The sequence below is a fragment of the Phocoena phocoena genome, chromosome 1, assembly GCF_963924675.1.
Source record: "Phocoena phocoena chromosome 1, mPhoPho1.1, whole genome shotgun sequence".
Taxonomy (NCBI): domain Eukaryota; kingdom Metazoa; phylum Chordata; class Mammalia; order Artiodactyla; family Phocoenidae; genus Phocoena; species Phocoena phocoena.
The window spans coordinates 114,674,698-114,728,161 of NC_089219.1; the positions used below are offsets into that span (position 1 = coordinate 114,674,698).

Here is a 53,464-nt window from a genome sequence, read left to right on the forward strand (position 1 = left end):
GGCCCATGAGCCATGGCCGCTGAGCCTGCACGTCCAGAGCCTGTGCTCCACAGTGGGAGAAGCCACAACAGTGAGGCCCACATACCACACACACAAAAAAATCTTCCAACAAACAAAAGCCCAGGACGAGATGGCTTCACAGGTGAATTCTATCAAACATTTAGAGAAGAGCTAACACCTATCCTTCTCAAATTCCTACAAAAAATAGCAGGGGGAGGAACACCCCCAAACTCATTCTATGAGGCCACCATCACTCTGATACCAAAACCAGACAAGGATGTCACAAAGAAAGAAAACTACAGGCCTATATCACTGATAAACATAGATGCAAAAATCCTCAACAAAATACTAGCAAACAGAATCCAACAGCACATTAAAAGGATCATACACCATGATCAAGTGGGGTTTATTCCAGGAATGCAAGGATTCTTCAATACACACAAATCAATCAACGTGATACACCATATTAACAAATTGAAGGAGAAAAACCATATGATCATCTCAATAGATGCTAGAAAGCTTTTGACAAAATTCAACACCCATTTATGATAAAAACCCTGCAGAAAGTAGGCATAGAGGGAACTTTCCTCAACACAATAAAGGCCATATATGACATACACACAGCCAATATCATCCTCAATGGTGAAAAACTGAAAGCATTTCCACTAAGATCAGGAACAAGACAAGGTTGCCCACTCTCACCACTCTTATTCAACATAGTTTTGGAAGTTTTAGCCACAGCAATCAGAGAAGAAAACGAAATAAATGGAATCCAAATCAGAAACGAAGAAGTAAAGCTGTCACTGTTTGCAGATGACATGATACTATACATAGAGAATCCTAAGCATTCTACCAGAAAACTACTAGAGCTAATCAATGAATTTGGTAAAGTAGCAGGATACAAAATTAATGCACAGAAATCTCTTGCATTCCTATACACTAATGATGAAAAATCTGAAAGTGAAATCAAGAAAACACTCCCATTTACCATTGCAACAAAAAGAATAAAATATCTAGGAATAAAACTACCTAAGGAGACAAAAGACCTGTGTGCAGAAAATTATAAGACACTGATGAAAGAAATTCAAGATGATACAAATAGATGGAGAGATGTACCATGTTCTTCGATTGGAAGAATCAACATTGTGAAAATGACTCTACTACCCAAAGCAATCTCCAGATTCAATGCAATCCCTATCAAACTACCACTGGCATTTTTCACAGAACTAGAACAAAAAATTTCACAATTTGTATGGAAACACAAAAGACCCTGAATAGCCAAAGCAATCTTGAGAACGAAAAAAGGAGCTGGAGGAATCAGGCTCCCTAACTTCAGACTGTAATACAAAGCCACAGTAATCAAGACAGTATGGTACTGGCAAAAAACCAGAAAGATAGATCAATGGAACAGGATAGAAAGCCCAGAGATAAACCCACGCACATATGGTCACTTTATCTTTGATAAAGGAGACAGGAATGTACAGTGGAGAAAGGACAGCCTCTTCAATAAGTGGTGCTGGGAAAACTGGACAGGTACATGTAAAAGTATGAGATTAGATCACTCCCTAACAGCATACACAAAAATAAGCTCAAAATGGATTAAAGACCTAAATGTAAGGCCAGAAACTATCAAACTGTTAGAGGAAAACATAGGCAGAACACTCTATGACATAAACCACAGCAAGATGCTTTTTGACCCACCTCCTAAAGAAATGGAAATAAAAGCAAAAATAAACAAATGGGACCTAATGAAACTTCAAAGCTTTTGCACAGCAAAGGAAACCACAAACAAGACCAAAAGACACCCCTCAAAATGGGAGAAAATATTTGCAAATGAAGCAACTGACAAAGGATTAATCTCCAAAATTTACAAGCAGCTCATGTAGCTCAATAACAAAAAAACAAACAACCCCATCCAAAAATGGGCAGAAGACCTAAATAGACATTCTTCAAAAAAGATATACAGATTGCCAACAAACACATGAAAGAATGCTCAACATCATTAATCATTAGAGAAATGCAAATCAAAACTGCAATGAGATATCATCTCACACCAGTCAGAATGGCAATCATCAAAAAATCTAGAAACAATAAATGCTGGAGAGGGTGTGGGGAAAAGGGAACACTCTTGCACTGCTGGTGGGAATGTGAATTGGTACAGCCACTATGGAGTACAGTATGGAGGTTCCTTAAAAAACTACAAATAGAACTACCATATGACCCAGCAATCCCACTACTGGGCATATACCCTGAGAAAACCAAAATTCAAGGAGAGTCATGTACCAAAATGTTCATTGCAGCTCTATTTACAATAGCCCGGAGATGGAAACAACCTAAGCGCCCATCATCGGACGAATGGATAAAGAAGATGTGGCACATATACACAATGGAATATTACTCAGCCTTAAAAAGAAATGAAATTGAGTAATTTGTAATGAGATGGATAGACCTAGAGTCTGTCATACAGAGTGAAGTAAGTCAGAAAGAAAAAGACTAATACCGTATGCTAACACATATATATGGAATTTAAAGGAAAAAAATGTCATGAAGAACCTAGGGATAAGACAGGAATAGAGGCGCAGACCTACTGGAGAACGGACTTGAGGATATGGGGTGGGGGAAGGGTGAGTTTTGACAGGGCGAGAGAGAGTCATGGACATATACACACTAACAAACGTAGTAAGGTAGATAGCTAGGGGGAAGCAGCCGCAAGGCACAGGGATATTAGCTCGGGGCTTTGGGACAGCCTGGAGGGGTGGGAGGGGGAGAGTGGGAGGGAGGGAGACGCAAGAGGGAAGACACATGGGAGCATATGTATATGCATAGCTGATTCACTTTGTTATAAAGCAGAAACTAACACACCATTGTAAAGCAATTATACCCCAATAAAGATGTTAAAATAAATAAATAAATAAAAATAAACAAACAAATAAACAAACAAAAAGAAGATGTGGCACATATATACAATGGAATATTACTCAGCCATAAAAAGAAACGAAATTGAGCTATTTGTAATGAGGTGGATGGACCTAGAGTCTGTCATACAGAGTGAAGTAAGTCAGAGAGAGAAAGACAAATACCGTATGCTAACACATATATATGGGATTTAAGGCAAAAAATGTCATGAAGAACCTAGGGGTAAGACAGGAATAAAGACACAGACCTACTAGAGATTGGACTTGAGGATATGGGGAGGGGGAAGGGTAAGCTGTGACAAAATGAGAGAGTGGCATGGACATATATACACTACCAAACGTAAAATAGATAGCTAGTGGGAAGCAGCCACATAGCAGAAGGAGATCATATTGATGCTTTGTGACCACCTAGAGGGGTGGGATAGGGAGGGTGGGAGGGAGGGAGACGCAAGAGGGAAGAGATATGGGAACATATGTATATGTATAACTGATTCACTTTGTTATAAAGCAGAAACTAACACACCATTGTAAAGCAATTATACCCCAATAAAGATGTAAAAAAAAACAAAACTAAACAAAACAAAAGCAAACAAACTCAAAATGCTTGAAAGGCTCCCTCACCCAAAATCGAATTAACGGCCTCCTTAAGGATTTATCAAGGACAGATACAAATCTCAAAGTCTTTCCTGCAAATAGTAAAAAGCCTTAATTATCTGAGCAAATAAATTTAACTTACACCAAGTGTCATTTATAAATTAGTAAGTTTATATTGTAATACCTGATTCATGACTCAGATTTAAAATAAAGTTATGAGATCTCTAGTTATGTCTGTTTATACATCTGTGTGTACATTATACATATGATACATATTTACCTTCAGATAGTATTATCAAAATTAAATTTATAGAAGAGCTGTATCTAATTGACTTAAAAGTAGCATTTACAAATTAAATATTTTTAAATGTAGTAGAAACTAACCCAAATGAATTTCAAGTTCACATATCTGGGAAATATTCAATATTAAATTAATATTCAGTATTAAAGTTCAAGTTTGTTGGTTTATTTAATACAGATATGTCTTACTTTTATTACACTTAGCTTTACTAAAAGTCAAATAAGGTCATATTATCTCTATTATAAAATTTATCAGTGAGAAAAATAGCTTGGGATGGTGGCTGACTTGGTGTCATGTCTCAAAGTTTTCATGGATAATCTAAACATAATTGTTGAGAACAAATGAATTAAATAGATATAAATGGGGTAAGAGCTTTTAGGTGAACCCTTGAAGAATAATTATGTTTTATGGTATATCTACTTAAAAATAGTTTCTCTAGATTTTTGGTAACTTGAAACTTTAGAATTTTGGTAAGTGAATTTAAATGATGGAAATTTATTAAATACCTAGACCATTTCCAAATAAGATACTGAAATATTAATTACTGAATATAGGCTTCATTTTGCAGAGAAACTAAAGATATTTCGGACTATTAATAAAAATGTTTGGTGCCACACTAAAAAATAGTCTATAAAAAAGCACATATTTTTAGAAATCATAACTAATATTTGTAAGTTTGCCAATCTACAGAATGCTAATGTAAAAGACAGTGCATCATTGCTTACTTCTTAGCTTTTACTAGAAATTACAGTACTTAAACATTAAGAATTCTAATTAATATGCATAATTAAAACTAATAAGGGTAACAACTTTGCATGAAAGGAAAAGGACATAAAGAATGAACATTTTGTTATGGGAAAAGAGAGTCATTTTGTTCTAGAGAGAAAAAAAGGAAGAAAAAGCACTGGACTAAATCTGAAAGTAAAAAAGACAGTTACAGAAAGTTTGTGGGAAAGGAACCCTGGGAAAAGAGTTTTGTGCATGGTCAGGACTGGCTAAAATTAAAATAAAATTTAATTGAATAAATAAGTTTAAATATTAAAAGTAAGCTGGCACAAAACTAGAATTTGGTTTTCTCTCCAAGGTCAGAGAACAAAGTTTTCTTGGAATATTGATCTGCTTTTGATAACAGATTGTAAAGTTTCTTTACCTTTTAAGTAATTTGTTGTAGCTTTCTGTATTTGCCTTTAAAATCTTTAATGTCACATTGGTTGAGTGAATAAGTATTGTTTCACACTGACCTATGATCCTATTTGACCAAGTGTCTTAAAAACCTTGTGATATCTTTGACAAACTTCCCAAGTCAAATTCCAAATGAATTCTCTTGACTTCTAGCTAACTTTGTGATGCTTCAAAGGGCCACTGAAACATCCCAAAGAGAGATATTAAACTAATTAGGGTTGTTGAGTATGTTAAATTACATGGGAAATATTGTCAAATTAGTTGTGATAAACTTTCTTAGGCTATATTATATGGGTATATGTCATTAATATAGAGCTTCTAAAAATTATATGAAATTCCTAAAAATCCGATATGTCCTGGTATAGTGTTATTAGTCATAATTCTAATTATTATCTTAAAATGTTGTATGTCACAGAATGTTGTATATTCTTTGTCAGTTATGTTGTAATCAGATATTTAACCATGCCATTTAAAATCTTTCGTCTTTTATAGACAGTCATTGTTTTATGCTTTTACAAAATCAAGATCTTCAAGATTCACAGAAAGGACTTTTTGACAAATAAGGTTTCTGATGACTTGTAGATCATACCACTGAACTGGGTAAGAAATTACAAAACTCTAATGGAAAACCTGATGACTTCATCCAGATCAGCAGGAATCAGTTACATGGGACTGAATGAACTAATAAACACAATTTGTATTTTATAACTTTTTTCTGAAATATTACTGACTTTTAATATTTATTTTCCAGAAAACCTTTCCTCTTACACTATGACCTACAAAAAAATGATAAAGTATACCTTTGTAAACAAAGATGAAATATTTAGCTTTTTCTCTCTACCTGATCCCTCCAGAATTTGGCTTTTCCAGCTGGCTCCCCTCTGGACTTTATAGCTTATTGCAATCCAGATTACAACTAGTTATACTCATCATTATTTTAATCTGTTCTCTCTTTGTTGTTTTCAAACTATGCTTTTTGTCTCCCTCTGCTCCACTCTGAGCTATATTACTTATATTCTGTCTATTTTGTAATATTGTTGTTTCTTAAATTACCTGATGTGTAACCAGGCCTCCAACAAAATTAATGATGGCTAAAAGTCTTGAGGCAATGATCACATATATAACTCTATACAGAATAATTGTAATAGTGCAACTCTAGATATGGGAAGAAGTAACAAGGGAAAAATATTTCCTGGATCATAATAGACTAGTAAGACAGATGATCCAGAGAATTTTAGGTTATTAACAGGGCCTAATCCAGATATAGCACATGAATGGCCTATCACTGAGATCTTCACCTTACTTAGGAATAAGTGTTCTTAGCGCCACGGGACAAATAGGTCATGAAATGCCTCCCAAACCTTGGTCGAATTTATGACCAACAAAGGGCACTGTAAAGAAAAAAATGTTGCCTGCCATTCCAGTTCTATAAGGATCAAGCCATTAGCCACTGCAGTTGCCCACAAACAGTGAGCTCCAAGGGGAATTCAGGGTAGAGAAAAACAAGAAACATTCTGTGTTTTGGATATACTGGTCCTTAAATAGTTAAGATGTATATCTAAGGGAAATTTTTATTTTTTGTGGTATGCAGGCCTCTCACTGTTGTGGCCTCTCCCGTTGCGGAGCACAGGCTCCGGACGCGCAGGCTCAGCCACCATGGCTCACGGGCCCAGCCGCTCTGCGGCATGTGGGATCTTCCGGGACCGGGGCATGAACCCGTGTCCCCTGCATCGGCAGGCAGACTCTCAACCACTGCGCCACCAGGGAAGCCCCTAAGGGAAATTTTTAAATGACCCCAGATTCTTACATCTTCCCATACAGAGAAAAGCACTAAAATCATTAAGTTGAGATTTCTCTTCTTTGTGATTAGCACTAATCTTTTGATGCTTGACTGCATGTTTTTCCAGCAAAAAGTTTGTATATATACTGGCTCCTCCCTTACCTCTTCGGAGCAGTTCCTCAGAGCTATCTGAGAGGCTGTCTTCTGGGCGACAGTCCTCAGTAAATTTCTTAATAAAACTTAATTCTCAGCTTTTATGTTGTGCATTTTTCTTTCATTTCACACTTGCTATCTGTCTCTGAACCCCAAGTGGAAGCAGAGACAGAAGCTCCTTGGTCTTCTCTGGATGACATTGGATGACCAGTCCAACCCATCTACTCACCCAGGATCAGCAGCAGCAGCCACAGAAACATGGGGATGTGGCCTGGCTGAGGGCCGGGAAAGTCTCTCTCACAAGCCAGGCTTCTTTCTCATCCACGAAAGAGGACAGAAGGGAGGTACTCAGATGAGATCTGCAAGAGTTAGAAAAGGGGAAGTAAAAGAATCATATCTTGCCTTGGGTTCTGAAAAATTAACACAACTGCCTTCCTAAATGTTGCTTGTATTTCAACCCCGGCAGTTGTGCAGTTTTAGACGTTGACAGTTACCTTCTAGCAGGTCAACTCTCTCTGGAGAAATGTCTCCAAGGCTGTGCTGGGTTCTCTGAAATGCCACACTATAGATTTGCTAGTATTCAAATAACTTTTTTTCATTTTTCAAATGGAAAAACCCTTCCATTACCTTGAATTCATACAACATCTGGTTCTGCATAAGGCTCCTAATATAGACATACCTGGTGACTGTGGTGTCCTGCTATGTTTTATGGTGTAAGTCACAAAAATTCAAAGGGTCAAAGCAGACACGAAAGCCTTTTGACTTTACATAAAGTGGCACAAAGTTGTTGAGGAGGAAAAATTTTTTTAAATTCACCAACTACAAAAGAAGCTGCCCCTAAATTCCTCCCAGATCTGTGCAAATTAGGAGATAAAAGAACAAGCATTAGGTAGGAAACTGTTTTGTGCCCCATCTCAGCCTATAACCAGTGCTGTGCCTGGGCAGGCCCTTGTGATTCTTATTATGATTGCAAGACACCCTCAGCAATAAACAGGAAGAAACTTTGGAAAAAAAAAGTTTATTGCTCATAGGTCCTGGAAAGCTTTTATTGGGGTGGAGGGTGGGGCTTAGTGTTTTGAGGGCTCACTCTTTATTGGTGAATTTAAAATATAAAAGCCAGAAGTTAAAGCACAGGAAGAGAAAAAAACAAGAGGCCCAAATGGTCAGTTATCAAAATCAACCAATACCTCTAAAACAAAGGAGCCTGGGGGGCAAAGGAGGGCGGTGGGGTGGGCTTTGGTGCTGCCTTTTATCTAGTGGCTGGCAATGTGTTTATTCAAAGTAGCTCTTTGAAGTGGATGTCTCAGCAATCAAAGTTTAAGTCGGGCACTTGCATTATGAAAGAAAGAACAACTGTTAGGGCCCATACTACAGAACCTCTGTTTTTAAAGCCAGAGCCTTTATCAGAGAGGCCTTCCCTGGCCTTGCAATCAAAGGGGTCTCACCTGATTATTTTCTGTTTCAAGCCCCTGTATGCTTTTTTTCATAGCATTTTATCATTATTTGTAATTATTTCCTCTATTTTCTTGTTTGTTTTTATGTCTTCTCCTCAGCTATCATTCAAGGGCCCATGTTTAGCTTACCCATTGTTGTATCCCTTGTACCTCTACCAATTTTCTCTTGCAGGGAGGCATTAAATAAGTATTTTTTGAGAAACTATGAAAAACTCTAGACCAGGGTTTCTTGACATTTATTTCATTAGCACTTCCCTAAGGGGCCTTTTCAGATTTTTTTTTTTCTATCCACCCCCCTCCTCTATGAAACATTAATAGCACAGATATGCTGTATGTATATATATACATAAAAAGTAAGATTTTTTTTTCACCTCCACAAGGACCAATTTTTGCTGCTTTGAGGGTGATATCACCTCTGTTGGGAATGCATGCTTGAGACGTAGAGACAGACCATTCTCAGCAATCTAACTACCGGATAGAAAGTTATGACCATTCAAAGACATCTTTGTATTAGAAACAGAAACCTCTGATCAAGTTTCCCTTCTTTGTGGAGGCTAGCCTGAGGCTATAATGGAACGAAGTCCTCTCCTTTAACCAGATGGCATTCTTTTCTTCCCCCCCATGACAGTTACCAAATTTTGTTTTTCTGTATGCATTTACGTGGTTATGATGTTCCTTTCTCTCCTTAGACTGTAGTATCACAGGGCTGAAAAGAGTCTGGTGTGTTCTCTATCACGTTTTCTTTCTTTTCTTCCTTCCTCCCATCCCTTATTTCCTCCTACACTCCTTCCTCCCTTCCTCTCTTTTTTGGTTGTAGAAAGAACAGTTAACATGATATCTATCTTCTTAACAAATTTTTTATTATGCAATACATTATCGTTGACTATAGATACAATGTTATACAGCAGCGCTCTAAAGCTTAACTTAATCTTGCTTAACTGAAACTTTATGCCAGTTGACTAGTAACCCCTCAGTTCCTCCTCCTGGCAACCACAGTTCCACTCTGATTCTATGAATTTGATTATTTTAGATAGCTCATGTAAGTGGAATAATGCAATGTTTGTTTTTCTGTGACTGGCCTATGTCACAACATAACTGTCCTCATGTTTCACCCATGTTGTCACAAGTTGAAGAATTTCCTTGCTTTTTTAAGGCTGAGTAGTTTTTCATTGTATGTACATATAGCAGGGAAGAGCCAATCCTGACTCCATGTTGGATCTGTTTCTTTACTTTAACCTTTGCTTCCTGTTGCTTTTGTTCACTAAAAGGACACTGTGTATACATAATGGCCTGCCTTCGGGAACCCTGCCCCTCTGCCTGAATGTTAAACCAAAGTGCCTTTGTTTAGGGAAGCAACCTGACCCTGTCTGCCTGGGAACAGCTGCAAGAAAAAAGAAATTAGCATGTCCCCTCTCCGTGGCTGGCCATTCCAGGAGATATTTGCAAGACTTATGGCCTTTTTATTTTACTTCCTCACCTCCTCCCACCCTCTGTTCTATAAAAGAAACTGACATCCAGACCCCTATAAGATTTTTTTTTTAGACACTAGTCTGCCATTTTCTCTGTCTGCCAAGTTTCCAAATAAAGTCATTATTCTTTGCCTCAACACCTTGTCTCCTGATTTATTGGCCTGTCATGCAGCGAGCAGAGGGAACTTGGACTCAGTAACATATACACCATGTTTTCTTTATCCATATATCTATTGATGGACAGTGAGGTTTCTTCCACATCATGGTTATTGTGCATAGTGCTTTAATGAACATAGCAGTGCTAATATCTCTTCAAGATCCTGATTTCAATTATTTTGGATGAATACACAGAACTGGGATTGGTGGATCATACAATAGTTCTATCTTTTTTTGTTAGAAACTTTATACTGTTTAATATAGATGCTGTATCTTACAGATTAATAAATGATGCCTTACTAAAATTGGTGAAACTTATAAGAGGAAAATAAAGTGAGGAGGTGCAACAAAGTCAGGTTTAAGCCTCTGCAGTCAGGGAAATATGGATTCTGGTCTTAGCTCTACCCTCTACTGACTGTATGAACATGGCAAACTACTTCCCCAAGATTGTTAACCATGGACAATATCACACACTTAAAACATACTTTTTTTTTAATAATTCCAGATAATACGTGTAAGTTTTCCATACATAATAGACCCAATAATTAGTCATTGGTAACATTTTTTGGCTAGTAGAATATTAGTAGGGATCAGTATGATATATCATTTGGAGGTATTCTCTAAGTTTTGGGTCTTAAAAATTATATATTACAAAGAGATAAAATTATGCTGAAAAGGCTAAAAATATAACACCTTTATGAAAGTGTTGGTTATAAAAGGTGGATGCATTTACACTTCCAGTAATGATGGAAGAAGAAACTGAACTAACCTTTCTTTTGAGGATCACTAGAAATGCTGGGCGAAATTCTTTTAAAAGTCTCTTTCAAGGTACTGAAGAGATAATAAGACAGCAAAGAATTCTGAGACACGATTAGAGAAGAAAGGAGCTCAGGGAGAAAAACCTGGCTTCTGAAACCACTTGTTTAAAAGGGCACTTGCCAAGTTCAGAAAGGGGAGCAGGGAGGCTTGTGCTTTAGCACAGTCCTGTGGGGTTGGGAGACATGGACTGGTATTCATGCTGGTGTGTGTGGAAATGTTTAAAATATGATTGTAAAATTAAAAAGAATAAAATACTGCCATTTGCAGCAACATGAATGGATCTAGAGAATACTTAGCTTAGTGAAACAAGTCAGGCAGAGAAAGACAAATACTATTTGATATCAGTTACATGTAAGTAATCTAAAAAATAATACAAATGAATAAATATACAAAACAGAAACAGACTCACAGACATAGAAATCAAACTTATGGTTACCAAAGAGGATACAGAGAGAGGTAGGGAGGGATAAATTAGAACTATGGGATTAACATATAAAAACTATGATACATAAAATAAATAAGCAACAAGAGTTTACTGTATAGCACAGGGAATTATATTCAATATCTTGTAATAACTTATAATGGAATATGATCTGCAAAAAAAAACCAGAAGCAGAACCAAATCACTGTGCTGTATACCTGAAACTAATGCAATATCATAAATCAGCTATACTTCAATAAAAAATATATATATGGCTGTAAAATTTTTGACAGTTCCTCAATTTAGAGGTGGAGTCTATACTCCCTCCCCTTGTATCTGGACAAGTTTGTTAGGCGCTAAGACCCAATAAAACTGTGGTGGAAGTGATACTGTAATTTTTGAATTAGTTGATGAGATGTTGTAGATTTACTATCACAATTTTTTTTGAAGCTTAAGCCAACATATAAAAAGTCTGACTACCCTAAGGCCACCATGTTATGAGGAAGTCTGGACCACATTGAAGGGTCACACATACACACTCTAATTGACTGTCCAGGTTGAGGTCCCAACCTATAGCCAGCATCAACCACCAGACACGCAGGTGAAGATGGCCCCTTATGATCCATATAATAGATCCAAGAATTCAAAAAGGAGTCACTGTTCTTGTCATAAGTTGAGAAGAAATGGATAAATAAAAGATAAAATATTATACTAAGTTGTTTTCACTTATTTAAATAAAACTCTTAATTACATTTTACTCCATTACATATAAACTAATTTTGTCTATTGAAAATTATTAAATTACATTTAATAATTGGACTTTTTATTTAAAAGTCAAGCATGGAGGAATGTGCTAATGGTTTTAGTCTCAAGTGACTACACACAGGGAAAAACGACAAATTGTAAAATTAGTAATATGGCAACATTGCCCAGTACGTGGAGCCTTAGAAAATTGTGAAGCATGAAAATAAATGATCAGATTTTTGAAGGTTTTCATTTTTCTCTCTTTTTTTTCTCAAATCCAATCTATAGCAGCAATGGGTCCTGGAATCCTTGCCAATACTATGCAGAAACAGTAAATATAAATTCATGTAAATTTAAGCATAGTGTGTACTTTTCAGGTTAGTGTGGAGAGAAGAAAAGCAGTCAGGCATTGAGGGAGTTCACCTTCTCCAACTCCCCCCATAGAGCAGACATCACCTAGACCTCCACCTATTTTCTGAAACCCAAGTATGGTACCAATAAAAAGCCATTGACTATAATACTACTCCTGTATCCAGGGACCATCAACCCACTTGAGATGGAGAGTGGCACCAGTTCACAGAACTGGGCCCCCAGGCCATTGTCAGCCTCACAGGAGTAGCTTCCAGAATGCCCTGCAGTTAGAGAGAGATTGAAGGATGCTCCTTTTCCAGAGGGCACTGAGCTGCTACCCAGGTTGATGTCCTCATGATAAAACCGGTACAGGATTGGGGTGGGGGATGTAGGGGCAGCTCCAAGCCTCACAGCAAAGCTCTACCATATCCACCATGACAGCCTGGGTCCTGGGACCCCTGAGGGTGAGGACAGGACAAGATGTTGGAACTAACAGACTCAAAGGGGGCTATCAGAGAGGAGTTGTGATGCTGCATTAGACTCATGAATTCCCATACCAGGATCTCAGCATCGGGCCTGGCTCTTGGTCATTGTGTATTCCTTCCATTCCTGTATCCCCATTAGAGCAGTCAGAGGTTGTTTTTTCAAAGTGTCTTTAGAAATTTGGGGGAATATCAATTCTGGGTCATTGTCTAGAGACATGGTCATTTGTCGTTCTCATCTTATTTACTTCTAATGCCAACCCAACCCCCTTTGTGTTTTCTGTTATGAAAAAAAAAGATGTCAGCAGTTTAACTTGTGAAGGTAACCCATCCTCAAGGTTTTGGTGGTTCTCCACAGCACTGATCACTGGGATCTCCTGGAATTTCCTCATGACTCCTGGCTCTTGGTTTGGGGATTTCTGTCTGAGATGAATGGGAGTGAAATTTACTTCTCACAGAAATATTCACCACCTTGTTCTGGATGGGATTGTGGCCATTGTCAGCTCTATAGTAATATTGGCCAGCACTGTACTCCTTCACAGCTGGGATCTCCAGGTCTGCTGACAGGGAATGCTGGGCTTCTGTCCCAGACTGGTTCCTGTGGTCTCTCTGTGCTAGGAAAATGTGATGTCTCTTGTGCCCTCAGCCACTGAGCAGAGTAGGGTGAGATCCCCTCCTTCAGTCTCTTGTCCCCCAGGGACCTGGGTATCTAAGCTTACATTAGAGCCCAGGACTTCTAGCTGAATAGAAGATGACATATGAGAACCCTGACTATGAAATACTCTGGGAACAGAAGGTAGACTTATTTCAGCCTCTAATACAAGGAGTGGGAATATGGGTATTGCTTATGTAACATATTACAAGTATACAATGGTAAGGAATCCATGGTAATTATCCTTGAAGAATGTGGATACAGATACTTTCAGGTCCTAACCCAGATCTGGGCTAATTTCATGGGTAGCAATCATTAAAGAATCATGATGAATCATCCACTACATGAGAGAAGAAATATTTTTTTTGGATGAGTCACTGTGCAGACACATACCTTTTGCATAGAATTAAGAAGTTCACTGGTAGCATCAGTCTACCTTGAAAAAGGCACTGTTCCTAATAATGTCAATAAAAATTCCTCCATTATTCCCAATTTCAAGGATCAACACAAATTGTCACCCCCTCCTCTGACCACTCCAGTTCACTTTGATTTCTGCTCTTCTGACTCTTCATTTTAGCCCCATATGTGTTGCAATCCAGCATGTGGAGACATTTGGAGAGCAGGAGCCTTGTCTTTTAAAGTTCCCAACCCTCTACTAAATGCCAATGCACACAGTTGGTGATCAATGAAGATTTGATTGATGTTATTACTTCAATAAGAAGAGAAAGATTATAAGAAGCTTAGCCCATTTGTTATTCTTATGAAGTGCCAAGAGCAATTTGGAGAGTTTCTCTAGTCCAGCTCCTACTTTCCACAAGGACAGAAGTTGAACAAAGAAACAAAAGACTAGCCATCCATGGTGAAGCTACAGTGTTCATGTTTTTCCCCATGCTCAGCCCCACTGATACTTATTCTGCCCGTGAATTTAAGATTGGAGGCTCCAGTTTCTGACACTGTGAGTCACTGTCTCTGCATGGCACCAGTAAGACCCTGAGTCTTCACTCCACGTGGTGGGGAACTAGAGCTCTGGGGAGCTGCTCTAGCCTAACCCCAGGGTCCTGCTATCTCTGAAGAAGCAAACTGGAGCTGGGCATCTGAGCTCTGTGGAGAGGGATGGGTCTTTCAAGAGAGATCAACGTCACTGGGCCCTCCTCAATGGGCCCAGAAGAGCTGACTGTCAGCCCAGGACATGGAAACAGCTCTGGAGAGAAGGATCACAACAGCTTTCAGAGCAGTAAGATTTACAGTTCCTGCTGCAAAGTACCTGGTGAGAAACAACCCCAGCAAACAGGACATTCAGAACCAGACATGCCACGTACCATGTCTCCCTTACATGGTCAAACCACAAGCATTCCAGTTCATGTTTGGTGTATGGGTAGCTTTCCCCTATGAAGTACCCACCTGCTCTGCTACCACTGTCTCCTATCCACCCCAGCTCCCACAGGAGTGACAATTTTACTTAAGACTTCAATCCTTACTACTCTTTACTATTTCTGTTTTTAGAGTTTTCTTCCAGTAACAGTACAGTAATATTTGCCACTGTCACTCAAAATGCATTTTGGATAGGAAAGCTTGAGACTTCATCTGTAAAAACAATAACGCTTTTCTATCTTTGTAATAAGTCACTGTCTTTATTTTCCAAGCCTTTTCTCTCTGGCATATCAGAACTACACTGTTTCATTCAAAGACAGAAGAGGGAGCCAGGACAGTGAACCAGTCTGAAAGAGAGGGGAGGGGGGAACTGGATTTTTCATTTCTGCAGAGAATCCAATGTCTGACCATCTCCCTTATTCTTAGGCAATGAGATGTGTCAGGTGTAACCTCTTCATCTTTAGACAAGATAGAAGTTTCAACCCATTCCTTAGTCACTCAGAGATGCATCTTATTTTTCCTGAGGAGATATCTTATTCAACTTGGGCTGCTCTAACAAAATGCCATAAACTAGGGGGCTTATCAACAGCACAAATCTATTTCTCACAGTTCTGGAGGCTGAAAGTCCAAGATCAGGGTGCCAGCATTGTCCAATTCTGGTGAGGACCCCTTTCCAGGTTGCAGGCTGCTGACTTGTATTCTCATACAGCAGGAAGAGACCCAACTAGCTCTCCAGCCTCTTCTTATAAGGGCACTAATCTCATTCATGAAGAGCCCACCCTCATGATCTAATTACCTCACAAAGCTTCCACCTCCAAATACTATCACATTGAGAATATGGTTTTAACATATGAATGGGTAACAGGCTAAAACATTCAGTCCATTAGAGGGAATGTCAAGGTAAACATAACATTTTACATGGATACAGGGTGTTATGCTAAAACTCCTACTCCTTAGCTCACTCCATTGGTGACTTCACATAGGGGACCCTTGTCCTCGGTGGACCTTTTGCTTTCCCACCCCTTATGCTTTCATCCAGTCTTTAAAGGCACCACATTGTATTGTAAAGTCATGTTCTGTTCCTTCTTCTGAGCTTGCTAGATGGAACAACCAAGTGGCCTGGATAACGGGAATAAGCTGGTTACTGGAATAAGATCTAGTATCTTTGTTTTTTATCTTCTTTTAACATCTTTATTGGAGTATAATTGCTTTACAATGGTGTGCTATTTTCTGCTGTATAACAAAGTGAATCAGCTATACATATGCATATATCCCCATATCTCTCCCCTCTTGCATCTTCCTCCCACCCTCACTATTCCACACCTCTAAGTGGACTCAAAGCACTGAGCTAATCTCCCTGTGCTATGCACTGCTTCTCACTAGCTATTTTGCATTTAGTAGTATATATATGTCCATGCCACTCTCTCACTTCCTCCCAGCTTATCCTTCCCCCTCTCTGTGCCCTCAAGTCCATTCTCTACATCTGCATCTTTATTCCTGTCCTGCCCCTAGGCTCTTCAGAACTTGTTTTTTTTTTGTTTGTTTTTAGATTCCATACATATGTGTTAGCATACGATATTTGTTTTTCTCTTTCTGACTTACTTCACTCTGTATGACACTCTCTAGGCCTATCCACCTCACTACAGATAACTCAATCTCATTTCCTTTTTTGGTTAAGTAATATCCCATTGTACATATGTGCCACATCTCCTTTATCCATTCATCCAATGATGGACACTTAGGTTGCTTCCATCTCCTGGCTATTGTAAATAGAGCTGCAATGAACATTGTGGTACATTACTCTATTTGAATTATGGTTTGATCAGGGTATATGCCCAGTAGTGGGTTTGCTGGGTTATATGGTAGTTCTATTTGTAGTTTTTTAAGGAAACTCCATACTGTTCTTCATAGTGGCTGTATCAATTTACATTCTCACCAACGGGGAAGAGGGTTCCCTTTTCCCCACACCCTCTCCAGTATTCATGGTTTGTAGATTTTTTGATGATGGCCATTCTGACGTAATACTTCATTGTGGTTTTCATTTGCATTTCTCTAATAATTAGTGATGATGAGCATACTTTCATTTGTTTGTTGGCGATCTGTATATCTTCTTTGGAGAAATGTCTATTTAAGTCTTCTGCCCATGTTTGGATTGGGTTGTTTGTTTTTTTGATATTGAGCAGCATGAGCTGCTTGTATATTTTGGAGATTAACCTTTATCAGTTACTTCATTTGCAAATATTTTCTCCCATAGTGAGGGTTGTCTTTTCATCTTATTTACGGTTTGATTTGCTGTGCAAAAGCTTGTAAGTTTCATTAGATCCCATTTGTTTATTTTTGTTTTTATTTCCATTTCTCTAGGAGGTGGGTCAAAAAGGATCTTGCTGTGATTTATGTTGAAGAGTGTTCTTCCTATGTTTTCCTCTAAGAGTTTTACAGTGTCTGGACTTATATTTAGGTCTTTAATCCATTTTGAGTTTATTTTTATGTAGGGTATTGGGAAGTGTTCTAATTTCATTCTTTTACATGTAGCTGTCCACTTTTCCCAGCACCACTTATTGAAGAGGCTGTCTTTTCTCCATTGTATATTCTTGCCTCCTTTATCAAAGATAAGGTGACCGTATGTGTGTGGGTTTATCTCTGGGCTTTCTATCCTGTTCCATTGATCTATATTTCTGTTTAAATGCCAGTACCAAACTGTCTTCATTACTGTAGATTTATAATATAGTCTGAAGTCCAGGAGCCTGATTCCTCCAGCTCTGTTTTCCTTTCTCAAGATCGCTTTGGCTATTCAGGGTCTTCTGTGTTTCCATACAAATTGTGAAATTTTTTGTTCTAGTTCTGTGAAAAATGCCAGTGGTAGTTTGAGAGAGATTGCACTGAATCTGTACATTGCCTTGGGTAGTATAGTCATTTTCACAATGTTGGTTCTTTCAATCCAAGTACGTGGTATATCTCTCCATATATTTGTATCATCTTTAGTTTCTTTCATCAGTGTCTTACAGTTTTCTTCATACCGGTCTTTTGTCTCCTTAGGTAGTTTTATTCCTAGATATTTATTCTTTTTGTTGCAATGGTAAATAGGAGTGTTTCCTTAATTTCACTTTCAGATTTTTCATCATTATTGTATAGGAATGCAAGAGATTTCTGTTCATTAATTTTGTATCCTGCTACTTTACCAAATTCATTGATTAGCTCTAGTAGTTTTCTAGTAGCATCTTTAGGATTCTCTATGTATAGTATCATGTCATCTGCAAAGAGAGACAGTTTTACTTCTTCTTTTCTGATTTGGATTCCTTTTATTTCTTTTTTTTCTCTGATTGCTGTGGCTAAAACTTCCAAAATTATGCTGAGTAATAGTGGTGAGCATGGGCAGCCTTGTCTTGTTCCTGATCTTAGTGGAAATGGTTTCAGTTTTTCACCATTGAGAATGATGTTTGCTGTGATTTTGTCATATATGGCCTTTATTATGTTGAGGTAAGTTCCCTCTATGCCTACTTTCTGGAGGGCTTTTATCATAAATGGGTGTTGAATTTTGTTGAAAGCTTTTCCTCCATCTATTGAGATGATAATATGGTTTTTCTCCTTCAATTAGTTAATATGGTGTATCACATTGATTGATTTGCATATATTGAAGAATCCTTGCATTCCTGGGATAAATCCCACTTGATCATGGTGTATGATCTTTTTTTTTTTTTTTTTTTTTTTTTTTTTTTTGCGGTACGCGGGCCTCTCACTGCTGTGGCCTCTCCCGCTGTGGAGCACAGGCTCCGGAGGCGCAGGCTCAGCGGCCATGGCTCACGGGCCCAGCCGCTCCGCGGCATGTGGGATCCTCCCGGACCGGGGCACAAACCCGTATCCCCTGCATCGGCAGGCGGACTCTCAACCACTGCGCCACCAGGGAAGCCCCTGTATGATCTTTTAATGTGCTGTTGGATTTTGTTTGCTTGTATTTTGTTGAAGACTTTTGTTCATCAGTGATATTGGCCTGTAGTTTTCCTTTTTTGTGACATCTTTGTCTGGTTTTGGTATCAGGGTGATGGTGGCCTCCTCCCTCTGCTATATTTTGGAAGTGTTTGAGAAGGATAGGTGTTAGCTCTTTTCTAAATGTTTGGTAGAATTCGCCTGTGAAGCCCTCTGGTCCTCAGCTGTTGTTTGTTGGAAGATTTTTCATCACAGTTTCAATTTCCGTGCTTGTCATTCGTCTATTTATATTTTCTATTTCTTCCTGGTTCAGTCTCAGAAGGTTGTGCTTTTCTAAGAATTTGCCCATTTCTTCCAGGTTGCCCATTTTATTGGCATATAGTTGCTTGTAGTAATCTCTCATGATCCTTTGAATTTCTGCAGTGTCAGTTACTTCTCCTTTTTCATTTCTCATTTTATTGATTTGAGTCTTCCTTTTTTTCTTGATGAGTCTGGCTAATGCTTTATCAATTATGTTTATCTTCTCAAAGAAGCAGCTTTTAGTTTTATTGATCTTTGCTACTATTTTTTCCTTCATTTCTTTTTCATTTCTTTTTGATCTGATCTTTATAATTTTTTTCCTTCTGCTAACTTTTGGGTATTTTTGTTCTTCTTTCTCTAATTGCTTTAGGTGTAAGGTTAGGTTGTTTTTTTCAGATGTTTCTTATTTCTTAAGGTAGAATTGTATTGCTATAAAGTTCCCATTTAGGACTGCTTTTGCTGCATCCTATAGGTTTTGGGTCATTGTGTTTTCATTGTCATTTGTTTCTAGATATTTTTTTATTTCCTCTTTGATTTCTTCAGTGATCTCTTGGTTATTAAGTAGTGTATTGTTTAGCCTCCATGTGTTGTATTTTTACAGATTTTTTCCTGTAATTTATATCTAGTCTCATAGCTCTGTGGTCAGAAAAGATACTTGATATGATTTCAATTTTCTTAAATTTACCAAGGCTTGATTTTGACCCAGGATATGATCTATCCTGGAGAGTGTTCCATGAGCACTTGAGAAGAAAGTGTATTCTGTTGTTTTTGAATGGAATGTCCTTTAAATATCAATTAAGTCCATCTTGTTTAATGTATCATTTAGAGCTTGTGTTTCCTTATTTATTTTCATTTTGGATGATCTGTCCATTGGTGAAAGTGGGGTGTTAAAAGTCCCCTACTATGAATGTGTTACTGTCAATTTCCCCTTTTATGGCTGTTAATATTTGCCTTGTGTACTGAGGTGCTCTTATGTTGGGTGCATAAATATTTACAATCGTTATATATTCTTATTGGATTGATCCCTTGATCATTATGTAGTGCCCTTCTTTGTTCTTGTAATAGTCTTTATTTTAAAGTCTCTTTTGTCTAATATGAGAATTGCTACTCCAGCTTTCTTTTGGTTTCCATTTGCATGGAATTTCTTTTTCCATCCCCTCACTTTCAGTCTGTATGTATCCCTAGGTCTGAAGTCGATCTCTTGTTTTGCAGTAAGCGGGTCTCTCACTCCTGTGGCCTCTCCCACTGTGGAGCACAGGCTCTGGACGCGCAGGCCCAGCGGCCATGGCTCACGGGCCCAGCCGCTCCGCGGCATGTGGGATCCTCCCAGACTGGGGCACAAACCTGCGTCCCCTGCATCGGCAGGCGGACTCTCAACCACTGCGCCACCAGAGAAGCCCAATGGGTCTTGTTTTTTATCCATTCAGCCAGTCTATGTCTTTTGTTGGGAGCATTTAATCCATTTACATATAAGGTAATTATTGATATGTATGTTCCTATTACCATATTCTTATTTGTTTTCAGCTTGTTACTGTATGTCTTTTCCTTCTCTTGTGTTTCTCGTCTAGAGAAGCTCCTTTAGCATTTGTTGTAAAGCTGGTTTGGTGTTGCTGAATTCTCTTAGCTTTTGCTTGTCAGTAAAGGTTTTAATTTCTCCATCGAATCTGAATGAGATCCTTGCTGGGTAGAGTAATATTGGCTGTACGTTTTTCCCTTTCATCACTTTAAATATGTTCTGCCCCTCCCTTCTGGTTTGCAGAGTTTCTGCTGAAAGATCAGCTGTTAACCCTATGGGGGTTCCCTTGTATGTTATTTGTTGTTGTTCCCTTGTTGCATTTAATATTTTTTCATTGTATTTAATTTTTGATAGTTTGATTAATATGTGTCTTGTTTCTCCTTGGATTTATCCTGTACAGATTTATCCTGCACTTCCTGGACTTGATTAACTGTTTCCTTTCCCATATTAGGGAAGTTTTTAACTATAATCTCTTCAAATATTTTCTCAGTTCCTTTCTTTCCCTCTTCTTCTTCTGGGATCCCTATAATTTAAATGTTGGTGTGTTTAATGTTGTCCCAGAAGTCTCTGAGACTGTCTTCAATTCTCTTCATTCTTTTTTTTTATTCTGCTCTGCAGTAGTTATTTCCACTATTTTATCTTCCAGATCACTTATCTGTTCTTCTGCCTCAGTTATTCTGTTATTGATTCCTTCTAGAGAATTTTTAATTTCATTTTTTGTGGTTTCATCATAGTTTGTTTGCTCTTTAGTTCTTTTAGGTCCTTGTTAAACATTTCTTGTATTTTCTCCATTCTATTTCCAAGATTTTGGATCATCTTTACTACCATTGATCTGAATTTTTTTTTAGGTAGATTGCCTATTTCTTCTTCATTTGTTCTGGTGGGCTTTTACCTTGCTCCTTCATCTGCTGTGTGTTTCTCTGTCTTCTCATTTTCTTAACTTACTGTGTCTGGGGTCTCCTTTTTGTAGGTTGCAGGTTTGTAGTTCCCATTGTTTTTGGTGTCTGCCCCCCGTTGGTAAGGTTGGTTCAGTGGGTTGTGCAGGTTTCCAGGTGGAGGGGAGTAGTGCCTGTGTTTTGGTGGATTAGGCTGGATCTTGCCTTTCTGTTGAGCAGGACCTCATCTGGTGGTGTGGTTTGGGGTGTCTGTGAACTTATTATGATTTTATGTAGCCTCTCTGCTAATGGGTGGAGTTGTGTTCCTGTCTTGCTAGTTGTTTGGCATAGGGTGTCCAGCACTGTAGTTTGCTGGTCATTGAGTGGAGCTGGGTCTTTATATTGAGATGGAGATCTCTGGGAAAGCTTTCACCATTTGATACGATGTGTGACTGGGAGGGCCGTGGTGGACCAGTGTCCTGAACTTGGCTCTCCCACTCAGATGTTCAGGCCTGACACCTGACTCGAGCACCAAGACGCTGTCAGCCACATGGCTAAGAAGAAAAGGGAGAAGAAAATAAATAAATAAATAAAATAAAGTAAAATAAAATAAAAAGTTATTAAAATAAAAAATAATATTAAAAATAAAACAGTAATTAAAAAAAGGAAAGAAGAGAGCACCGAAACCAGAAAACAAATTCACCAATGATAACATGCACTAAAAACTATACTAAAAATAAAAAACAATTAAAAAACAGTCACACAGAATCCTAGGACAAATGGCAAAAGCAAAGCTATACAGACAAAATCACACAAAGAAGCATACACACACACTCAGAAAAAGATAAAAAGGAAAAAATATATATGTATAAAAAGAAAGGAAGAGAGCAGCGAAATTAATAAACAAATCTACCAATGATAATAAGCTCTAAATACTAAACCAAGATAAACATAAAACCAGAAAAAAATTAGATGCAGAAAGCAAACCCCAAGTCTACTGTTGCTCCCAATATCCACCGCCTCAATTTTGGGTTGATTTGTTGTTTATTAAAGTATTCCAGAGATGCAGGGCACATCAAGTTGATTGTGGAGATTTAAGCTGCAGTTCCTGAGGCTGCTGGGAGAAATTTCCCTTTCTCTTCTTTGTTTGCACAGCTCCTGGGGTTCAGCTTTGGATCTGGCCCCTCCTCTGCATGTAGGTCACCCTCTGGCATCAGTTCCCTGCCCAGACAGGACAGGGTTAAAGTAGCAGCTGATTAGGGGGTTCTGGCTCTCTCAGGCTGGGGGGAGAGGGGTACAGAATGCTGGGCAAGCCTGTGGTAACAGAGGTTGGTGTGACATTGCAACAGCCTGAGGCACACCATGTGTTCTCCCTGGGGAAGTGTCCCTGGATCATGGGACCCTGGCAGTGGGAGTGTGCACAGGCTCCTGGGAGGGGAGGTGTGGATAATGACCTGTGCTTGCACACAGGCTTGTTGGTGGCTGCAGCAGCAGCCTTAGCATTTCATGGCCATCTCTGGTGTCCACGCTGTTAGCTGCAGCTCGCGCCCATCTCTGGAGCTCGTTTAGGCGGTGCTCTGAATCCCCTCTCCTCACGCACCCTGAAACAATGGTCTCTTGCCTCTTAGGCAGCTCCAGACTTTTTCCTGGACTCCCTTCCGGCTCGCTGTGGTGCACTAGCCCCCTTCAGGCTGTGTTCATGCAGCCAACCCCAGTCCTCTCCCTGGGATCCGACCTCTGAAGCCTGAGCCTCAGCTCGCAGTGCCAACCCACCCCAGCAGGTGAGCAGATAAGCCTCTCAGGCTGGTGAGTGCTAGTTGGCACCGATCCTCTGTGTGGGAATCTCTCTGCTTTGCCCTCTGCACCCCTGTTGCTGCACTCTCCTCCTTGGCTCTGAAGCTTCCCACCCACCCACCCCCTGTCTCCACCAGCGAAGGGGGTTCCTAGTATGTGGAAACTTCTCTTCCTTCACAGCTCCCTCCCAGAGGTGCAGGTCCAATCCCTATTCTTTTGTCTCTGTTTTTTCTTTTTTCTTTTGCCCTACCCAGATAGTTGGAGAGTTTCTGGCCTTTTGGAAAGTCTGAGATCTTCTGCCAGCTTTCAGTAGGTGTTCTGTAGTTGTTCCACATGTAGCTGTATTTCTGATGTATCTGTGGGGAGGAAGGTGATCTCCATGTCACACTCCTTCACCATCTTGAAGGTCCCCCCAAGATCCAGTATCTTTAATTTTCAGAACTTTCTACTGAAATGTTTCAAAATTTTTGGTCCATTTATTCAACGTACAATTAGGTGGAAATGAGTTTAAATCCAGGGTTCAGTTCTTAGGTGACTGATTATAGTGAAAAAAAAAATCATTGCCAAGGACAAATATCCTCCCCTGGGGCTGCTCTTCTTAGATTGGTCACAGATTCTCTAGTTTCTACCCTGTCTCTTCACTTATTTATGGTACCAGACTATGTCCTATCTGTGACATCTGCATTATATTTTAGGATTATAGTTGAGGGTTTTGACCTCAAGGTAAGGAACTAAGTTATATCTCAGATGAAAATATTCTTTCTATCACTGTTCACTTATACCATGATTACCAGAATTTGGATATGTAGTATCAGGAAGCAGAGGTCAGTCATATAAGAGAAGCGATAACTCCAAAAATATCACTGCAAAGCCAGAGCCAAATGCCACAGGAAGTGTCGGGAGCAGAAACTGTGTGATGCTGGAGCAGGTTGGCCCGGGGAGCAGTAACATGTAGACATCTCTCCAGTCTTCCTACATCCATCTCTACAGGACCTTGTGGTAGCTGGGTGGCTGATATACCACAGATCAAAACCAACAAACACAAAGTGTGACTCACCTGCCTGTTCACTGAACAGAGCTGTGAGGGGATCAAAAATCCAAGGTTAACATGGAACATTTGCATCACAATTTAGAAATCTATATTACTCGGCTAAATTGCTCAAAACATTCCATCTTTCCCTCCTTTTCTATTCCCCTACTCCATTATCATCAACAATTCAATCTCCCTCAAACATACAACCAATCCGCATTCGTTTTATTTTTTTTTAATTAATTTTTGTTGGAGCATAGCTGCTTTAACCCTCATTCATTTTACAATCATGAGGCAAATTGCAAACCTTCTCTTCCCCAAAGGGATTACCAGAAGCAAGTCCCATGGATGTTGGATGTTTAGTGATTCTCTCCATTTCATTTTGCTTCCCCTCTTCCCTACCAACTGCCTTCTCACCCATGCTTTTCAAGGGGTAGACACACTGCTACATGATAACACGGTCTCAAGTCACAAAGAGTTCATCAGGAAACATACCCAGTGAGAGTTTATGAGAGTTGAACCCACCCTGAACTGATGTTTTCTCTAGTCATATTTTATGTGAGAGTACTTTTACTCAATTAATAAATATTTATTTAGTGCCTACTGTATGTAGCGAAAGGAATCTTGTTTCTCAGCAGCAGACTTCCTCTCCCTCATAGCCCATGATTAAGCAAAAGGACATTAGCAAAGGGTCTCAATTTATCTTTTAAGCCAAAATCTTGTAGATAACTATCTAAATACTTTTCATGGAGGACTATTAAGCAGTGAAATTATGAAAATTTTATTTATGAGAACGTATTACTCTCTGAGATCTAAGAGAATCAGATTCATTCATTCATTCAATTCATGATCAACAAATGGTAAAGTGGCCTGCCTTAAACATTAAGAATTAGGATGTATGACAATATGATTTTCCTGGGGCAACTGTTTTGTATTTGACTATGAAATCTAAGCAGGAAGCAGAGAACTGAGCATTTCTACTGGTCCCTGGGCTCTGATAAATCCTTAGACCTTTCAAGAGTTGGAGATCTCATCTTGCTTCCACCTCAGTTCTAACTCATATTAACTCACTGAAGATGATTAGTAACGACCATAAGAGCGTGAAGGCTTAGTTTAGCTATTTGAGAAGATGTTTCCTCAGCCACCTGTTGAGTCCCATGTTCAGGAAATGAAAACTACTTTTTAAAGTAAGTCTTGCGCAATTAGCGAGAAAAGGAAGTAGAAGAGCTCTTCAGTGTCTCACCACTATCTTCTTTTCCATAGGTGCTAGAGAGTTAAAGACGATCCTCTCAATGCCAGAGAAATAACACATCTTGACACTGGTGATAGCTAACACTTATATATGGCTGTTAATAAGTTGAATAAGTTCAAAGTGCTTTATGCCCACAAAGTCATTAATACCCTCAGTAAGCTTGTGAAGTCAGCACTATCCCCTTTACGCAATTGAGGAAACTGAGGCACCAGAAAAGGCAAGTAAGTTGATCAAGACCAATATGGTCAATTTCTAGTAGTAACAACTGGGAGTCAAACCTAGGCAGTCCAGTTCCATAGTCTGACTCTTAAACACTTTGATGTCTTGCTATGATATATCATCTCTCAATGTTTCTTAAGATAACAGGGCCGTTGTTGCAATGGCTCAGGTTTCTTAGGTGAAATTTTTCCTTAGTCAATTTTTAACTTCGTAGAATGTGATTTTTACTAAGATTCAAAGCACTTGCTCTATATCATTGCATTATCCCCTTCCCTATTTCTAATCCATACTGCTTTTTATACCATGAGCTGGTCTTAATACGGCTACACCCTGCAAAGCATGCATCATGTCAAAGCCTATTGTCACTCTCATTCTGATAGTATGTAGTCCTCAGAAATGTTATACAGAACAATCTGCTCAGATCAGGCTGTCCAGGCAGATGCAAGTTGCCTTTTTGGACCTTTTGCTGCATGAAACTTTAAATCACAAAATCACAGGTGTTTGTAACCTGGAGAATGATAGTGAAATAATAATCATAGACTCAATGTTATCTGTTCAGGTGAATACTTAACAGTATCATTCACTATAAACTTAGTTTTACTTTGGGAAATGCTGATGTATGTATGTGATGTGATGAAGCATTATAATCATGTAAAAAGAAAAGGCTAAAAACACCTAACAAAGGCAGTTTGAAAATAAATTATGTATGGATTACCAAGGTGCCATTAAAATGCTTCTGTAGAAGAATATTTAATAGCAATAAAAGATGCTCATGATATATTGCTAAGGGGAAAGTGGTTACTAAATGCAGTTTATCTGCTGCACACCACTCTCTTGCTCTCCGGTAAAAAAATGTCTGAGACAATAAACATCAAGTCTTTACTGTAATTATATCTGAATAATGTAATTAAAGGTGATTTTTATTTTCCTCATTTTGCTTATTAGTGTTTTCTAGTATTCCTACAATAAACACGTGCTATTTATATATTTTTAAAAGATTCATTTAAAAAATGGCCTAGGTTTTTTGACCTTTCTAACCTTAAAGTATATCAAGCAATGCTACTTTAACTTTCTGCATAAATGGCTTATTTGTGTTTAGAAGAGGGGCCAGAGCTGATCTTCAAGTCCTTGCCTACTGGAAAGGTTCCTAGGTGGCCTGTAAATTCCTCCTCATCCTGGCCAGCCAGGAAGTCATAGGATTCTGATGGATGGAAGCAAATTAGGGAAGAGAGTAGAGAGAGAAGCAACCAAAAGTTGGTGGAGGAGTTCATGGTAGGTATAAGTTTTTCATAAACATCTGAGGAGATTTTTCAAAATATTCACAACCTTTCATTGATTTCAATATGTCTTCTATGGAAATGTATCCTGTTTGGTTGGAAGTTAATATTTCCTAAGGTATTACCAAATGGTGTGGGGCGGAATTCATGGTTTGTGTGAAAGTGAGTGTTGCAGGTAGAAAAGAGAAATAACGAGTTGTTAGAGACAAGTGTTGTCATAGTGAGGTTGATGGGTCACAGTGGTGACAACAAGTCCTCTGAAATGATTGACATGCTCCATCTGGGTGCTGCTCTGTATTTGACAGATGGTAGGCATTTACATATGGATAGACATAGACTGGAAGCATACCTAAAGTGGGAAGCAAACTAGGGACCACATTCAGAGATTAGGAAGCTAAATGGTTCAGTGGAGGGAAAGGTAACTTAATGTTTAAGACTGTAATGGCAAAAGTGAGTATACATATGTTTAACCAAAGTGAGAGATAAAACTATCCCTCTGCAAAGATATTTAGCTACCAGTCAGATGGAGTCACAGGTACCACAGGGAAGCAGAGTTCTACACATAGATATAAAAGCCTCTTGGCACAGCCATGTAGACTCTTAACTTAGAGATTCCACAGGTAGCAGCAGGCAGAAGGATGCTATCTTGGACACAGAGCAAAAGCAGTCTCTGCAAATTCTGTTCAATGTCTTGAATGGGACACAGAGCATAGTGCCAAGATGGGGGATGCCAGGATTGAAACAGAGAAGAAGAGAATCTTCATGAAATACAATTCAGAAGAAAATAAATAACATCTCCCATTTGAGGAAGTTGACTACTAGGACAGTTAGGGTAGAAAAATGAGGCTGGTAAACTTCAGAGATCTCTGAATATATCTGGTTGAACTTGGGGCTCCAAGGTCACTATGGCAGAATAAGTGTCATAATGTATATAAATATGCTGCATACATGGCCGTAGAAGTAGTCATTGTCATGGTCATCATCATTGTGTGGTAGTAGTTATAGTAGTAATTTTAATAGTTACTGTGATTATCTTGAACAACATATGTCTCTCTTGAGTGGGGCTTGACCTAGGAATTTTATGTCCAGGGTAATAAATATATACTTTTGGAGGTGATAATGTTTGTTGGAGGCCTTCTGGAGCAGAATTGGCTAGTGGAAATATTGATTTTGTCTTAATAGACAACACCTAGACGTTATTTAGGCAGAACCAGACCCTTCTGCCCAGCAGATTCTCTACAATGCAATCAATTAATTTCTAGAAGTCTACTGGGGCCCTGCATAGGCCAAACAGCATGACATGGAATTCAGACTGAGTAAGAATGCCTGGGGCTTCCCTGGTGGTGCAGTGGTTGAGAGTCCGCCTGCTGATGCAGGAGACATAGGTTTGTGTCCCAGTCGGGGAAGATCCCACGTGCCGTGGAGCAGTTGGGCCTGTGAGCCATGGCCGCTGATCCTGCGTGTCCGGAGCCTGTGCTCCACAATGGGAGAGGCCACAACAGTGAGAGGCCCGCGTACCGCAAAAAAAAAAAAGAAAGAAAAAAAGAATGCCTGGAAGCTGTTCTCTATCACCTCCCTGGCAGATATAAAGATGGAGATGCTCCAGAGACCCAGTTTCTAAAAGAAGTATCTCCATATTTGCTTAATTAGAGAAGGGCAGGAGGAAGTTTTAGCTTCAGATAGTGATTGCTTTTAGAGACTGGAATTTTACCAAACTCAAATTTTTCTTCTTCATGAGGAGTACCAGTTTCTTCAGTATTAGTAGAAGTTTCTATAAACCCCTTCTAAAGAAGGCATTTCAAAAAAAAAAAAAAAAAAACAAACAACAACAAAAAAAAAAAAAAAAAAAAGAAGGCATTTCTATTCCTGGGGTGGGGAGTAGAGGTAAACCTAGTCTTGGAGAGGAGGGGAGACAGAGGCACAGGAAGACTTGGTGAGTCTCCTGGCAGATATCTGAGCAGCATCTGCAACAAGGAGCCATGCTCCCTCTATGTGTGAAAATACCGCCCTGTAAGTGACCTAGACTCCCTGGGGATGGCAGGTGCAGAGGGGCCCCCATGAATCAGACAAAATTCAATCTGAAGCTTTCTATTTTCTGTTTTAATTGTATGTTTGTGGGGTTTCCAGAAATGTGGATGGGATATGACTTTCTATGGAGGAAGGACAATTACCAAAAAGAACTGTGGACCATGGGTCATTGACTATATCAACCCTTAATAGCATCACCCAGAGCAGCTTCCTGTGCATATCTTCCTGGCAGTTGAACATCAATTGTTGGTGACAGAAAACAAACAAGTACCACAAAATTATACCCTGGCTTTCAATCTCAATTTCCCTTCAGAGGTTTTTGCTCACTCTTCTAACATGCTCTCCTAGCAACTCTTTCCCAGTTCACAAAGGTATAATTCCCAGTCAGAAAAAGCATTCATACATTCATTCAGGGATGCATAATTTTTACATAAGTTTTAAAATGCATAGCCAAATATGTAAGAAGGGAAATTCCCCTATTACAGATAAAAAAGGAAGTGAAAACAGAGTGTTAAACATGTAAATTACATTACTGTTCCCCTAGGAGGAGTAGGAGATAAAATACTTCACTAAATAATTTGTATGAGGTTTGCACTTAAAGTCTATGTGGAATCAATAGACAAAGTTTTGGACCTACGAAAAGCAGAAACTTGAAACTAAAATATCACAAGACTTTCTTTTTAATAAATGAGTGGTTTGGTGAGGAAAAAAAAAATTACCCACAAGCACAGATAGATGCCAAGTAAGCTTGTGTTTGTACAAGCTTGGGGAAAATAGAAAGTTTCCTCTGAAACAACAAAGCCCAGGACTGTGCCATGCTCCTGTGTGTGCCCTGGGAAATCCCAAATAAAGAATTATTATAAAAATTGGTCCTGGGCCAGTGACCACCCAGGGCTTAGAAGAAGTAAATACAAAATGGCTTTTGAGGGACACAGTCAGAAACCCAGGTCGCATGGAATTCCTACACTGCACAAAAAGCTTCTTAATCTAAAATCACAAAACTCATCAACTTATGAAGAACAAGATTCAAAATATACAATAAATACAGGCTTTAAATACCTAAAACTTCAGAAGAACTATCTAAGAATTATAGAATATTAAATGTATTTAAACTATTTTAAGGTTGTTAAAATAATAAAGTACAGTTGACTCTTGAATAACACAGGTGTTAGGGGTTCCAACTCTCCATGCAATCGAAAATCCATATATAACTTTACAGTTGGTCCTCCATATCTGTAGTTCTGCATCTGCAGATTCAACCAATTATGAATCATGTAGTAGTACATGTATTGAAAAAAAAAGATATATAAGTAGACCCATGCAGTTTAAACCCATGTTGTTCAAGAATCAATTGTATTAAGCACATAACAGTAAAATACTATAAATAATAAAAAGACAAATTTGAAAAGTTATAATAATAATATTTTTGAAAACTTAATGTGTGCCAAGTATACTTTTAAGCATTTTAAACAAACGATTTTACATAATTAGCAAAACAATGTCATATATTAGATACAATTGCTATCCCAATTTTAAGCATGAAAAACACACAAAGGTTAATTAAGTTGACCCAAACTGCAGGACTAGTAAATGGTGAGACCAAAATGTAAAACCAGACAACTCTTCAGAAACCATGCTTTAAAAATTTTGCTACTAATATCTCTGAGAAGAAAAAAAGAAGGGGGGGCTTCCCTGGTGATGCAGTGGTTGAGAGTCCACCTGCCGATGCAGGGGACACGGGTTTGTGCCCCGGTCCGGGAAGATCCCACAGGCCGTGGAGCGGCTGAGCCTGTGAGCCATGGCCGCTGAGCCTGCACGTCCGGAGCCTGTGCTCCACAATTGGAGAGGCCACAACAGTTAGAGGTCCACATATCGGAAAAGAAAAAAAAAAATGTAGTCATTGAAATAAGAAAGAAATTGGTTAAACTGATATAGCTGAAGAAACAATTAGTAAACTGAAAGATAGAGATTAAGAAATTGCCCAGAATGCAACAGGGCTAATAAAGAAATGAAAAATTGGAAGACTAATTAAGAGTCATGAGAATAAAGTCAGAGGGCCCAGAAAACTTCTAATATGAATTTCTGAAGGATAGAATTAAAACAATGATGAGGCAATATAATAACAGAGATAATAATTAAGTATTTTCTAAATTTGAAGAAAGCCATGAATCCTCAGGTTTAAGAAACATTTATCTCAAGCAAAATAAACTCATATTTAGACACAGCAGAGTGAAACTACATAAGACAAAAGATAGAGAGACTTAAAAGCAACCAGTGAGAAAAGACAGATTAACTACAAAGAAACAACAATTAAACTGAGGGAAATTTTCTCAAAGGCAACAATAGAAGCAGGAAGACCATGGAATAAAGTATTAAAACTATTGAGAGCAAATCTAAACTATCAGTCTTAAATTCTGCTTTTGAACCTTCTGGACAAATGAACTCACAGATTGTAACAAAAAGAACTAGAAAGTAAAAGTTCATAAAGAAAGAAATTGGACCACAGTGACATTATCATCATAGCAGAATAAGAATTTTCTTCTGTCTTTCCTCCAAGACCACCAGTTTAGACAATCACCAAAGAACAAGAGAGTCTTGTGGAAATCCAGGAGTCCAGCAGAGAATTTCTGACATACTCTCAGAGCAAAAAACTCAGATATTGGATAGATTAAAGGGGAATATTGAGGTGTGCTGTGTGACTGAGTGGTGGGGAGCAACTGGGAAAGTGGCAGATAGGGCTCTCAGAGAGGACCAGAGGGACATGAGTGCTACTAACTGCATCACAGAATCCATCAGGATGTCTGCTTGTGAACCACTGGGGATGCCTCACCTGCAGATCCCTCCAACTGGCCCACAGGCACCAATAGCACTCCACAGGCCTCACTCACACATTCCCCCACTGCAGGAATGGTTCTTTATGTATGTTCCCAATAGCTGTAAGAATCAGCCTTTGAAGGTGGCTAGTGAGCACACACAGAAAGCTGAACCAGCTCTGTGGACCTGGGAGAAATGACACCACTTAAGCATTCAGGACCACCCTAGAGAAAGCAAAAAGGAGTCTGGCAGCACCCGGCCTGGCAGATCAAGAGAAGTCATACAAGTTTAAGAATTCTCTTACAAGAGAGAACACGAAATGTGGATCAGGTGTACCCATAGAAAAGTTCTAAGAAAGCCTTAGAATTCCTAGCAGGGCTGACAGAAAGTATTTTTCTCCCAAAGTCAGCCAGTAAAGACGAGAAGGAGACTGCTTCCTCAAATGTGAAGACAGCAATGCAAGACCCCAAGAGATATAAAAATAAAGGAAATATAATACTACAAAAGGAATACAATCATTTTTTTCAATAACCAGCTCCAAAGAAATATGGATCTGTGATTTATGCAATAAAAAATTCAAAATAACTATTCTAAGGAAGTTCAGTGAACTATAAGACAACACAGAAAGACAATTCAATGAATTCAGGAAAATAATACATGAGCAAAATGCAAATTTTAACATAGAGACAGAAATCTTTAAAAAGAACCAAACAAAAATCATGGAGCTGGGCTTCCCTGGTGGCACAGTGGTTGAGAGTCCGCCTGCCGATGCAGGGGACACGGGTTCGTGCCCCGGTCTGGGAAGATCCCACATGCCACGGAGCAGCTAGGCCCGTGAGCCATGGCCGCTGAGCCTGCACATCCGGAGCCTATGCTCCGCAACGGGAGAGGCCACAACAGTGAGAGGCCCTCGTACCATAAAAAAAAAAAAAAAAAAAAAAAAAAAATCATGGAGCTGAAGAATACAATAAATGAAATAAATGCAACAGAGATCATCAATAATCGACTAGATCAAGCAGAAGAATCTGTGAAGTATAGAAGACACAGTCTTTGAAATTATCTAATTAGAGGAGAATAAAGAAGTAAAGAATGAAAAAGAGTGAAGAAATGCTATGTGAACTATGAGCTACCATTAAGAGAAATAATCTATTCATTATTGGAATCCCCAAAGAAGAAAGGGAGAATGGGGCAAAAAGCTCATTTAAAGTAATAATGGCTGAGAACATCCCAAATCTGGAGAGAGATTTGGACATCCAGTTCATAAAGCTAATAGGTCATCCAAAACTTCAACCCCAATCTTTTCCAAAACACATGATAATAAAATTGTCTAAAAGCAAAGGCAAAGAAAGAATATTTAAATAGCAAAAAAAAAAAAAAAAAATCTCATACATAGGAACACCCATAATATTATCAAACCTTGCAGGCTAGAAGAAAGTGGGATGATATATTCAAAATACTGAAGAAAACAACAACAACTAAGAAAACTACTGGGAAAATTTGTCCTTCAGATACAAAGGTGAGATAAAGACTTCAACAAACAAAAGCTGAAGGAGCTCATCACCCACTAGACCTGCCTTATAAGAAATGCTGAAAGAAGTTCTTTAAGTTGACGTGAAAGGATGCTAATAAAGAACATAAAAGCATATGAAGACATAGAACACATTGGTAAGGGTAAATATATAGTTAAATTCAGAATACTGTAATACTACAATATGGTGATGTGTTAATAACTTAACTCTAGTATAAAGTTTAAAGGACAAAAGTATAAAAATAAATATAATGATAATAATTTGTTAATAGTTACACAATACAAAAAGTGGTAAATTGTGACATCATAAACATAATGTGGAAGGAGTAAAAGGGTAGAAATTTTGTATGCAGTTAACTTGTTATCAGCATAAAATAGGCTGTAATATCTATAAGATATTTTATGTAAGCCTCATAGCAACAACAAAGCAAAAACCTACAGTAGATATACAGAAGACAAAAAGAAAATCTAAGCATACCACTATGAAAAATCATCAATTCAGAAAGGAAAACAATGAGAGGAAGAAAAGAATAGGAAGCTACAAAAAGGCAGAAAATAATGAATAGGATGCCATTAGTAAGTTCTTACATATCAAGAATCATTTAAATGTAAATTAATTCAATTCCTCAATCAAAAGGCTGAGTGGGTAATAAAACAAGGCTCAACTATATATGCTCACAATAGAAGCATGTCACCTATAAGGACACACATAGGATCAAAATGAAGGAATGAAAAAAATATTCTGAGTAAATGAAACCAAAAGAGAGAAGCTATATTTATATCAAACAAAACAGACTTTAAGTCAAAAGCTATAACATGAGACAAAGAAGGTCATTATATAATCTAAAAGGGGTCAATTTATCAAGAAGATATAGCAATTGTAAATATCTACGTGCCCAACATTGGAATGCCAAAATATGTAAAGTAAATGCTAACAGAACTAAAGGAGAAAAAAGCACCAACACAATAATAGTGGGGGGCTTAACTATCCCATTTCTACAGTGGATAGATCATCCAGAAAATCAATAGGGAAACAGCGAATTGGAACAACCCTACAGACCTAATAGACCTAACACACATATATAGAACATTCCACCCAACAGCAACAGAATACACACAGTTATCAAGTACACATAGAACTTTTCCTAGGCTAGATAATATGTTAGGCCTCAAAACAAGTCTCAACAAATTTAAGGAGAAATAAATTATATCAAGTATTTTTTTTCCTACCACAATAGTATGAAACTAGAAATCAATAACAGGAGGAAAGCTGGAAATTTTACAAATAAATGGAAATTAAACAACACACTTCTGAACAACAAATGGATCAAAGAAGAAAGCAAAAGAGAAGTCAAAAAATATCTTTAGACAAAATAAAATAAAAACATAACACACCATTACTTGGGAATGCAGCAAAAACAGTCTAATGAGGAAAGTTTATGACTATAAAAGCCTACATTTAAAAAAACATAAAAGAAAGATCTCATATGAACAACCTAGCAGTGTACCTCAAGGAACTGGAAAAACAAGAAAAAACTAAGCTCAAAGTTAGCAGAAGTAAGGAAATAATAAAGATTAAGCAAAAATAAATGAAATAGAGAATAGGAAAACAATAGAAGAGAATAAGAAAGCTAGAGCTGGTTCTTTGAAAAAATAAACAAAATTGACAAATCTGTAGTTAGATTAAACAAGAAAAAGAGGACTCAAATAAATAAAATTGTAAGTGAAAAATGGAGACATTACAATTAATACCACAGAAATACAAGGGATCAGAGGAAACTACTATAAACAATTATATTCTGACAAATTGGACAACACAGAAAAAATGAATAAATTCCTAGAAACATTCAACCAATGAAGACTGAATCATGAAGGAACAGAAAATCTGAAGAGATCAGTAATAAATAGGACATTGAATCAGTACAAAAACTTCCCCCAAAAGAAAAGCCCATGACTGTATAGTTTCACAGGTTAATTCTAGAAAGCATTTAAAGAAGAATTAAAGCCAATTCTTCTCAAGCTGTTCAAAAAATGGAAGAGAAGTAAACATGTACAAAAACATTTTATGAGGCCATAATTACCCAGATACCAAAGCAAAACAAGGACACTACAAGAAAAGAAAAGAAAAAAAAAAAACCTACAGGCCAATATCCCTGATAAATATAGATGCAAAAAAAAAAATCCACAAAATACTAGCAAATTGAATTCAACCACACATTAAAAGGATCAAATATCATGATCAAGTGAAATTCATTCCTGGGATACAAAGATGGCTCAACATATGCAAATCAACAACTGTAATATATCAAATTAATAGACTAAAAATTAAAAATTAAAATCATCTCAATAAATGCAGAAAAGGCATTTGACAAAACCTTTCATGATAAAAAAACTTTCAAAATTGAGTATATAAGGAATGTACCTCCATATAATAAAGGCCATATATGACAAATCCACAGCTAATATCATACTCAAAGGTGAAAAGCTGAAAACTTTTCTTCTAACATCAGGAACAAGCAAGAGTGGTCATTCTCACCAATCCTATTCAACATAATACTGGAAGCCCTAGCCAAAGCAATTGCACAAGAAAAAGAAATAAAAGGTATCCGAATCAGAAAGGAAGAAATAAAATTTTGCATGTGAATGACATGATTTATATATAGAAAACCCTAAAGACTCCACCAAAAATCTTCTGGAAGTAATAAAATACAGTTAAATTTCAAGATAAAAATAAACACACAAAAAATCAGTTGCATTTCTACACATTAACAACAAATTATCTGAAAAGAAATAAAGAAAACAATCCCATGTATTATAGCATCAAAAACAATAAAATACTTAGGAATAAATTTAACCAAGGGGGTGAAAGGTCTGTATATTTAAAACTATAAGACCTTGATGTAAGACATAGAAGAAGACACAAATAAATGGAAAGATATCCCTTGCTCATGGATTGAAAGAATTAATATTGTTAAAGTGTCCATACTACCCAAAGCCATCTATACATTTAATGCAATCCTTATCAATATCCCAATGACATTTTTTCACAGAAATATAACAAAGAATTCTAAAATTTGTTTGGTGCTACAAGAGTCCCCAAATAAGCAAAGCAATATTGAGAAAGAAGAACAAAGCTGGAGACATCACACTTCCTGATTTCAAACTATATTGCAAAGCTATCATAATAAAAACAGTATGGTATTGGTATAAAAACAGACACATAGACAAATGAAACAGAATTGAGAGCCCATAAATAAATGTAGGCATATATGGTCAATTAATAATTGACAAGAGAGCTAAGAATATTCAGTGGAGAAGGGATAGTTTCTTCAATAAATGATGTTGGGAAAACTGGATATTCATATTAAAATAATGAAACTGGACTCCTATCTTACATTCCTCACAAAAGCAAGACAAAAACAAACACATAGATACAAAGAACAGATTAGCAGTTACCAGATGAAAAGAAGGTGGGGGAGAGCAAAGTGGGTAAAGGGAGCCAACTATATGGTAGTCGACTGAAACTAAACTTTTGGTGTTAAGCACACTGTAGTGTAAATGGAAGTCAAATTATAATATACACATAAAATTTATATAACGTTATAAACCGTTACCTCAATTAAAAAAGAGAAAAATAGAAGAAACACAAATGAGGAAAAAAATGAATAAAAAGAATTTGATAACTGGAAAATAAAGAAAGACATGGTTAAAATGGTAAATTTTATGTTATTTATATTTTAGCAAAAGAAAAAATATATTATGATTTATCATATAACAGGATACTACACAGCTTTTAAAATGTATAATAATCTACATACAGACTTTAAAATATTTCATGATATTTTATTAAATAGGTATATTTCTAAATACCTATATATTCACATGTATGTAAAAGTGTTTCTACAGAAAAATAGAAAAATATCTGCAGAGCTAAGATTTTAACAATGCTAAGCTTTTAACAATGGGTACCACTTGTGGCAACTTATAGGGAAGACTTTAACTTTTACATTATATACTTTTAAAATGTTTTAATTTATGTGTTAGCTTATGATTGCTTTAAAATTAAAATACAGACTTCAAACCATATTATCACATTTTCAAAAAGTTTGTGAATTAAGGAAGAAAACATATTCCTAAAGCTTTTAGAGGTTGCAACAAATACAGAACTTTGGGTGTAGTGAAACCTCCTGAGATTATATCTCCTTATAAATATGGGAACGTCTAGATTCGCACCTAGATTGGCCTGACATACAAAATATGTCATTAAAATTTAGTATAACTGCAATGGTATTTTATGTAACTTTGCTTTAATTTTAGTTTGGTAACAGTGACCCCCAAATTCACTGAGTCACATATTTTATGTAGAAATAGGATGATTAACATAAGGGGCAGGGTTGGAACTCTGTACTGTCTAAGCAGAGAAAGCACTTGGACAAAAAATTAAGGACACAGCTTTCTGTATGGAGCAGTCCCACAAAATCACTAACTTTGGGTTCGTGCTTTCTAAGCTTCATTGTCCCTCTACCCCATGACCTCAAGTTCTTTTATTCCTGTCCTGTTTCCTCTTGTAAAAAGAACTCAGAGCAGAGTTTGACCTGTACCTGAAAGAACCAATAGGAATCTGGTTCTAGTAACAAAGTTCTTCCCACTCCTGAGTTCATGTTGGTTCTCCTGGGTGATCTCTTCAAAGCTTGAGCCAACTTCACTTCACAGTAGATGCAGGAATAATCTCATGGAGGTAAGCACCTGGATGAGGTGTACTGGAACGCTGATTCTCACAGGATCTCTGAAGGACATATTAGTTTGGAGGTATAGGGTCATGTATGGTTTCCCAAGAGCAAAATCTTCTATAACTTTACATAGCATCTTCATAGTCCACATCTGTAAGATCCGCCTTCTTCAGCCTAGAATAGATGGCTGAGGAGTTCTAAAAGCAAAGATACATGGATAGAACCTGAGCAGGGAAGACAAGTCAAACATGTTTCCCACAGGTCCTCTTCCCCAGTCCTCTTCCAGTCAGCCTGGATGCACCCTATCATGGTGCACCACTCAAGACAAAACTTGGAGCCTCTTGGAAGACTGTGGCCCTAGGCCACCATTTTCAAAGGGCCTGCGTCCCACTGTTGGGCTACTGAGACGCTCCTGATGAGCTGCAAACTGACCCATACAAAGCCTTCTCTCGTTTTTATGAGTCATTGTTAGGCTGTTCCATGGACCATAATTTTTCAAGGATGTCATAATTTTGTATTCATAAACTAAATTTAGCCTGTTACTGGAGTTTATCAAGGACTTGAACTCTGTCCTGAGATATTTGGCTGCCTCACCATACTAGACTCAAATACAAAGCACCTACTCTATTTGCACACGTGCAGAGTTGGAATTTATGCAATTTTTTGAAAGCATTTTTTTTTTTTGCGGTACGCAGGCCTCCCACTGCTGTGGCCTCTCCTGCTGCGGAGCACAGGCTCCGGATGCGCAGGCTCAGCGGACATGGCCCACGGGCCCAGCCGCTCCGCGGCATGAGAGATCCTCCCAGACCAGGGCATGAACCCGTGTCCCCAGCATTGGCAGGCAGACTCCCAACCACTGCGCCACCAGGAAAGCCCCAAAAGCATTTTTTGTATCATCAGTGAAGTCTTGAATTGATCAAGGTTCAGAAATTACTGATTATTTAATGACAAAAATCACTTAGGTTAGCTTTATTCAATATTAATTTAGTTTTTGACACGTTGTTTGGTTAAACACAAAATATTGTATGTATGGTTCAACAGTATTTCAGGATAAAGATTTTCAAATCTATAGAATTTTTAGACTAAGCATGCACTACAGTTTAGCTACGAACCTTCCATATGTCCATTGCTAAAAAAAGTATATGTGAGCCTCTAAAATTACCTTGTACAATGACACTTTACTGTTATAATCAAATATTTTTATCCCTGTGGTGTGAGGAGATAAGGTAGGAGATAGACCATGAGATATCTTGTTTTTCCTAAGTGGCCATAATTTAAAAAATTTGAGCACCTGTCCCCAGAAGAAAGAGAGAAAGAGCATGGAGGAAAGAACAGGGATTCTAGTTCACCTTATCCCCAGTATGCATCCCAGGGGGTTCTTCTGTGGAGACAAACATATGTGAGATTCCATTTAAAGTCCTTCATTAAATTAGTGTTAAAGGCTTCTTTCTCTCCTGTCTATTTCCCATGGACTTACTTCCATTAATATTTTCTGTCTCACATTTCTGCCTATCACAAATATGACTCCTTACTGTACAGAGGAAAACTAGTACCTAAGGGGAGTGAGGGTCTGCCAGCCCCTCCTGGCATTTGTACCTCTCAGCATTTCTGTTCCCACCAGGTACAGGATGGGACAACAGCCACAACTAGGCAGCTGTATTGGGGTGCTACAGGGAGTACATAGCTGGTACCATCTCCAATGCTGGCATCTGACTGGGGAGTGAGATATACAGGAGGCCAAGTTAGCATCAGCACTGGCATCTACTCAAGACAGCTTCCAGACCAAAGGCCAATCTTCATATAAGGCACAGCAATGCTCATAGTCAGCTCCAAGAGCAGAAGCAGCAGCGCCAAAGAACAGAGCCATGTTGCCATACACAGTCACTGCTTATCCTCCCGGTTCCAGGAAAGACAAAAGTCAGAGACAAATTCACTCCCTCATGTCTCACCTGCTGCCAGTTGCTCTTCCTGCTGCACACAGTACACCAAAGAATAAACCTCATCCCCACTTACAACATTCACTGAAAGAGAAAAAAGGAGGCATCGTGACATGACACAGTCCCTTCTTCCTGCCATTTAACCCACTCCATACCTACCACCTATCACAGCCATGAAGATAGATGAGTCATTTATTTGTAGAGGTGGCTGGGACACAGCAGGGTCAGATTTGGTTAATAGACATCACCTTATTGCTTTTTCCCCAGCTTGGTCTGCCTACTTTGGCCCAGGTCATTTGGGAAGCCTCACCATTTTCAGAGTTAGGGTGTAGTTGCTCTGGGGCTTGTGAGTTGAGGTAGGTGGATTCTTGGGGTACAGGGCTGGGAAGGCTCCTGCAAACACAGAAACACATGCTATCTCTCTGGGATAGCATCCTAGATGTCCCAGACACAACTATCTGGGATTATGAGTAAAACACTGAAGGAGAGAAGCATGTTACAAAGTGTCCTGAATAGAATGTTAATTTATGGGGAAATCAGATATCAGCACAGCTGTCTGATACAAGCCCTATACTTGTGCTGAGCAGGGCATTGCAGAGTATCACTGGAGTATGTATTCCACAAATGTACGGTTCTTATTTGACAGCTTACTGTGGTATTGCCCACACCCAGAATAGTGCCATTCACATCATAAGTGCTCGATAAATATTGAATGAAAAATTATTGATTCACCCCAGATGGAAACCGGTTGCTAAGTAGAACAAGCAGCTTGAGGAAGGGAAAGAAGAAAATGCTCTTGCATGTGCATCACTGAAAAAGTGCTATTCTGATTTGGAAAAAAATCTGTTTTTTGTTGGCAAAAATAATAACACAGTATAAAATGCATCAACTAAACACTGATATCCCCCGATGGAAGTATTTTAAAAATCTTTTCCTTTTCTAACCAACAAGGACCTATCGCATAGCACAGGGAACAATACTCAGTATTTCATAATAATCAATAAGGGAAAAGAATCTGAAAAAGAATATATAACTAAATCATTGTGCTGTACACCTGAAACTAACATGACATTGTAAATCAACTACACTTCAATAAAATAAAATCAAAAATAAATTTTAAAAAATCTTTTCCTCTTCTAAGGAACTTGATCAACAATTTTTCAGTATGTTTATTACTTATTCTCTGGCCTGCATTATGGAAATGTGTGTATATCTTAACTACTCTAGGATACTTAAAACTCTCAAGATCTCTCCATATTTTCATGCTTTCTAGCACTCAACAAAATCACTTACAGACTCTCAGATATTGGTTGATTGAATAAATGCACGAAACTGGTCAATATAATAGAACTGTCTTATTCTGCAGATTTAGTGAACTGTCTTATTCTGCAGATTTAGTGAGGGAGACAAATTAGGAAAAATGATGAAAGGATTTAAATTAATTAGTTAATATATAAAAGAAGAGGAATAGCAAATGAAGTTACCAGTGGAAGAACACTGGAGTAGCAGTTTTGCATATGACAAAATATGGAAAAAAGCTCATGAGAGAGAACAATTCAAAAAATTGTTTGAAATAGATTTTTCTATATTAACTGTGCACACAGAGATAGCAGAGGTCTCACCTGAGTGGATCTCTGGCTGAACGACTTCCTGCAAGTCAAACAAATGAACATACATGTCAATGAGGGAACTCTCTTTCTCAGTGCTTTCATACAGCCCCTGTGCAGGGAATGTGCCTTGTTCCAGGATGCCCATTGCAAGATGTCACTGTGTGCTCAGAGGACATCCTGGCAATTATTTGGGCATATCCTTCATATTGCAGATGAAGAGATTTAGGTCCAGAATAGTTAAGCGAGCTTCCCAAAGACAGTTAATACCAGAATTGGACTTGAGCCCAAGGCTCTGTACCTGCACACCTATAACATTTTTTGGTTTTAGAACCATACGACCTAATCCTATCATGACAAAAGGCACTTCCATAGACACAGTATAGTTGGGGTGACGTCTCCAAAGATGCCCAGAAAGCTTGGAATTTAAGTAAGAATCTCACATTGTCCTCTCTTGCCCCATCTCCAACTTGCTCAATGGAGAACAGGAAACCAAGATTAAACATACAAATAAATAGGTAATAATCAATTGTAATAATGTGTGAAGTTATTGGTACTCTGAGGAAGAATAATAGAAGAGAATTGTAAGCTGTGTGGTCAGGTGAAGCCTCTTGGAGAAAATGACATTTAAGCTGAAAAGTGAGAAACACTCAGCAAAAAGCATATGTCTGGATGTGTGGGTAAATATTTCAGGGAGAAGAAAAACCATGTGACAATATTCTAAGGCAAATAAGAATTAGTGCAATGACTTTACCTGGGAGATTGTCAGTATAGCTGGAACTGCTAACTGTATTTCTCTTCTAAGTGGCTGATTAGTTATTTTAAGTAGTTACATTTTTGTATAAAAATTAAACCACACAGATATATTGGAAGATGGCGGAAGAGTAAGACGCGGAGATCGCGTTCCTCCCCACGGATACACCAGCAATACATCCACACGTGGAACAACTCCTACAGAACTACTGAAGGCTGGCAGAAGACCTCAGACCTCCCAAAAGGCAAGAAACTCCCCACATACCTGGGTAGGGCAAAAGAAAAAAAGAAAAAACAGAGACAAAATAATAAGGACGGCACCTGCACCAGTGGGAGGGAGCTGTGAAGGAGGAAAAGTTTCCACACACTAGGAAGCCCCTCCGCGGGCGGAGACTGCGGGAGGCAGAGGGGGGAGTTTCGGGACCGCGGAGTAGTGCACAGCGACGGGTGCGGAGGGCAAAGCGGGGAGATTCCTGCACAGACAATCGGTGCCGATCAGCACTCACCAACCCGAGAGGCTTGTCTGCTCACCCGCCGGGGCGGGCGGGGCTGCAAGCTGAGGCTCGGGTTTTGGTTTTGGACGGAGCTCAGGGAGAGGACTGGGGTTGGCGGCTTGAACATAGCCTGAAGGGGTTAGTGCACCACGACTAGCCGGGAGGGAGTTCGGGGAAAAGCCTGCACCGGCCGAAGAGGCAAGAGACTTTTTCTTCCCTCTTTGTTTCCTGGTGCGCGAGGAGAGGGGTTTAAGAGCGCTGCTTAAAGGATCTCCAGAGACGGGCGCGAGCCGTGGCTAAAAGCGCGAACCCCAGAGACGGGCGCGAGCCGCGGCTAAAACCGCGGACCCCAGAGACGGGCGGGAGACGCTAAGGCTGCTGCTGCCGCCACCAAGGGGCCTGTGTGCGAGCACAGGTCACTCTCCACACCCCTCTTCCGCGAAGCCTGTGCAGCCCGCCACTGCCAGGTTCCCGGGATCCAGGGACAACTTCCCCGGGACAACGCACGGCGGGCCTCAGGCTGGTGCAACGTCACGCCGGCCTCTGCCGCAACGTCACGCCGCCTCTGCCGCCGCAGGCCCGCCCCGCACGTAGTGCCCCTCCTACCCCCATCCCCCAACCCCCGGCCTGAGTGAGCCGAAGGCCCCGAATCAGCGGCTCCTTTAACCCCGTCCTGTCTGAGCGAAAAAACAGACGCCCTCCAGCGACCTACACGCAGAGGCAGGGCCAAATCCAAAGCTGAGCTCCTGTGAGCTGTGAGAACAAAGAGAAAGGGAAATCTCTCCCAGCAGCCACAGAAGCAGCGGATTAAAGCTCCACAATCAACTTGATATACCCTGCATCTGTGGAATACCTGAATAGACAAGGAATGATCCCAAATTGAAGAGGGGGAATTTAGGAGCGAGATCTATGATCTTTTTTCCCTTTTCCTCTTTTTGTGAATGTGTACGTGTATGCTTCTGTGTGAGATCTTGTCTGTATACTCTTGCTTCCACCATTTGTCCTAGGGCTCTATCCGTCCATGATTTTTTTTTAAAAATTCTTTTTCTTAATAATTAAGTTTAATTGTAATAACTTTATTATACTTTACCTTCGTTCTTTCTTTCCTTCCTTCCTTCCTTCCCTCCTTTAGACAACGAATCACCCCAAATTGAGGAGGTGGTCTCTGAGAGCAAGATTTATGATTTTTCCCCCTTTACCTCTTTTTGTGAAGGTGTATGTGTATGCTTCTGTGTAAGATTTTCTCTGTATAGCTTTGCTTCCAACATTTGTCCTAAGGTTCTATCCATCCGCCCTTTTTTTTTTCTAAATATTTTTTAATTCAATAACTATATTATACTTTATTTTATTTTTACTGTATCATCTTTCTTTCTGTCTTTTATCCTTCTTTCCCTCCTTCCTTCCTCCCTCCCTCCCTCCTTCCCTCCTTTCTTTCCTTCTTTGCTTCTTCCTTCCTTCCTTTCCACCTTTCCTTCTTTCTTTACTCATACTTCTACTAATTCTCTCTACTTTTTCCTCCCTTTTATTCTGAGCTGTGTGGATGAAAGGCTCTTGGTGCTCCAACCAGGAGTCAGGGCTCTGCCTCTGAGGTAGGAGAGCCAACTTCAGGACACTGGTCAACAAGAGACCTCCCAGCTCCACATAATATTAAACGGTGGAAATCTCCCAGAGACCTCCATCTTAACACCAGCACCCAGCTTCACTCAACGACCAGCAAGCCACAGTGCTGGACAACCTATGCCAAACAACTAGCAAAACAGGAACACAACCCCACCCATTAGCAGAGAGGCTGCCTAAAATCATAATAAGGCCACAGACACCCCAAAACACACCACCAGACGTGAACCTGCCCACTAGAGAGACAAGATCCAGCCTCATCCAGCACAACACAGGCACTAGTCCCCTCCACCAGGAAGCCTACACAACCCACTGAAACAACCTTAGCCACTGGAGACAGACATCAAAAACAACGGGAACTACGAACCTGCAGCCTGCAAAAAGGAGACCCCAAACACAGTAAGATAAGCAAAATGAGAAGACAGAAAAACACACAGCAGATGAAGGAGCAAGATAAAAACTCACCAGACCTAACAAATGAAGAGGAAATAGGCAATCTACCTGAAAAAGAATTCAGAATAATGATAGTAAGGATGATCCGAAATCTTGGAAGTAGAATGGACAAAATGCAAGAAACAGTTAACAAGGACCTACAAGAACTAAAGATGAAACAAGCAACGATGAACAATACAATAAATGAAATTAAAATCACTCTAGATAGGATCAATAGCAGAATAACTGAGGCAGAAGAACGGATAAGTGACCTGGAAGATAAAGTAGTGGAAATAACTACTGCAGAGCAGAATAAAGAAAAAAGAATGAAAAGAACTGAGGACAGTCTCAGAGACCTCTGGGACAACATGAAACGCACCAACATTCGAATTATAGGGGTTCCAGAAGAAGAAGAAAGAAAGAAAGCGTCTGAGAAAATATTTGAAGAGATTATAGTTGAAAACTTCCCTAATATGGGAAAGGAAATAGTTAATCAAGTCCAGGAAGCAAAGAGAGTCCCATACAGGATAAATACAAGGAGAAACACGCCAAGACACATATTAATCAAACTGTCAAAAATTAAATACAAAGAAAGCATATTAAAAGCAGCAAGGGAAAAACAACAAATAACACACAAGGGAATCCCCATAAGGTTAACAGCTGATCTCTCAGCAGAAACCCTACAAGCCAGAAGGGAGTGGCAGGACATACTGAAAGTGATGAAGGAGAAAAGCCTGCAACCAAGACTACTCTACCCAGCAAGGATCTCATTCACATTTGATGGAGAAATTAAAACCTTTACAGACAAGCAAAAGCTGAGAGAGTTCAGCACCACCAAACCAGCTTTACAACAAATGCTAAAGGAACTTCTCTAGACACGAAACACAAGAAAAGGAAACGACCTATAGTAGCGAACCCAAAACAATATAGAAAATGGGAATAGGAACATACATATTGATAATTACCTTAAATGTAAATGGACTAAATGCTCCCACCAAAAGACACAGATTGGCTGAATGGATACAAAAACAAGACCCTTATATATGCTGTCTACAAGAGACCCACTTCAGACCTAGAGACACATACAGACTGAAAGTAAGGGGATGGAAAAAGATATTCCATGCAAATGGAAACCAAAAGAAAGCTGGAGTAGCAATTCTCATATCCGACAAAATAGACTTTAAAATAAGGACTATTAAAAGGGACAAAGAAGGACACTACATAATGATCAAGGGGTCGATCCAAGAAGAAGATATAACAATTGTAAATATTTATGCACCCAACATAGGAGCACCTCAATACATAAGGCAAATACTAACAACCATAAAAGGGGAGATCAACAGTAACACATTCATAGTAGGGGACTTTAACACCCCACTTTCACCCATGGACAGATCATCCAAAATGAAAATAAATAAGGAAACACAAGCTTTAAATGATACATTAAACAAGATGGACTTAATTGATATTTATAGGACACTCCATCCAAAAACAACAGAATACACATTTTTCTCAAGTGCTCATAGAACATTCTCCAGGATAGATCATATCTTGGGTCACAAATCAAGCCTTGGTAAATTTAAGAAAACTGAAATTGTATCAAGTATCTTTTCCGACCACAACGCCATGAGACTAGATATCAATTACAGGAAAAGATCTGTAAAAAATACAAACACATGGAGGCTAAACAATACACTACTTAATAATGAAGTGATCACTGAAGAAATCAAAGAGGAAATTAAAAAATACCTAGAAACAAATGACAATGGAGACACAACGACCCAAAACCTATGGGATGCAGCAAAAGCAGTTCTAAGGGGGAAGTTTATAGCAATACAAGCCCACCTTAAGAAGCAGGAAACATCTCGAATAAACAACCTAACCTTGCACCTCAAGCAATTAGAGAAAGAAGAACAAAAAAACCCCAAAGCTAGCAGAAGGAAAGAAATCATAAAAATCAGATCAGAAATAAATGAAAAAGAAATGAAGGAGATGATAGCAAAGATCAATAAAACTAAAAGCTGGTTCTTTGACAAGATAAACAAAATAGATAAACCGCTAGCCAGACTCATCAAGAAAAAAAGGGAGAAGACTCAAATCAATAGAATTAGAAATGGAAAAGGAGAAGTAACAACTGACACTGCAGAAATAAAAAAAATCATGAGAGATTACTACAAGCAACTCTATGCCAATAAAATGGACAATCTGGAAGAAATGGACAAATTCTTAGAAATGCACAACCTGCCAAGACTGAATCAGGAAGAAATAGAAAATATGAACAGACCAATCACAAGCACTGAAATTGAAACTGTGATTAAAAACCTTCCAACAAACAAAAGCCCAGGACCAGATGGCTTCACAGGTGAATTCTATCAAACGTTTAGAGAAGAGCTAACACCTATCCTTCTCAAACTCTTCCAAAATATAGCAGAGGGAGGAACACTCCCAAATTCCTTCTACGAAGCCACCATCACCTTGATACCAAAACCAGACAAGGATGTCACAAAGAAAGAAAACTACAGGCCAATATCACTGATGAACATAGATGCAAAAATCCTCAACAAAATACTAGCAAACAGAATCCAACAGCACATTAAAAGGATCATACACCATGATCAAGTGGGGTTTATTCCAGGAATGCAAGGATTCTTCAATATACGCAAATCTATCAATGTGATAAACCATATTAACAAATTGAAGGAGAAAAACCATATGATCATCTCAATAGATGCAGAGAAAGCTTTCGACAAAATTCAACACCCATTTATGATAAAAACACTCCAGAAAGTAGGCATAGCGGGAACTTTCCTAAACATAATAAAAGCCATATATGACAAGCCCACAGCAAACATCATCCTCAATGGTGAAAAACTGAAAGCATTTCCACTAAGATCAGGAACAAGACAAGGTTGCCCACTCTCACCACTCTTATTCAACATAGTTTTGGAAGTTTTAGCCACAGCAATCAGAGAAGAAAAGGAAATAAAAGGAATCCAAATCGGAAAAGAAGAAGTAAAGCTGTCACTGTTTGCAGATGACATGATACTATACATAGAGAATCCTAAAGATGCTACCAGAAAACTACTAGAGCTAATCAATGAATTTGGTAAAGTAGCAGGATACAAAATTAATGCACAGAAATCTCTGGCATTCCTATATACTAATGATGAAAAATCTGAAAGTGAAATCAAGAAAACACTCCCATTTACCATTGCAACAAAAAGAATAAAATATCTAGGAATAAACCTACCTAAGGATACGAAAGACCTGTATGCAGAAAATTATAAGACACTGATGAAAGAAATTAAAGATGATACAAATAGATGGAGAGATATACCATGTTCTTGGATGGGAAGAATCAACATTGTGAAAATGACTCTACTACCCAAAGCAATCTACAGATTCAATGCAATCCCTATCAAACTACCACTGGCATTTTTCACAGAACTAGAACAAAAAATTTCGCAATTTGTATGGAAACACAAAAGACCCCGAATAGCCAAAGCAATCTTGAGAACGAAAAAAGGAGCTGGAGGAATAAGGCTCCCTGACTTCAGACTATATTACAAAGCAACAGTAATCAAGACAGTATGGTACTGGCACAAAAACAGAAAGATAGATCAGTGGAACAGGATAGAAAGCCCAGAGATAAACCCACGCACATATGGACACCTTATCTTTGATAAAGGAGGCAGGAATGTACAGTGGAGAAAGGACAGCCTCTTCAATAAATGGTGCTGGGAAAACTGGACAGGTACATGTAAAAGTATGAGATTAGATCACTCCCTAACACCATACACAAAAATAAGCTCAAAATGGATTAAAGACCTAAATGTAAGGCCAGAAACTATCAAACTCTTAGAAGAAAACATAGGAAGAACACTCTATGACATAAATCACAGCAAGATCCTTTCTGACCCACCTCCTAGAGTAATGGAAATAAAAACAAAAATAAACAAATGGGACCTAATGAAACTTCAAAGCTTTTGCACAGCAAAGGAAACCATAACCAAGACCAAAAGACAACCCTCAGAATGGGAGAAAACATTTGCAAATGAAGCAACTGACAAAGGATTAATCTCCAAAATTTACAAGCAGCTCATGCAGCTCAATAACAAAAAAACAAACAACCCCATCCAAAAATGGGCAGAAGACCTAAATAGACATTTCTCCAAAGAAGATATACAGAATGCCAACAAACACATGAAAGAATGCTCAACATCATTAATCATTAGAGAAATGCAAATCAAAACTACAATGAGATATCATCTCACACCAGTCAGAATGGCCATCATCAAAAAATCTAGAAACAATAAATGCTGGAGAGGGTGTGGAGAAAAGGGGACAATCTTGCACTGCTGGTGGGAATGTGAATTGGTTCAGCCACTATGGAGAACAGTATGGAGGTTCCTTAAAAAACTACAAATAGAATTACCATATGACCCAGCAATCCCACTACTGGGCATATACCCTGAGAAAACCGTAATTCAAAAAGAGTCATGTACCAAAATGTTCATTGCAGCTCTATTTACAATAGCCCGGAGATGGAAACAACCTAAGCGCCCATCATCGGACAAATGGATAAAGAAGATGTGGCACATATACACAATGGAATATTACTCAGCCTTAAAAAGAAATGAAATTGAGTAATTTGTAATGAGATGGATAGACCTAGAGTCTGTCATACAGAGTGAAGTAAGTCAGAAAGACAAAGACAAATACCGTATGCTAACACATATATATGGAATTTAAGGGGAAAAAATGTCATGAAGAACCTAGGGATAAGACAGGAATAGAGGCGCAGACCTACTGGAGAACGGACTTGAGGATATGGGGAGGGGGAAGGGTGAGTTTTGACAGGGCGAGAGAGAGTCATGGACATATACACACTAACAAACGTAGTAAGGTAGATAGCTAGGGGGAAGCAGCCGCAAGGCACAGGGATATAAGCTCGGGGCTTTGGGACAGCCTGGAGGGGTGGGAGGGGGAGAGTGGGAGGGAGGGAGACGCAAGAGGGGAGACACATGGGGGCACATGTATATGTATAGCTGATTCACTTTGTTATAAATCAGAAACTAACACACCATTGTAAAGCAATTATACCCCAATAAAGATGTTAAAAAAAAAAAAACTAAAAATAAAATTACCATATGACCCAGCAATCCCACTACTGGGCATATACCCAGAGAAAACCATAATTCAAAAAGACACATGCACCCCTATATTCATTGCAGCACTATTTACAATAGCCAGGTCATGGAAACAACCTAAATGCCCATTGACAGACTAGTGGATAAAGAAGATGTGGTACATATGTACAGTGGAATATTAGCCATAAAAAGGAATGAAATTGGTTCACTTGTAGAGACATGGATGGACCTAGAGAGTATCATACAGAGTGAAATAAGTCAGAAAGAGAAAAACAAATATCGTATATTAACGCATATATGTGGAACCTAGAAAAATCGTGGAGATGAACCAGTTTTCTAGGCAGAAATTAGAAACAGATGTAGAGAACAAACTTATGGACACCAAGGGGGGAAAGCGGTGGGCAGGGTGGGTGGGATGAACTGGGACATTGGGATTGACATGTATACACTGATGTGTATAAAATAGATAACTAATAAGAACCTGCTGTATAAAAAATAAAATAAAATAAAATTCAAAAAAAAAAAAAGTAAAAACAACATGTGTGAATCACTAGAACAGGGCCTATGGCATATGAACTGTCCAGAGGCTTTTTGTATTGGTCCAGGTTCACGGAGTTGAGTTTTGAGGAAGTCTGGGAAAGCCCAGCTTTCGGAAGGTATTAGCAATTGCTTTATGGTATCATGGCTACATCTTTGTCTGAGAGTGGGAGAGGATGTCAGAAACGTCAACCATGTTATATGGAATAACACAGTTCAGAATCACAAAACACCCTCATTCCTTTTTATCTGTCAAAATCAGACCTCAGCTTCTCTTCCATAAGTCCTTCCCCCATAGCCTTTTCCTCAAGGCCTCCTCTTACCGCCTCAGTCAGATTTCTCCCTTCTTTGTAGTTTCTATTAATAGTCGACCTTTATGACACCACCACACATTTCACCCTAGTTGCTTAGGAGGCCAGTTAGGCATCAGCTTCTCATAGTCAGGGACAATATATTATGCAGCTCTTTCCTCCACACCCTCCAGCACAGTGATGACACATGGTAAGGGCTTCCTAAAAATTCTTTTGTTTGCTTGAATGCGAATAGCAAGGATAAGGGAAGACCCCTTAAGAACTCTGATAAAAAGAAGCTCAGGTACATGTCTCAAACAGCATCCATGCATGCAGGAGAAGAACACAACAGTCAGGGAAGACCAACCTCGTACCTCTGCCCTTCTCAGCCCACCCCAGCAGAGGCCCCCACTGGAACTCACCGTGTACTTGGATCTGGACTCTGCGGCTCCTTTTGACTCCGAGTGGTGTTGCCTTTGCTTGACACCAGTAGGACCCTGAGTCTTCCCTCCACACAGCAGGAATCCAGAGCTCTGGGATGCTGTCCCAGTCCAGCCCTAGGGGTCTGCCAGCTTTGTAGAAGTGGAACTGGAGCTGAACATCTAACTTCTGTGGAGGGGCTGGGTCTCACAGGTCAGGGTCATTGAATTCCCCTCTATGGGCCTAGAGGGGCTGAGTATCAGGAAGAGCTCTAGAGGGAAGAGTTAAACACATATTCTAGGGCTATGGGGTTCAGAGACCCTGATGGGCGGCACTTTGTGTTCTCAGCATTTGCTCTCAGCAAGACTCAAAGGTCCAGCTCATTGGACATGCAGACCACTTCTCACATTACCACCCTGCCTCGACATGGCGCATGGGCTTTCAACTGCTCAGCCCCAGCACCTCCTGCCCCTGTACAGCATCACTTCCTTCTACAAGGCAACCCTTACCTTTGACTTGGTTATTACTCTTTGAAGTTTCTATCCGTGAACTGAAAACACTTTCTGAGACAATGCAGGGATACTGATGACTGTCACTAGAGTTGGCTTTGGAGATGGTGAAGCTTGAAGTTTTAGGAAAATATATTTCATTCATCCTTGTTATAAGCCATATTGGTCATTTTCTTCTGTTCCCATTCCCCTGATGTCTCAGACCCACGCTATCTCTTTCAGAGATAGAATATGAGACATGGAGGATCAGTCTGGGAAATACTCAGAGGAACTCTATTTGTTCCGTACTGTTTCTCTCCTGCCCCTTTTATTGCTATTCCTAATGGAAGGAAGAGGCATGAATTTGCCTAGAAATACCCTGCATCCATACATCCACATGGTCCAGATCTCTTGATCTGAGACCTCTATACAAACCCCTATAGGAAGCATGTATCCCTTTTTGGCCATAGGGGTTCTTTTCCGGATGAATTAAAGATGAGTAAAGTTGTGTTCTGCTTTCATCTCATCTCCTTATCTATCCCAGTTGCAGCAGACCATGAAACATTGAAAGCCCTAATTGCATTTGCTCTCAGGGCATTTGTTTATCCAACCCTCAGAGCCTCTGTTCTTTTGGAAGTTTTAAGAGTATTCCTAAGAAAAGCCTCTTTGTCTCCTCATCAGATGAAAATGCTAAGTGTTCTAAATCACTGAGGGGTGATTCCTAGTCCAGTATCTATAATCTCCAAGCCTTCCAAGTGGAATGCTTTACCCTAGGACTTTAAAAAATTCAGTTCAACTGTGGTACCAAAATGTTTGCCCTGTGCTGAGGTCTGGAATACCCTGTGCATTAATCACTTTCTCTCCTTGGAAAACTGTAGTCCCCAGAGGACTGAGGAGCAGCACAGCTTTGGGTGCATAGCAGAAAAAAGGAATAAAAAAGGCATCTAGGCACCTGTAACCCACTCTTTTGAATGGGTCTGGGGTGGGGATGGAATAGGACACTGGACAGGGCAGTTTGCACGGGTCCAGAGCTCAGTCTTGCAGCTTGGAGCTTGTTTCAGAAAATTCTCAGGCACAGAGACTACCTGGCAAATTCCTGGTGGCAGAAGCTTTGTTTCTTCATCGCGGATGTGGCTTTGGACTTTTGCTTAGGCTACGACTGGTCAGGCACATTTACAGAGTAAAAGCAGAGCCAAGCACAAGGTATCATGGAATTAACATAAGGCATGAGTTAGACTTGGACAAACATCAGGTGAGGAAACCAGAAGCCTGAGTTGGTTCTGAGTATCTCTTGTCATAGGAATTCCAAACCCTGTGTTCCTAGTTGCACATGCACCCTGTGTTGAAGTAGTAGGATAATCTCTTTTAACCCTGTGCTTATCATTTTAAGCACAAGACAGCAGTCCTCATATATATTAGATTTAAACATACTTCAGTGGAAGATTTCTTCTGGGGGAAAATTTCCTCCTCTCCTCATCCGGTACAAGTAAGACTGAATCAGGAGCAAACTAATGAAGTAAGTTTGCATAAATCAGAATCTAAGAGAGAAAACGCACCGGGGTAACAGCTGTGGCTGCAGAGCAAGGCCGAAAACAGGAAGAAGGCAGC

General features: G+C 39.0%; 1 pseudogene; it reads right to left on the minus strand.

Moving 5' to 3' along the window:
- Positions 1–7,273: 7,273 nt before the first annotated feature.
- On the minus strand, positions 7,274–41,823 carry LOC136138661 (Fc receptor-like protein 2; annotated as a pseudogene).
- Positions 41,824–53,464: the final 11,641 nt, after the last annotated feature.